We start from the raw sequence: 72,089 nt of genomic DNA, 5'->3' as shown, positions 1-72,089 counted from the left end.
AGAGTTATCGTTTTAAGAATACAACGAAAAACTCATATCCACCACTGAATGTACATCCATCTACGAATGAGATGAACAACTTTCAGTGGATATAGGCATATTAACTCTTTGCAGAGATTGATCTTGTCAAATCCACTATGAACAAGATACAAATACAATAGATTAATAAAATGTGGTTGTGTCGTTTGATGACTTAGGTTTAGTTACTTCAATGAGTTCATAGAATAGTGCAAGTGGATCCTGGTCACAGAATATTAAACTCATATTCCATACTTTAATATACAGTTTTGAATCCATTAATAGAAGATGGATATTAAATACTTGTGAAAGTGTAACTGTATTGTATTCTGGAAATAGAAATATATGAAAATTTCTGTTTGGAATCTAAAATTAAAGTCAAAGACTTAAATTTATACCAAATATAATGAGTAATTCTATCTTGGACCACCACTACTAATATAAACTATAAGTCAGATTCGCCCATACAAGTAGGAGATTTCTAAGATTGAGGATTTATATCATTTTGGGATAAAATTTCGGGAATATAATCAAAAGTGTCGTTTAATTTCTTTAAAGAAAATAGAATGACATTAAATGATTTATAGACCATTCATCCAATGATATGTTATTGAGCTAATTCGCAATGAATAAGCTAAGAGGAGTTAGGATAATTTCGTTTATAAATAACAATCCAACGATGCTTCAATTAGCGAGAGTCAAAGTAATCTTATTTATACAATCTTCTTGTTTCATATTGTAAAAATACTAGTCTAAGGTGTCATCAATTGATGAACAGCTAGATGTTGCATATACAATATTTATCTTTCGAGATCTAACACTATTATGTATGTCTAATGGTGAAAATCCATTAGGGATTTATCTCATTAGATAAACAAACCAAGTTAGACCAACATTGAAGATTCGAAATTAAACTACAATTTAATAATAGAAAATAACATGGTTCAATATAAATTCATACATAATTCAGAAATTATTAACATATAGCAAGTAGGAATGACAAGTGAAAATACTAAAACATACAATCCTAAATAATTTCCAAGGTTTTCAACAAACTGATATCAGTGTCCCGTTTAGGCGAGAGTCAAAGCTACCATCTATTGAATAGAGTTGTCAGCTCATCTAAAATGTTAAACATTCTAGCAACCTTTTATTCGATCAAGATTGGAATTCAGCGTTGTCCCGTTTAGGCGAGAGTCAAGGCAATTCTATCTTATGAGCTTCCACTATTGTTTCATAATTTGCAAGTCAGATATGCTCGCCACCATTAGGGTGATCCATACCATATAAAACACTTACAAACTACTTATCTTTCGAGATTAAATGGTGCGAAATTGCTAATATACGTTCCTCCATTAGGGAGGATTACTCACTAAAACAAACGCGATGTAAAACCAACAATGGAGATCGAATGTCTCTTGATTAAAGCTCATTATTTTAAAATGTATTTTCATAATTATTTATAATAAAATATATTCATTAAATATCGAATTTAGAATTAAAATTCTGAATTAGAATTTAATTTAATATTTATAAAATTATACTTAGATGGTGATTAAAATAAATTGAATTATTTCCATCTCAGTAGTAATTTTGATATATAAATATTAAGAAAATTATTTAAGTTGTATTAATTTAAATTAATTTGCAACTTAAAATAAATTTTCATGAGAATATATTTATTGTATTTTGAAAAAGAAAGTATAAAAACTTTATATTTTCGAAATTCTTAAATAATAATTACTTAGAAAAATACTTCAAGCAAAAATATCACCTATCTAGATTTCCTTTGACTAATTAATTCAATTTCTAATAATATACTTTAATTCATTTATTTTAAATTAATCAATAAATAAAAAAATCATTGATTTAAGTTGGTCTAAGAATTAATTAAAATAAATAATTAATTTACAACTTAATCTATTTTTCAAGATAAATTCAAAATCATCTTGCATTATGAAATGCAATTTCGAAAATTGATTAATAAAATAAAGAAAAAAAATATATTTTGAAAATTATTTAAATTTAGTTGAAAAAAAAATAAATTTCAACTAAAAATAATTTTCTATTTAATTAAGTGTCATGAAAAAGAAATATTTAAGATTCATGATGAAAATCAACTTAGATATTTAATTTTCAATTTAATTAAATGAATTAAATTCAAGAAATAAATAATTAAGTGTAGAGAAGGCTTAATTATTAATCTCTAGTTTAATACTAGGAAAAAAATATACTTAAAATAAATAGTACCAAAATTAATTATTTAAATAATGAATTTCACAATGTATAATATTTTCCTATTTAATATTAGAAATAATAAGTAGTCTAGAAATAACTATCTAGAAAATATCTTATTTGACTAAGTATCTTTTCCACAAAATTTGAAAAAATATCTAATTTAAGTTGTATTAGAAAAAATCTAGAACTTAAATATGTTTCAAATTTAAATTTAGCTAAATATCAAAAATTAAGTTGTAACCACTTAATTTTAAAATATTCCATGTTAAGTTAATATTTTAAAAAATATCAACTTAAAAAATATCTAAAGAATCTTAATAACCAATTCCTAAAATTTCTCAACTTAATTTTGAAATTTTAAATCCAAAACATATTCAGATTTAAATTGATTAGTTAGAGATAACTAAATATCAACTTAAATAGGAATATTTAATGAAAAATTTAAATTTATAAGCTTCAGAAAGAATCTAGATGGTTATAATTCTATATTTAATTAAATACAAGAAAATACGTATAGTTTAGCTTAGAATAAAATTATTTAAACTATGGTTTTCTTAAATTAATTTTAAAATAAATGAAATTAATTATGTTGCTAATCAATTTTATTAGGTTAAACTAATTTAATTAACCTAGTACAGTTATTCAAATCAGGCAAATGGGCCTTCACCATTGGGGTAGTTCATGTGAGGGGGTGCTGGGTTCAGTATGTCGTACCCACTTCTATGGCCTCCAACTCTCACATAAGGCCCAAAAGAGAGGAATTTAACCTTAAAATGAACAACTGTTATTAATTGAATAGGCCCAAAAACTAAATGGGCCTAAATAAAATCTATCAAAAACTATGATATTTTATTTAGCAACAACAACCTATATGCATCTATAACAAAATTAAACATATAGGCTCACACAGGCACACATTTGGATGGATTCTATCATGTTGCTAGGTCATACACAGATGACAGAAGATTGTAAAATTTACCTGTTACAAATTATTTACTTGACCAATGGAACTGTAAAGCCCGCTTAGTTAATTTGGAAATTAGCGGTTGTTTATGTTTAATTATGAAATTATTTATAGCTATTTAAATAATTTATTACTGTTATTTATGGAATTCAGAAATGCATGATTATGTCATCAGTAGTTTTTATATTTCGCATTTCCGGTGTCCGGTATTTTGGAACTCGGCGTTTGGCTCAGTAGAAATCACAACTTAGTATGTTAGTAATTTGGGGACGGGTTTTAGACATTGGGAATGTCGGGAATGGCCGGGAATTTAGAATGTCCCAAAAATACCCCTTTAGTATGATTTTCATGATTTTATGGTGGAGGGGCAAAATGGTCTTTTTGCCCCATTAGTATTTTGTCTTATGTGTATTAAATAGATTAAATGTTTATTTTTAAATAGTTATTTTATGTGTGTTAGTGGCTGAGATAAATGAGTTAAATGGCTTTATTCTTTTAATTCTTTCATTTTCAACACTTAGTAAAAATTTAGAAAAAAACTTTGAAAAGAAAAGCTCCCTTTTTCCTCTCCATTTCGGCTGTGCATGTGAGTGTTTGGAGCTGGGTTTTGCTCAAATTTTCAAGTGGATTCTCATCCAAATCTAAGCATTTTCCAAGCTAGGTTAGCTCTCTTGATTTCTTCCTTTAAATTTTGAAAAAAATGATGAAAAAGTTGAGTAAAATGCATGCTTTTGTGGTACATTCTTGTTGCTGTGATTGGTTGTTATTTTCTGAGGTTCAAAGCATGTTTATTTAATGTTAATTGAGTTGTTTGAAGCATGATTAGTTAGGTTGTTCAAGCTTTGAGTTTTCTATGCAAATATGTGATTTTTGAGAGAAAATGTTATATTTTTTTGTTGTGTTCTTGAGGATGTTTGCTTGAGTTTCCAGAGGTTATTTTGAGCTTGATTATGTAGAATTAAGTGGGTTTGATTGCATGTTTAGGTGTTTTTGCTCAAGTTTGAGTTTAGAACTCAAGCTTGAGCTCCAATGGCATTTTTCATGTTTGAGGTTTCTGGGTGGTTTTGATGCCTTGGATTTGTTCTAGGGATAGTTTAGAACAGGTCTGGAAAGTTTGGGACCAATTGGGGTTGAATTGGTCGAGTTATGAATTTTTGAGGTTGCTGCCTGCGAGGAACCGGAATTTCGGTTGGAATTCCGGTTGTGCATCCGGAATTCCGGATGGGGGTCCTGAATTTCCCAGAACCGGAATTCCGGTTGGGCAACCGGTCTACCGGTTGGGGGATTTTTCAGAACCCTAGTTTTCCTCGTTTTTATGTTTTTAGGGGTATTGCCATGCTTTTTATCGATAGGGAAACTTTTAGTTCCTAGTTTTAGTCCCCGGGAAGTGATTTAGCGTGTCACTTATAGCGTTGTGATTTTTATGGTTTAGGAGCCAGTAATCCGCCGCTCAGCTTCAGTTCCAGTCAGGTTGACCGGCACACCTGAAATCGGAATCCAGGTAAGATTAGTATAACAGTATGCATATGTAGATTACATGTTTAGAGTGCATGTAGGAAGCCTGCTAGATTACATTAGTTATGTATTTAGGCTTCGAACCATCCAACCCTGTCACGTCGGTACAGGCTGGAGTATGACCAGCAGCCGGAGTATGACCGGTTCGACCGATCAGGCTGACACTTGGTTGGGGGTTCAGTGCTATTGACCTATCCCGTCGGTACAGGCTGGAGTATGACCAGCAGCCGGAGTATGACCGGTTCGACCGATCAGGAGGATACTTGTCAATAGTACCGTCCCCTGAACGTTAAAAACTCAGTACCATGTTGGACATGGCAGTAGTGGCTCCGTACCATGTTGGACATGGCAGTAGCGGGACTCAGTATCGTGTTGGACACGGCAGTCAGTTTTATGTATGATATTATTATGCTTTTCTTACTGAGTCTGTCGACTCACAGTTTATGTTCATGTGTAGGTAAAAGGCAAGGCTATAGCTGATGGACCGTGAGCGAGCTTTTGAGATTGTACATGTCGGGGCGGTTAGGCCTGGAGCGTACGATCCTCGGGACAGCAAGGCTGAGATTTTTGTAACTGTCGTTAGACGACTTTTATTTTGATGTAATAGTTAAACAGTTAAACTTTTTGTAAATATTTTTATAATCGGGATCCCGAGTCTTTTGTGATATGTTTTACAAGTTTAATCAAAAAGCAAAATTTAATTAATCACGTTTTTCCATAAACCTCGTTGATTAGCAACGAGCTGCACAGTACGTTTAAAAATCACGTAATACGCCTAAATTAGTTAGGGTGTTACAATTTGGTATCAGAGCCGCGGAGTTGTCTTAGAAGATCGTCACGACATGTACAATCATCATCAGCAGTTAGCTCGGTTCACGGTTCAGTAAGCCTTTATTGCTTTAGCAGTTTATTTTATTCAGTTATGAAAAAGAAAAGCCTGTTAGGAAGCATGTTAGTAGCCTGATAGTAGAATAGGCGCATGTTTCATTTCTAATTTCCAAATTAAGCGGCATTAGTAAGCTCGCCTTGAATACGACCTGATATGCCAACTCTTGGTTTCGCAGGCGGTTCTAACTAGATGGACGCCAGGCGGACTACCAGGAGTCAGGGCAACTCCGTAGGGTCGAATCAGGGACAGGGAGCTCAGTTTCCCCCACCTGCCAGGGGCCGAGGTAGAGGTCCCCGAGGCAGGGCTCGTGGCCGGGGTGATGAGAGCCCGCCACAGGCTGCCCAGGCTCCCCCAGCCGATCAGGGAGCCCCGAACTGGGAGTTTCGGTTTGCGGAGATGCAAGCCCGGATCGAAGAACAAGACCTCGAGATTCAGAGGTTGAGACAGCAGGGTGCTCCTGCAGTTCCTGTGCCCGTAGTTCCAGTGGCACCTGCCCCTGCTGCCCAGGCCGAGATTGTGGTGGCGGCCCATAGATTGGAACCATTGTATGAGCGGTTCCGGAAGCAAGCACCTCCGGTATTCCTGGGAGGTCCAGATGTAATGAAAGCCGAGCAGTGGCTGACGGTGATTACCAGAATCCTGAATTTCATGGGTGTCACCCCCAGTAACGACGAGTGGTGTGCGCCACGTTTCAGTTCCAGGAGGACGCCCTGGTATGGTGGGACATGGTGTCTCAGATCCATGACGTCACCACCATGACTTGGGAAAGGTTCCAAGAACTCTTCAACGCAAAGTATTACAATGAGGCGGTCAGAAGCACCAAGAGGAAAGAGTTCGTTCACCTGACCCAGCGGGAGAACATGAGCGTCACTGAGTATACTACTCAGTTTGACCGGTTGGCGAGGTTAGCCTCGGGAATTGTGCCGACCGACTTCAACAAGAAGGAGAAATATCTGGACGGGTTGAATCCCAAGATCAGGCATGACCTGATGATCACCACGGACGACACCACCACCTATGCTCAGATGGTGGAGAAGGCACTGCGAGCTGAGGGCGCAGTGGGGTGCATGTCAGAATCAGCCAGTACTCCGGTTAGTGGCGGAGCTCCTACCCCTCCTGCATCAGGCTATAGCAGGGGGAGTAGTGGTTCGGCCATTGATCAGAGGAAGAGGGCACCCACTGCTTCCGGTGGCTCGAGTCAGAACAAGAGGTTCGGGAACCGGAACGAGGGAGTCGTCTGGTGGTACTGAGACCCGATTCTCCTATCCCGAGTGCCCTAGCTGCAAGAGGCACCATCGGGGTGAGTGCAAAGGTCAGGGATGCTTTCATTGTGGCATGCCCGGACACTTCAAGAGGGAATGTCCCCAGCTCCGGCCAGAGGCACCGAGAGCTCCAGCGATACCCACTCCAGCTAGGGTGTTCGCTATCACGCAGCCGATGCGGATGCCGGCCCATCGGTTGTTACGGGTCGGCTTTTTATTAACAACTCGCTTTATTCGGTCTTTGTTTGATTACGGGGCTACACATTCTTATGTGGCGGCCGAGTCTTTAGTAAGTTGGGTAGACCCTTTGATAGATATGAATCGGGGTTTGGAACCTGTTACACAGTGGAGAATTGGTTATCTCCAATAGGTGGATTAGGTCTATGCCGATCGGGATAGATGGTAGAGAGTTAAGCGGCGATCTGATAGAGATGAGCTTAGTCGAATTTGATATTATTTTAGGAATGGATTTCCTATCTAAATATTCGGCGAGCATTGACTGTAAGAGGAAGATGGTGGTCTTCCAACCGGAAAGTGAAGAACCGTTTGTATTTGTGGGTTCGGTTCAAGGATCTCGGATCCCGGTGATCTCGGCTATGTCAGCGAGAGAATTGTTGCACGGTGGGTGCTTAGGGTTTCTGGCCGTGGTGGTGGACACCACTCGGCCAGACACCATTCGGCCGGAAGGACATCGAGTGGTTCGGGAATTTTTGGACGTTTTTCCCGAAGAACTTCCGGGGTTACCACCTCGGCGGGAGATTGATTTCGTGATTGACTTGGCACCAGGGGTGGATCCGGTTTCCAAAGCCCCGTATAGGATGGCTCCGGTGAACTTAAGGAATTAAAGATTCGGCTTCAAGGGTTGCTTGACATAGGGTTCATTCGGCCCGGTGTGTCACCCTGGGGAGCCCCGGTTTTGTTCGTCAAGAAGAAGGATGGATCTATGAGGATGTGCATCGACTACAGGGAGTTGAACAAGCTGACGGTGAAGAATAAATATCCATTACCTAGGATCGATGACTTGTTCGATCAGCTTCAGGGAAAGACGGTCTTTTCTAAGATTGATCTCCGTTCGGGTTATCATCAGTTGAGAATCCGAGAGGAGGACATTCCGAAGACGGCTTTCCGCACTAGGTATGGACACTACGAGTTTCTGGTTATGTCATTCGGACTAACCAATGCTCCTGCAGCATTCATGGACCTGATGAATAGAGTATTCAAGGATTTCCTCGATATCTGTGTGATTGTGTTTATCGACGACATCCTCGTGTACTCTCAGTCAGAAGAGGAGCATGAGTTACATCTTCAGATGGTACTGCAACGACTTCGAGAACATAAGCTCTACGCCAAGTTCAAGAAATGTGAGTTCTGGTTGTCTCAGGTGTCCTTCCTAGGGCACATTGTGAGTAAAGATGGGATCAAGGTGGATCCCGGGAAGATTGAATCTGTCAGGGATTGGCCGAGACCGAAGACGATGATGAGATCGAAGCTTCTTGGGTTTAGCTGGGTACTACCGTAGGTTCGTGGAGGGGTTCTCCAAAATTTCAATGCCCCTAACCGAGCTTACAAAGAAGAATCAGCGATTTATCTGGTCAGATAAATGCGAAGCTAGTTTTCAGGAGCTGAAACAGAGGTTGATTACTGCTCCGGTACTAGCTTTGCCTTCGGACAAGGAGAAGTTCGTAGTCTACTGTGACGCATCCAAACAGGGTTTGGGGTGCGTATTGATGCAAGTCGATCGGGTTATAGCTTATGCCTCCCGTCAGTTAAAGGATTATGAACAGCGATATCCGACTCATGATTTAGAATTGGCCGCAGTGGTTTTTGCACTGAAGATTTGGCGGCATTACCTTTATGGGGAGAAGTGCGAGATCTATACCGACCATAAAAGTCTCAAGTATTTCTTTACTCAGAAAGATTTGAACATGAGACAAAGGCGTTGGTTGGAATTAGTGAAGGATTATGATTGTGAGATCCTCTATCATCCCGGAAAAGCCAATGTAGTGGTCGATGCCCTGAGCAGAAAGGGTCCCGGGCAAGTAGCTAGCATGGTTCAGATCTCACCCCAGCTAGCTGAGGATATGGTTAGATCCAGCATTGAGTTTGTGGTAGGTCAGCTTCACAACTTGACGCTGCAATCTGATCTATTAGAAAGAATAAAAGTTGCTCAGATGACAGATCTGGAGTTAGTGAAGATCCGAGATGAGGTATTGGCTGGTCAAGCCAAAGACTTTTCAGTGTCAGACAGTGGGATGCTTTTGTATAAAGCCAGGGTTTGTGTTCCGAACAGTGCGGAACTTAGAAATGAGATCTTTGAGGAGGCTCATTCTACCCCGTATTCTCTGCATCCTGGCACCACCAAGATGTAGCAAGATTTGAAACTGTACTTCTGGTGGAACGGTATGAAGAAGAATTTGGTAGAATTCGTATCGAGGTGCCTCACTTGTCAGCAGATCAAGGCTGAACATCAGAAACCAGCAGGGTTGTTGCAGCCTCTAACCCTACCAGAATGGAAATGGGAGGATATTACGATGGATTTTGTGGTCGGGTTACCTAGGACCACGGGTTTGCATGATTCCATCTGGGTAGTGGTGGACCGATTTACGAAATCTGCTCATTTTCTGCCGGTCAGAACAACATTTACAGTGGATCAGTTGGCAGAGTTATATGTCAGGGAGATAGTGAGACTTCACGGGGGACCGAAGTCTATAGTTTCGGACAGGGATCCGAAATTCACCTCCAAATTTTGGCAAAGTTTGCAACGAGCAATGGGTACAAAGCTAAAATTCAGTACAGCATTCCATCCTCAGACAGATGGTCAGTCCGAAAGGACGATTCAGATATTGGAGGATATGTTGAGAGCCTGTGTTATGGACTTTGAAGGCTCCTGGAGTAAGTATCTACCGTTGATAGAGTTCTCTTACAACAACATTTATCAGAGTACGATAGGGATGGCTCCCTATGAACTGTTGTACGGTAGGAAGTGCAGATCCCCTATCCATTGGGATGAGACAGGGGAGAGGAAGTATTTAGGTCCTGAGTCAGTACAGCGGACCAATGAGGCGATAGAGAAGATAAAAGCTAGAATGCTTGCCTCACAGAGCAGACAAAAGAGTTACGCAGATCCGAAACGCAGGGATGTTGAGTTCCAAGTAGGGGAACATGTGTTTTTACGGGTATCTCCGATGAAGGGGATTAAACGTTTCGGGAAGAGAGGCAAGTTATGCCCTAGGTTTACAGGACCTTTCGAAATTCTCGATAAGATAGGTCAAGTGGCATATCGGTTAGCATTGCCTCCAGCCTTATCAGCAGTGCACAACGTATTCCATGTCTCAATGTTGAGAAAATACGTTTCAGACCCCTCTCATTTACTCAGTTATGAGAGTCTTCAGCTTCAGCCAGACATGTCATATGAGGAACAACCAGTGCAGATCCTGGATAGAAAGGATAAAGTCCTTCGGAATAAGACCATAGCATTGGTCAAGGTTCTCTGGAGAAACAGTAAGGTGGAAGAAGCCACCTGGGAGCTAGAGTCAGATATGCGAGCTCAATATCCAGAGTTATTCAGGTTAGATTTCGGGGATGAAATCCTTTTAAGGGGGGGATAGTTGTAAAGCCCGCTTAGTTAATTTGGAAATTAGCGGTTGTTTATGTTTAATTATGAAATTATTTATAGCTATTTAAATAATTTATTACTGTTATTTATGGAATTCAGAAATGCATGATTATGTCATCAGTAGTTTTTATATTTCGCATTTCCGGTGTCCGGTATTTTGGAACTCGGCGTTTGGCTCAGTAGAAATCACAACTTAGTATGTTAGTAATTTGGGGACGGGTTTTAGACATTGGGAATGTCGGGAATGGCCGGGAATTTAGAATGTCCCAAAAATACCCCTTTAGTATGATTTTCATGATTTTATGGTGGAGGGGCAAAATGGTCTTTTTGCCCCATTAGTATTTTGTCTTATGTGTATTAAATGGATTAAATGTTTATTTTTAAATAGTTATTTTATGTGTGTTAGTGGCTGAGATAAATGAGTTAAATGGCTTTATTCTTTTAATTCTTTCATTTTCAACACTTAGTAAAAATTTAGAAAAAAACTTTGAAAAGAAAAGCTCCCTTTTTCCTCTCCATTTCGGTTGTGCATGTGAGTGTTTGGAGCTGGGTTTTGCTCAAATTTTCAAGTGGATTCTCATCCAAATCTAAGCATTTTCCAAGCTAGGTTAGCTCTCTTGATTTCTTCCTTTAAATTTTGAAAAAAATGATGAAAAAGTTGAGTAAAATGCATGCTTTTGTGGCTGTTCTTGTTGCTGTGATTGGTTGTTATTTTCTGAGGTTCAAAGCATGTTTATTTAATGTTAATTGAGTTGTTTGAAGCATGATTAGTTAGGTTGTTCAAGCTTTGAGTTTTCTATGCAAATATGTGATTTTTGAGAGAAAATGTTATATTTTTTTGTTGTGTTCTTGAGAATGTTTGCTTGAGTTTCCAGAGGTTATTTTGAGCTTGATTATGTAGAATTAAGTGGGTTTGATTGCATGTTTAGGTGTTTTTGCTCAAGTTTGAGTTTAGAACACAAGCTTGAGCTCCAATGGCATTTTTCATGTTTGAGGTTTCTGGGTGGTTTTGATGCCTTGGATTTGTTCTAGGGATAGTTTAGAACATGTCTGGAAAGTTTGGGACCAATTGGGGTTGAATTGGTCGAGTTATGAATTTTTGAGGTTGCTGCCTGCGAGGAACCGGAATTCCGGTTGTGCATCCGGAATTCCGGATGGGGTCTGAATTTCCCAGAACCGGAATTCCAGTTGGGCAACCGGTCTACCGGTTGGGGGATTTTTCAGAACCCTAGTTTTCCTCGTTTTTATGTTTTTAGGGGTATTGCCATGCTTTTTATCGATAGGGAAACTTTGAGTTCCTAGTTTTAGTCCCCGGGAAGTGATTTAGCGTGTCACTTATACCGTTGTGATTTTTATGGTTTAGGAGCCAGTAATCCGCCGCTCAGCTTCAGTTCCAGTCAGGTTGACCGGCACACCTGAAATCGGACTCCAGGTAAGATTAGTATAACAGTATGCATATGTAGATTACATGTTTAGCGTGCATGTAGGAAGCCTGCTAGATTACATTAGTTATGTATTTAGGCTTCGAACCATCCAACCCTGTCACGTCGGTACAGGCTGGAGTATGACCAGCAGCCGGAGTATGACCGGTTCGACCGATCAGGCTGACACTTGGTTGGTGGTTCAGTGCTATTGACCTATCCCGTCGGTACAGGCTGGAGTATGACCAGCAGCCGGAGTATGACCGGTTCGACCGATCAGGAGGATACTTGTCAATAGTACCGTCCCCTGAACGTTCAAAACTCAGTACCATGTTGGACATGGCAGTAGTGGCTCAGTACCATGTTGGACATGGCAGTAGCGGGACTCAGTATCGTGTTGGACACGGCAGTCAGTTTTATGTATGATATTATTATGCTTTTCTTACTGAGTCTGTCGACTCACAGTTTATGTTCATGTGTAGGTAAAAGGCAAGGCTATAGCTGATGGACCGTGAGCGAGCTTTTGAGATTGTACATGTCGGGGCGGTTAGGCCTGGAGCGTATGATCCTCGGGACAACAAGGCTGAGATTTTTGTAACTGTCGTTAGACGACTTTTATTTTGATGTAATAGTTAAACAGTTAAACTTTTTGTAAATATTTTTATAATCGGGATCCCGAGTCTTTTGTGATATGTTTTACAAGTTTAATCAAAAAGCAAAATTTAATTAATCACGTTTTTCCATAAACCTCGTTGATTAGCAACGAGCTGCACAGTACGTTTAAAAATCACGTAATACGCCTAAATTAGTTAGGGTGTTACAGGAACCATGAGTTAAACTCAGATCATTGGATCTGTCAACAAGTTAACCATGGCTATTTGCAATCAAGCAATAATAGGTTTTCAAAACTTACAAACAAGCTAAAGAACATACTCCTGCAACAAGGTTAGCTGGATAGTTGGATGTAGGATTTATTTAATTTTAAATAATTAAATTTCGAAAAATAATTAAAAAAATATTAATTTTTGAAATAATAATAATAAAATATATATTTTCGAAATTAATAAAATAATATTTAAAATTAAACCTACACTTTTGAAAAATTATGTTTCAACTAACCTAAATATCATTTCAAAATTTGCTAACTACTTTTCAAATAGTAATGTTATTTTATAAATTAAATATTCAATAAAAATAAAAAAGATAAATAAATATCTTTTTCAGATTTTATGATTTAATTTAAATAAATAAAATAACAAAATTTAAACGTTAGCAAAATATCTTACTAATATTTAAAATTACTTGATTATAGTTATCTTATTTTTAAATTTAAATAAGGTCAAATTATTTAAAAAAAATATTTAATTTAAAATTTAAAATCTGACCTTAAATTTTTAAAAAAGATAAGATATAATCAAATTTAAAAAATAAGATAGATAATTAAGCAAAAAAGATAGATATTTACTATTTTCAAATTCAAATTACACTAATATCATGAATTAGTTTTAAAAAAAATTAATTAATTTAATTATGATATTTAGAATTGAATTAGGAATAGTAAATGTCTAAATACAAAACTACACAAAAAATCAGAAGTTAAATCCATGAAATAGCATGAAAAATCGAAGAAAAACGAAAAAATTACGAGCTGTAAGGACAGTATGCATTGCATACTGCCCATGGGCACGAATGGGGGTGCTTGGGCGAGGAAACACGGCGCAGCAAGGGTGCTGCATGATTTCCGTGCGCGCGTGGTGCAGTGACACCATCCCGATATTTTTCGAAACTTCAAAAAATCATAACTAATTCAAATTAAATCGAAATTGAGTTCTGTAAAAAAGTAAATTGCTTAATACAACATGAAACCATCCAAATCATAACTATCCAATAAAAATAATTCCATAAACAAAATTTCAATTAGTTTTCACGAAAATTCACAAACATCAATCAATCAATCAATCATCATATAACACTCAATACAACATGAAACCATCCAAATAACAAACAATCGTTTTAAGTCCAAATTTCTTGCAAGCAAATCAATTATCATGGCTCTGATACCATTTGTTGGAAATTATTTTACCAGGATCTTAGATCTGCTCACAAGTATGTTGATTAACACCCTAAATATGAACTTTATAAAACGATGAAATAAACACATAAAAAGTTTAGTAAACCTTACATTGGGTGCAGCGGAATAATATGACTCCTTCCGTTCAGATTTCTAGCCCTTGATTCCTTTCTGTAGCAGAGCATTATCAATATCTGAACCTGGATCTCTTTCTCTCCTTCTTTAGTGTTGAAACTCCTTCTTGTTGTCTTTCTTCACGATGATCCTCACTGTGATTGAGGTATCACTTGCTGTGTGTGGGCACTACTCTAACACTGAGTATTTAGAAATTTTAAGGAAGAAGAAAGAGGAGAAGGTGGTGGCTAGGAATAGAGAGAGAAGGCTCAGGTTTTTCTCTGAAGGAAAAAGTAGAAAGTTAAGTGTAAATTTCCTGAAGCCTTCACTATCTATTTATAGCATTCCACTAGGGTTAGGTTTGAATTATTTGGCATTAAAATAATGAAAATATCAGAGGATAATTCCTATAAAAGTGGCCGGCCATGCCATGTGGATTTGGGCCTCACTTTTTACAATTTTGCAGTTTTATCTTTTCTGCATCTGATTTTCTCAAAAACGCCAATTTTCTAATTCAACCATTTAAATGTCAATTCTAACTATTTAATAACTATAAATAATTATTAAATAATATTGTCATTTATCATATTTATTAATTGAACCATACAAAGTATCATAATTAATAAATATGCCCCTAAAACTCTTTCTTTACAATTTCGCCCTTCCTTAGTGAAAAATTCACAAATAGACATAGTCTAATTTGAGAATTATAATTGATTAATCAAAACCAATTATATGAGTCTTACAAGAAATATTATCTCAACTAGTGGGGGGACCATGGGTCTATATAACCGAGCTTCAAATAAGCAGATCAAGAATTTATACCCTAAATTCACTGTCTTATTAATTCTTCGTTGAATCCACGCATAGAACTTAGAATTGCACTCTCAGTATATAGAATGCTCTATATGTTCCACCATATAGACACATCATTAGTTATCCATTGTTATAATCCTAATTTGATCAATGATCCTCTATATGAATGATCTACACTATAAAGGGATTAGATTATCGTTACACCCTACAATGTATTTAATCCTTAAAACACTTAACCCCGTATAAATGATATTTCAGCTTATGTGAAATGAGTACTCCACCATGTATTTTCGTTTGGTCAAGCTCGAAGGAGATGAACCTTTACTTACTATTCGCCAGATAGAAGCTATAGATTCCATGTTTATGTTAGCGCTCCCACCCAATTGCACTACTGTGTTCCCAAAATGTACGTATCACCCTGACCTAAAAGTAGGCTTGACTAACAAATCAAAGAACACGAATAGCCTCTTGAGATTGAGCCTAATCATAACAGGATTAAGATCATTTGATCTAGGATCAACTAGGCGATATTGACTTGAATAGATATTACGGTAAGTTTAATAATCTAAGTCAAAGTTCAATATCGGTCCCTTCCGATGCATACTCCATTCATCCAACCTGAGCTTTACTTTAACCAATGCTCTGGAAAGAACATAGCATTTCTCCAAATGCAAGTAAACTCTGTTGTAGATTTTCATATCAGTAAAACCCTATGTCTGATAAATCCAGAAAACTTTATTCACATAGTCATGTTTACTTTCCAATATGTTGAGAACACAATAAACAGGATCAAGTATGTGAAAAGGGTTTCAGATGAATTCATACATAATGTACATATAATCATGAAATAAATCATGTGAACCATGCAACATTAAATGTTATTTCTGATCTATATTAATGAGTAAATCTGATTATATTGAAATGAGTTTTATTTAGGGCATAAAACCCAACAGTCACGATGTCTTAGAAAAGGCCCTGAGGCCGAATAAGATATATAAAAAATAAAGAGATAAAAAGAGAAGTGTTTAAGCAGCTGGAGTCCCAGGCTCTGGGTTCAATTGTTCTAGGACAATCAGAGCAGGAGAATCTGTTGTTTGAACAGGAGGTACATCAGCTGTCTGACCGGAGGTTGAAGCAGCCGCCTCAGTTTCTCCATAGGCCACTTGGGATGCGCAGAACTCAAGGTACATGTCCTTAGCATCACCCAAGTAGTCAGAATTGGCCTGAGGATTAGCCTTCCAAAAATCTAAGAAGAGCTCAAGACTGGCTATCTCCAAGGCATTGACCTTCTCCTTCAACCTAGTCACCTCGTGAAAAAGCTCCTCCTCCTTGGCTTCCTTCTCCTCCTTCATCCGATGAAGAACTGCCCGGAGGGAAGTCCTCTCATCCTGAAGACTATTTACCTCAGCAGATAAGGTCTCTATGGTCTCCTCAAAATGGTCAGCAACCTCGAGATCCTTAGTCAGCTCAGTGATCTTCTTCTGAGCGGCAAACAGGTTCTTGTTGGCTTCACCCAACTCCAACCGAACAACTCCAAATCTGCCCTAGCTTCTTCAGCATCCTTCTTGGCCAAGTCCGCCTCCGCCCTCATGGTGTTAGACAAAGCCGTGTTCCTGTAAGCAGCAGACTTAGCCCGAGAGTAAGTGTAGGCCAACTTCAGACCGGCCTGCACAAGGAAAAAACTTTAGCATTTAAGCTAAGTATGGAAGATTAAAGGGAAGTATCAAGAAAGACTTACCCTGGTGAACTCCTTCACGACTCTGCCCACTAGCAATTCCAAAGAAGAGTCATTGTCAGCACCAGCCAGTTCTTCACTGACCTCAGGAACATGCCGGTTCATATAATGGGCCAGCATCTCCTTGCCCTTCTTGGCCTCCAGAAGCACCGGCAAAGGTGGGCAGGTGCACGCACCCGTTCAGGATCACTGCGGACTAGTTCAGATCCAACCTTTGCTGGTCCAGACTCCTTGGACTGAGCAGCTTTGGGGGTAGAGGGGTTTGCAGCAGTCAGCTCCTCGAAAAGATCAATGACCTCCCCAGTAGGCCTCTTTTCCTTAGAGGAGGACCCCACACCGTCCTTAGACTTCTTGGCTGGAGGAGAAGCACTAGAGCTTCTGCCTATTCTCTTCCTCAGAGCGTCAAGCATCTACCGAGACATGTCTGTACAGAACGAAAAACAACATGGTTAGAAAACAGACATCAGGAACATAAGGCATGAAAATCAAGAAGCTAAAAAACAAGACAAAGTAATATGCAAGGTGATTGCCTGAACAAGACTCAGAAGTCCATCATCACCTGACATCGATCTTATTTCAGACATAACGACTTTCCCTTTTTCCGAACACGGGAGGGGATGGTCGAACAGGTGAAATTGGCTCCCTTATGCGAATCGCATGTTCAACAGGCTTGGACGGGGCCGGGATTTTCTCCTTCCTTTTCAATGGAGTCACCTGCTCTTCCGCGGCCTCATCTTTAGTATTCAAGGGCTCCTGAGCATACTTCTTAGTCCTTGCGCCTAAGTTCAACTTATCCTCTCGCTTCAGTTGAATCAGCTCATCCTCCGAATGAGCTCGTTCGGTCTAGCCAGCACCTGATTTCCTCTTCTTCCCCGTCACAGACTTAGGAGTAAAGTCCTTAAGATAGATCCGTACCTCACAAAGTTATCCTCGGAGGTCAACCGGATAATATTCTTGTCTTCCCCCGGAAGCCGGGCAAGTTTTAGAGCTCTATCCCTAAGAGCAAGAGTGAGGGGAGGGGGGTGATAGGTCAGAATCTGCTGGAACCGAGTGCAAGTGATGCCCGTGCCATCTACCATGAAGTCGTCATCAACAATACACCCAATCTTGCTGATGGCTGTATCGTCCGTGTCCGTCAACCACTTGAAGCCTGGTTGAGAGAAATAGAAGTACCCCGACCTGCCTTTCCTGGGGCTGGACTTCAAACCAAAGAACCAAGCGACCTCGTGGGGAGAGGGCATACCCCATTTCAGGGAGGCATAGAGGACGAAGAGGGCAGACAGATACTTTATGCCCTTAGGAGTGAACTGGGATGGCCAGAGGCCGAAGAAGTCCGCCACATTCTTGAAGTATTGATGCAAAGGCATCAATGCCCCTTGCTAGCCATGGGCACCCGACAAGGCGCACATCCCCCTTTTAGGGTTTGTGGCACGATTCTTGTGGGCGGGAATGTAGCAATCCAAGTCGCCCAGGAATCCATCCTAGTCGAGAGACCGAAGGCGCGCCTCAGTAGCCCTAGATGGAGGGCTTACCCACCTGGCGCCCAAGGCACCCTGCCTTCTATGAGGAACCGCCGCAGCAAGTTCCTCACTGACATAGTCCACGCCCTCGACCAGGACGTCTCCGTTAGCATCGACTGGCTCCCCAACCTCGTTGTACTCCCTGTAGTTTGGGGGTTCAACCTCTCCCTCTTCCTCCTCCTCGGAGGAACTGCCAGGACGTAGATCGTCCTATCCCTCAATCTCTTGGACCTCAGCGTCCCCTTCATGATCCCCCTCCATCTAGACGGCTCGATCCTGTTCGGCGCTGGGCAAAGTGGCGTGCCGAGCCACTTGAGGGTCAGATGCGTTAGCCAGACGTGTGGTTTTCTTTGTACGAGCCATCATTCTATGGTTGGGTACAGGGTTTGAAGAATGTCCTTCACTAGAGGAAGGTGGACTAGAACAAAGACGAGGATGATCCTCGTGCAGAAGTTGAAGCAGGTCCTAGTCGATCCGATGTCTGTTTTCCCAAGACTCACCTGAGTTCATCTACAAAAGCCAATACACAAGATGAGTGTTTGGTCGGAATATCGAACGATAAACAAGCAAATATGCCGACCAGGAGTACTCAACAGATTAAAGAACGGTTATGTTTGAAGAAAAGTCAGAACTCAAGAATCCAAAAATTTTCTCGAGTTAGGGCAAAAAAGTTCATGAAGCTTATAATAGGGAAGATGAAAGATAGACGTTATGCAGTTTAGAAACAAGAATTATGACTGTAAAATCTTTCTTGAATATCTTCTAACGTTCCTTATTTGATTACATCTCAGATAGCTCCCACTCAATAGTAGATGTCTGGTTAAATAATACTTTTAACCTCTTTATTGTTTGGAGAGTTATCTAGTTGTGACTTATTGTATTAGTCAGAAACTATAAGTTTCTTCTAAGACTAAATCATCAACATAGCAGACTAGTATTTGAAGTGAAAAATACTTGCCAGAGATTAAGTAATTAAGATACCATATAATGTTATGAGGATTAGGAAATCTTGGCTCAAGTCATTCGAATAGACTGAACTAGAATTCTTTTATCTTATTCTCATAATTCTAATAAGTTATATCTATCCACATGAATGGTTAGATTTGCTTTTCAGTAGTGTTCTTAAGTTCCTATCACAAGTGTCAACCTAATGAAGATGGGTAAGGAATTTTAAAATTCTCCCACTCAATTAAGGTAGTGTGATACATTATCAAAGAACTTTTATAACAGTAAAACTAAATTGGAACATACAATCAAGATCAAGGATTTATATTGATAATAGCTAATTCACTATATTACTTCCATGTTTAAAGAAAATATGTGTTACATAGGGTATTGTGGATAAATTCCACCCCTAAGTATATAGAGATTATGATCCACCCCTAAAAGGTTATAAAGATCATGATTCTCTAAGTGTTATAGAGATTATGTGGAGTTGAATACAATCCAGAGTTCATTAGATATAAAAGATCGTTGAACTGCATTGTTTTCTTAATTTTTCTCCACCCCTATCAGATCAAAAGATCCTTTTATTAAACAAATTCTCAATAATTGTATTAGAATTAAAAATTATTAATAAACATAGAAATAATTTCTAGTGTTTATCTAATATAACTCTATGAAGAGTTGTAAATATTATAGAATTTGTATCAATAATAAAAACACTTACACATACAAACATATAAATATAAAGTGATAATTGTGGTTTAAGATAAAGTAAATGAAGCTCAATCTCATAAATTGCAATTTATTTGTAATAGAAAATAAAATATTATTAATAATAAAAAAAATGTATTGGAACAATATGAGAAAACCAGGATAAAAATCCCAAACTAAATTCGAAATCCAAATTGTCTTAAACTAAAACAATTAATTCAAAAAATAGATAAATAAATGAGCTTCATCTTCATCTCGGACGATCTTCACCCTTTTGTCCAGCTTTCCGATCCAACTCACTAAGATAGCATCTGAGTTCAACTAGCTTGGCCTATAAGAAGAAGAAACAAATAAACAAAGTTAGTCCAGAATCAATAATCCAATTGGATAATAATTCACTAAAACTCTTAAAGTTTATAGAAAGAAATACCTTGTTTCTTTGCAAGAAGTTCAGGACATTGGGGTTTCCAATGACCTTTCTCATAGCAGTAGAAACACTTTCCTTTTAGTGCATCACTAGAAGCAGCAGCCTTTTCGTTTTTCATGGCTTTGGCTCGCTTCTTGGTGTTTCTCCACTTCTTCTTAGATTTGGGTTTTGAAGTAGAGGCAACATTTGCCTCAGGTTTAACCGTCCCATTACCATTGCAAGAATTTTGAGGTTTGCCCCCTTTCTTCTTGGGGCCTCCAATCAAATTTTTATATGTCTGAAGGTCATTGACTAACTCATGAAAGTCTATGTCCTTTTTATTCATGACATAATTTGATGTATAGGGCAGAAATGATGGAGTCAGACTATTCAAGATAAGGCTTACTTGAGTAGTGTGATCCATTTCAGCACCATGATCCTGGGCTTCTTGGAAATAACTCGCTATTAGGAGAACATGATCACGCACATTTTGATGGGGTTCCATTCGTGCATTGATGTATTTCTTAGTCGCGTCAAAGCGAGACTGAAGAGATGCCCTAGCTCAGTTAACTTCGTCATAACTTCAGCAGCCTTTTCGGTTTTAGAAAACCGAGTTTTAAGGGTGTCAACCATGCTGGAAAGCATGAAGTATAGAGCTTTATTGTTAGCATTCTACCAACGCTCGTACTTCTCTTTAACAGCTTTGGTTGCATTGTCACCCGGCACTTCAGGAGACGGCTCAGTTAACACAAACAAGGCACTTTCTCCTATGAGAGCAATATTAATGTTCTCATTCCATTTTGGAAAGTTAGATCCATTTAGCTTATTTTCGGTCAAGAGTGAAAACATGGGATTCATCATGGTTATACAGGATACTCAAAATCAAATTTAGAAATTATAAGCACATAACATGTAGGAATGATAAGAGAAAATACTAAAAAATACAATCCTAAATATTTTCCAAGGTTTTCAACAAACTGATATCAGTGTCCCGTTTAGGCGAGAGTCAAAGCTACCATCTATTGAATAGAGTTGTCAGCTCATCTAAAATGTTAAACATTCTAGCAACCTTTTATTCGATCAACATTGGAATCCAGCGTTGTCCAGTTTAGGCGAGAGTCAAGGCTATTCTATCTTATGAGCTTCTACCATTATTTCATATTTTGTAAGTCAAATACAGTCGCCACCATTAGGGTGATCCATACCATATAAAACACTTACTAAGCTACTTATCTTTCGAGATTAAACGATGCTAACTTGCTAATGAACGTTCCTCCATTAGGGAGGATTACTCACTAAAACAAAAACTATGTAAAACCAACAATGGAGATCGGATTTCTTAATAATAATAATAAAGCTCATTATTTAAAATGTATTTTCCTTATTATTTATAATAAAATATATTCATTAAACATCAAATTTAGAATTAAAATTCTAAATTAGAATTTAATTTAATATTTATAAAATTATACTTAGATGGCGATTGAAATAAATTGAATTATTTCCATCTTAGTAGTAATTTATATATAAATATTAAGAAAATTATTTAATTTAAGTTGTATTAATTTAAATTAATTTGCAACTCCAATTTGAATTTTTATGAGAATATATTTATTGTATTTTGAAAAAGAAAGTATAAAACTATACTATTTTCAAAATACTTATATAATAATTACTTAGAAAAAATACTTAAAGCAAAATATCACCTATCTAGATTTTCCTTTCACTAATTAAATAATTTCTAATAATATACTTTAATTCATTTATTTTAAATTAATAAATAAATGAAAAAAATCATTGATTTAAGTTGGTCTAAGAATTAATTAAAATAATTAATTAATTTACAACTCAATTTATTTTTCAAGATAAATTCAAAATCATCTTGCATAATTAAATGCAATTTCGAAATTGATTAATAAAATAAAAAAAATATATTTTGAAAATTATTTAAATTTAAGTTGAAAAAAAAATTTCAACTAAAATAATTTTCTATTTAATTAAGTGTCATGAAAAAGAAATATCAACTTAGATATTTAATTTTTCGATTTAATTAAATGTATTAAATTAAAGAAATAAATAAATAAGTGTAGAGAAGGCTTAGTTATTAATCTCTAATTTAATACTAGGAAAAAATATACTTAAATTAAATTGTACCAAAATTAATTATTTAAATAATTAATTTCACAATGTATAATGTTTTCCTATTTAGTATTAGAAATAATAAATAGTCTAGAAATAACTATCTAGAAAATATCTTATTTCAACTAAGTATCTTTTCAAAAAAAAATTTGAAAAATATCTAATTTAAGTTGTTATAGAAAAAATCTAGAACTTGAATATTTTCAAATTTAAATTTAATTAAATATAAAAAATTAAGTTGCAAGCACTTAATTTGAAAAATATTTCATTTTAAGTTTAAAACTAACTTAAAAAAAATATCTTAAGAATCTTTAATAACTAATACCTAGAATTCCTCAACTTAATTTAAAATTTTAAAAAAATATTCAAATTTAAGTTAGATAAGAAAAATCAGTTAAAGTAACTAATTTATAACTAATACCTAGCACAGTTATTCAAATCAAGCAAATGGGCCTTCACAATTTGGGTAGTTCATGTGAGGGGGAGCTAGGTTCAGTATGTCGTACCCAATTCTATTGGCCCCCAACTCTCACACAAGGCCAAAAAGAGAGGAATTTAACCTTAAAATAAATAACTGTTATTAATTGAATAGGTCCAAAAACTAAATGGACCTAAATAAAATTTATCATGGTGTGACATTTTATTTAGCAACAACCTATATGCATCTATATAATAAAATAAACATATAGGCTCACACAGGCACACATTTTGATGGATCCTATCATGTTGCTAGGTCATACACAGATGAAAGAAGATTGTAAAATTTACCTGTTACAAATTATTTACTTGACCTATTGACAATTGAACCATTAGTTAAAATCAGATCATTGGATCTGTCAACAAGTTAACCATGGCAATTTAGATCAACCAACAATAGATTTTATAAAACTTACACATAAGCTAAAACACATACTCCTGCAACAAGGTTAACTGGATAGTTGGATGTAGGATTTATTCAATTTTAAATAATTAAAATTTCGAAAAAATAATTAAATAAAAAAAATATTTTCGAAAATAAATAAATAATATTTAAAATTAAACCTTCAATTTAGAAAAATTAGGTTTCAACTAACCTAAATATCATTTCAAAAAAAATTTGCTAACTACTTTTTTCAAAAAATATTGTTATTTTATAAATTGAATATTAAATAAAAAATAAAAAAATAAATAGATATCTTTTTAAGATTTTATAATTTAATTTAAAAAAATAAAATAACAAAATTTAAAAGTTAGCAAAATATCTTATTTCTATTCAAAATATCATGATTATAGTTATCTTATTTTAAATTTAAATAAGGTCAAATTATTTAAAAACAATATTTAATTTAAAAAATTTAATATTTGACCTTAAATTTAAAAATAAAATAAAATATAATCAAATTTAAAAATAAGATAAAAAATCAAGCAAAAAGATAGATTTTTACTTGTTTTCAAATTCAAATTAACCTAATATCTAAGATTAATTTTAAAAAATTCAAATTAATTTATTTCTGATATTAGATTTGAAAATTGAAAAATAAAAATCTAAATACAAAACTACACAAAAAATCGGAAGTTAATTCCTTGAAATAGCATGAAAAATCGAAGAAAAACGAAAAAATTGCGAGCTGTACGGACAGTATGCATTGCATACTGCCCGCGCGCGCAGGGGTGATGCTTGACCGAGAAACCTCGGCGCAGGAGGCTGCATGCAGCCTCTCCGCACGCGCAAGGCTCGATTTCTGAAAAAAAATTTGTTTGTGCGCGTGTTGTCCGAGGGATGCCCCTCATCCGCGAGCGTGGGTAGTTGCACCACCTTGATATTTTTCGAAACTTCAAAAAATCATAACTAATTCAAATTAAATCGAAATTGAGTTCTGTAAAAAAAGTAAATTGCTGAATTTTTTCCATACTATCTAATAAAAATAATTCTAGAAACAAAATTTCAATTATTTTTCACGAAAGTTCACAAACATCAATCAATCATCATATAACACACAACACAACATGAAACCATCCAAAACACAAACAATCGTTTTAATGTCCAAATTTCTTGCACACAAATCAATTACCATGGCTCTGATACGAGTTGTTGGAGTTTATTTTACCAGGATCTTAGATCTACTCACAAGTATGTTGTTTAACACCCTAAATATGAACTTTCTAAAACGATAAATAAACACATATAAAGTTAAGAAAACCTTACATTGGTTGCAGTGGAATAATGTCTCCTTCCACTCAGATCTCTAACCCTTGTATCCTTTCTGTCGCAGAGTATTATCAAGATCTGAGCCCGAATGTCCTTCTCTTTGTGTGTGATCCTTCACAGTCTTCCAAACTATGATTGAGGTACCACTTGCTGTGTGTGGGCACTACTCTATCAGTGAAGGTCGAAATTATGAAGAAGAAAAGAGAGAGGGATAGGGTCGGCTATAGAGAGAGAAGTGGAAGGCAATTTCTGATTTTCTGACAAAAAGCTTGAAAAACTTGTTAAACTTGTTATTTGACTGAGCCATCACTTTCTATTTATAGGCAACTACTATTTAGGTTAGTAATTATTTGGCATTAAAATAATGAAAATATCAATTGAAAAAAGCTGCTTAAGTGGCCGGCCATAGGTGTTAATGGGCCTCACTTGGATTTTGCAGTTTTCACAATTTTTATTTCTATTTTCTCAAAAACGTCAATTTTCCAATTCTAACCATTTAAATGCCAAAACTAATTATTTAATAACAAAAATAGATTATTAAATAATATTGTCATTTAATTTAATTATTAATTAGACATATAAAGTCTCTTAATTAATAAATAAACCTAGAATCTCTTTTCTTTACAATTTCACCCCTGCTTAGTGAAAATTTACAAATTAGTCATAGTCTAACTTTAGAATTATAATTGATTAATCACAAATCAATTATTGAGTCTTACAAGAAGTATAGTCTCCACTAGAATGGGGACCATGGATCTATATGCTGAGCTTCCAATAAGTGAACCGAATTTACTAAGTAAATCCCTACCTATTAATTCCTCGTTGAATCCACTCTTAGAACTTAGAATTGCACTCTGAGACTTATATATGGCATATTATATGTTCCACAATATAGATATGCTATATCATTTAACCATTCTTATAATCTTATTGTGATCAAAGATCCTCTATATAGATGATTTACATCGAGATGGGATAATTTTACCGTTTTCAGCCCTCAACGTATTTGGCCCCTTAAAACACTTAGCTACCTGTAAGTGATGTTTAGTGATCTAAGAATTAGTCACTTAAATAAGAGCTCATCCATTTACTTCTATTTAGCTAAGCTCGAAGGGAATCATCACTTGACTTCTATACACCAGTAGAAGCTATAGATTCCATATTTATGTTCAGCACTCCCACTCAATCATACTATCATGTTCCCAAAATATACGTCTCACCCTGACCCAAAAGTAGGCTTAACTAATAAATCAAAGAACATGAATAACACTCCTGAGTTGAGCCTAAGCATATCCGGATTTAGATTCTTTTAATCTTAAGATCAACTACTGATATTGACTTGGAAAGATACAACGGTAAGTTTATAATATCTTAACTAAGTTCAATATCAATGCAGTCCAATGTATACTCCATACATTCGAAACTAGTATACTTTACCAATGTCCTGGAAAGAACATAACACTTACTCCAAGTGTAAGTACACATCATCGCTGATTATCACATCAGTGTAAATCCAAAACACTGATGAAACAGGGACTTAGTCTTTTGATTCATATAATCACAATCACATTCCACTGTGTTGACAATACTGTAATTGTGACTAAACATATGATCTGGACTTAACAGATTTTGTGTATAAACATAATAAACATATTAAACCATAAGCATGTAAATTCATGCAAACATAAATCACTTCAAATTTCTTATATTGATAACTAATCAGATTGTAAAGGGTTTTATTTAGGGCACAAAACCCAACAGTTTCTAGAAAAAGGGCGAGCCGTTTTTGTGGGTCTGCACCAGCAAAAATAGAAACGACCTACCATTTTTTACTGCAGAAACACAAAGAGTCTCTGATTCGACTCAAAACAACTCCAAACTCCATACTAAGATCCAGAATACCTATACACAACATAATAAGCCATTTTCAAGCAACAAAACCAAAAATAAACTCAATATGCAAATTTCACCATTGATGAGCCAAGTTTGAGTTCTTGAGCTCAAACTTGCTCACCTCAAGAATCAACCAACAAAAAAACCTTAAATAGATTTCAAACATCACTACCAAGCTAAAGAAAATATCCTCAAACAAAACTCTAGCAAAATAGAACTTAATTCCCAAATTGCAAGCCTAAACATAACAAAACCTCAACAACACAAAGGATAAGGTTTTATAGGGTTACCTCCACTTGAATCACCACAAATCCTTGATGAATTTCCCAGAAAAAAAAAAGATGAAATTGGTTGGTTTTTCTCTAGTTCTTGCTTGAGGACGAAAATGTGGAGAGAGAGAGGAATGCACTAGTTTCTTTTCTTAATTTTTGGCTCAATTGTTAATAAACAATAATGATCTAGGTTAATCTATTAACTAACAAGTGGCCAACTACCACTTGATAGGGTATGCCACCTATCCACACAAAAATAGAATGCCCAAAATACCCTTACTTTAATGCCAAACTAATAAAATGGCTTAGGGGTAAAATGGTCCAACACCATAATCCCGCCTAATCCTGGTATTTCAAATATCAACTTATAGATACCCCACTAATTATGAAAGTTCTAAGCTAACCCATTTGACCGAATTGGCCATCCATCGTATTTTCCATCGTTATCGAGCAAAAATCATAAAAATTATACATTTCACATATGACATAAATAATATACACTTAGAGTTTAATAAAATCTCTGGAATTCAAAAATTATTACTCTAATGCCCATTTTCTAGAAATAGAACCCACAACATAAATAATTATGCACAATCATAAAATACAATTCATTAATGTTGATTTCCCTACTAATTATAAACTAAACATGCGGTCATTACATGAAGCTTCACAATATCATCTCCTTTGATATACTAATAATTAAAATGATCAAAATTCAAAAATAAAATCATTTTAGATTGAATCCCACATTATTAAACTATAATTACAAAAACTATTATCAATATTGTGACATTTAATTTAAACAAATTCAACAGATTCATTCAACCTTGTTCTATGCAATTTTGTAACAGTCATGTACAATGTAGAAATTTACAATAGTTCTTCGAAAGATACATATTAGGTAAAATCAAGCAGTAGTCAATTATATGAGTTTTAAATTTAATTATTTTATTATATAATCATATATAATCGAGGGCATTTTAATCAAGTTGATAAAATTTTATTGATCAAATTTGATTTCAATCTAAAAATAATATTCAATATATTCCCTAACCAAAATTATTATCAAAATTGTGATATTTAATTGAAACAAACTGAAGTTTTCTAACTATACTAACTCCTAAGCTGTGTGCCTTCTTTTTTTTCTTTGGCTTTGGGTTTGGCTTTGGAGAGCTTAGAGGACCATCAATTCGTTCCTTGGACAATCAACTGAGCATTTTCAATCTATTTGCTGTAGGACACGGAAGCACTTGATTGGATTGCTAAAAGTGCAGTTTTGACAGCTTTTATCTCGACCTATTTTTTTGTTCTTGCTACAAGACCAATATATTGAACTCCCCCAATATCGATGGAACATGAAAAGAGAGATGTGACTTCATCCTTCACATTGATATAATGGTATAGCATAATTCATGCAATTAAGAGTGAAATATTTGTGAAGCAAAATTTAGTGCTACACAGTGAGTGACACCTCAGAAAAGATTACTATAATTAAGAGTGAAATATTTTTGTAGTAAAATTTGATTAATAAAATAGTAGAATAATTAATGGGCCCATAGCTTTAGAGTAATTGATTGATGAATCTAAACTTTTGTTTTCTTTTTCTCTTAGTGGCTTCTTCAAGCTAGAAGATCACCTTGCCTTAGTTAATATGGTCACAACACTGCAAATAAAGAAAAGTAGCTGAGATAAGTAGAAAAGTATGATTAATTTTGCAAAACAAAGCATCTCCGGATGGTGTCAGATTCTATCTGAACAGTCATCTCGCATTTAATGCCGCATGGGAGGAGGTGTATTGAAACTGCCATACGTAATAAAGTCTGACGGCACAACCCCCACTTTGCACCTATTACGCTATGATCAATAAAGTCTAGTGACGGCTACTCTGTGAGGAATCACATCAGTCAAAGAGGATGAAGGACTGCACTCATAAAATCCCTACAGAACCTAGGGATTAGACCATGCATTACCTATGATATATTCATTGAGAATGTGTGACTTTACTGATAGTTACAGAAATGCATGTACCTTAATTCTAGGGATCACCCCACAAAAACACTATAAATACACTGCAAAGCTCATTAAAGAGGGGTCGAGAATTCTGGGTTTCATAAGAACTAGAAGAGTAAAAAATCCACCAAGAACATTCTCTGTAATAAATACTATCATAAATACACAGACTCGTGAACTAAGGCTCATTAACGCCCCAACCACGTAAAAATCTCTCTCTTAATCCTTTATAGCTCTCTAAAATATTATTATTATATTGGTTGCCGAAAACTTCGGTCAACATTTTGGTCCTTTCATTGAGAGCTGAAGAAAGCGTCTGTAAGTAGACACTACATTACAACAAAACAACAATGGTGGAGACTCAAAGCACACGTCAACCTTGCCCTCTTCCAGATGCTCAAGATCCAAATGAGGAGGACGTGGCCTCAAGAGCAACTGTGGGTTCCGAGGAAGAAGAAGGAATCCCTGATGACGACTACGAAGGAAACCTCGATGAGTACGCCTACGACGAAGACAGCTACTCAGAGTTGGTACTCTTAAGGCAAAATGCTGTCGATCATGAAGCTGAAATCGCAGCCCAAAAAGAGCAAAACCAAAAGATGGAAGAAGTGATGCTAGCCATGCAAAAAGCCATGGAGGCAGCAGGAATCCACATGCATCCTAAAGCCATCCCTGCTGGACTTGGAAAGGAACCAGAGGAATCCTCGCCAAGTACCCAAAAGCAGAAGTCTAGGAAACCAATCCCTATAAGGTATCCCGGTGAAGGGAACCAAAAGAAAAACCCTACTTCCACTCTTGGGAAAAAGAAAAAGGTGTAGGATCCATGAAAGGTCCCCTCAGATTTCCCGAAAGGGAAAGGTCTGCAGAGGGGCAAACTCCAAAAAGGGAGTCTTGGCCCTCAGGATCGAGAGGACCGAAAGAGTGTTTCCGTGCACCAAGAGCCCGGAGGGAGAGGAAGAAGGGGCCAGAAATGTCCTCCCATTGATCAGCGAAATCAGATTAACAGGAACCAACGTGATCTTTGGGATCACCTAGACCAAAAGAAATACGGACCTGCGGTCTCCACGGGAACGTTAAACGAAGGAATCATGGCTAAACTTGCCATACTCGGAAAACACATCGCCCCAGTCTCCTGGAGACAGAAAGGCGACGACTCCGACTCTGATTGTGAGGACCGGGAGCCGTGTGCTAAACACATCCTGGAAGCTGAGCTCCCCAAAAACTTTAAGATGCCTGAAACGGCAGCTTATACCGGGAACTCTGATCCCAGTGATCACCTGTCACGGTTCAACTGAGTCATGACAGTCATGAGGGTCAGCAATGACGCTAAGTGTTTGTGCTTCCCGCTTACTCTAAGCGGATCCGCGGAAGAATGGTTCAAGAAATTGGAACCAGGATCCGTGGGTTGCTGGAATAAGTTACAAACCAACTTCCGGAGACAGTTTGTCGCCGCAAGAAAAGTCAATCTGGAGGTCAGCGCCTTGACTAACATCAAGCAGCTGCCTACAGAGACACTAAAGAATTTGATAAAGAGGTTCCGGGAAGAAGCCTCTAAAACCAAGAAAGTAGATGACGGACAACAACTTGCTCTTCTCCAAGCAGGCATCCGTACAAGGACTCCATTCTGGAACGAGTTACAGCAAGAAGGAGCTTCCAACCTTCAAGATTTCCAGAAAAGAGTCCAGAAATACATCAACCTGGAAGAGGCTCAAATAGTGGCCTATGGAGGATACTATCCCACCGGGATAGCAGGATACGTGCCCGGAGCAAAGCTCTCGGAGCCTTGTGCCGACGACGGCTCCACCAATGAGCAGCATACAATTTTCTGCTACTCCCGGACATAGCCAAGGCCAAACCTTAGCCCCCGCATCTTCCCATTTTGGAAATCCCTCAGGGATAATTGGACAAGCCCACTCACACTCCGCTCCAACTGCAAGTTTAGCCGGCCCTTCCCAGGGCTCAAGGAGTAAAAGATCCTCCAAGGGTAGCACCCGGACGGAGGATAAGCGACAGAAAATAGGGTATACTCCCCAATATACTCAGTACACGGAGTTAACGGACTCCCAAGAACGTTTATATTTTGCTACTAGGAAAAATACGCACTGCCGGAGACCGTCTCCCCTATACAAAGATAGCTCCCGAAGGGGTCCCAATAACAGATGTGAGTACGACAATGACATTGGGCACAGCACCAACGAATGCAAAAATCTCAAGGACAAGATTGAAAGGTTGATCCGATTGGGACACCTCTACGAGTGGATCAAAAACCGGTTGCCCCATCTCAACCCAGGTCAGGCGGCTGGAGCTCTGCCGCAAGGAACACCAGGGGGTGCAGCAGGAGTATTGGCTCCAGTTGTTCCCCCCGGTGATGCCCAGCATATTCCCGGCCTGCCACCTAGACCCAACGGGAGAGTGGCTATGATCTCGGGAGGACCCCACATCGGAGGAACTACCCGCAAGGAGCTCAAACGGTACGTAGGGGCCGCGAAACACGATGAAGTTTGGGAAGTTACTCAACTCCCATCTCAAAGGCCCCGGCTAATGGATCAACCCATTACATTCACGGAAGAAGACGCTAAAACAGTGCGTTTTCCTCACCATGACCCATTGGTCATAGAGACCGCCATTGAAAATAAGATCGTGAATCTGCTATTCAAAGAGGCCTTCACTGCAATAGGCCTAACTGACCGAGACCTATCACCAAGTGGTTCCCAACTCACAGGGTTCAACGGAACAACACTTATCCCTATGGGAAAAGTGAGGCTCCCAGTCACCTTGTGCCCGGACACACCCCAGAGAACCTTCAAGTATTGCACGTTTGTGGTGGTGGACTGCCCAACAGCTTGTAACGAAATCCTCGGCCGACCAGCCTTGGTGGACTTTGGAGAAGTTACGTCAATACGGCACTTGTGCCTGAAATTCCCAACCCAGGAAGCTGGGATAGGGACAGTGAGGGGAAACCAAGGGGAGGCTAGGCAATGCTATAATGTTGCTGTCCACCTACCCGTGTTGATGGTCCGAGAAATTATTGAGCCAGAAATGGCGGAAGAAGATGAGTTAGATCCCCGTGTGGGATCCAAAAAAATTGTGGAACCAATGGAGGACGTCGAGGAAGTGTCGGTGTGCGACCTCGACTCCACCAAAGTCCTCCGGCTAGGAAAGAGCCTAGAACCGGAGGAAAAAGAAAAAATAAGAAAGACATTGAGAGGTGCCATTGACGTTTTTGCATGGTGCCAAGGAGATATGACTGGCATAAGTCCCCACGTCATCACCCATGTCCTCAATGTCAACCCGAACATACCACCGGTCTAGCAGAAACGACGTCCCCTCGACCCAATGAAGGCCGAAGCCTTAGAGAAAGAGGTGGACAAACTATTAACGAGTGGCATGATTCGAGATTTCTACTACCCGGAATGGCTAGCCAATCCGGTCCTGGTGCCAAAGCCTAATCGGACCTGGCGAGTTTGTATAGACTTCACTGATCATGACCATGGCTCTAGTGCAAGTTGTTGGAAATATTTTACCAGGATCTAGATTTACTACCAAGTATGTTTGATTAACATCCTAATATGAATTCTAAAACAATGAAATAAACACATAAGAGTTTAAGAAAACCTTACATTGGGTGCAGCGGAATATAATGACTCCTTCCATTCAGATCTCTAGCCATTGATTCCTTTCTGTAGCAGAGAATAATCAAGATCTGAATCTGGATCTCTTTCTTTCCTTCTTTGATGCTTATTTTCCATAGTCTTACATACTATGATTGAGGTACCACTGGATGTGTGTGGGCACTACTCATTCACTTAAGGGATTTCGAAATTTAGAGAAGAAAAGAGAGAGAAGGGGCGGCTTGGCTTTTCTCTGAAGGAAACAATGTGCAAAGTTATGAGTTTCCTGAAGCCAACACTTTCTATTTATAGAATGCCCTCTAGGTTTAGGTTAGAATTGTGTGGCATTAAAATAATAGAAAAATAAAATTGTAAATCTCTTGCATAGTGGGCGGCCCATATAAGGAAGTTGGGCCTCACTTTACAACTTTCCCATTTTGTTATTTTTCATTCCCATTTTCTCAAAAATACAAATTTTCCAATTTAACCATTCAAATGCCAATTCTAATTATTTAATAACTTAAAAATAATTATTAAATAATATTGCCATTTTAATATATTTATTAATTTAGACATATAAAGTATCTTAATTAATAAATAAACCTTGAATCTGTTTTCTTTACAATTTCGCCCTTGCTTAGTGAAAATTCATAAAGTAAACAAAGTCTAACTTTTAGAATTATAATTGATTAATTAAAATCAATTAACTGAGTCTTACAAGCAGTATGGTCTCAACTACTATGGGGACCATGGGTCTATATAACCGAGCTTCCAATAAGTCGAACCGAATTTACCAAGTAAATTCCCTAACTTATTAATTCCTTATTGAATCTACTCTTAGAACTTGGAATTGCACTCTCAGTCATATAGAACGCTCTATATATGTTCCACGATATAGATACGTCATTAGTTATCCATTGTTATAATCCTAATTTGATCAATGATCCTCTATATAGATTACACTGTAAAGGGATTAAATTACCGTAACACCCAACAATGTATTTTATCCTTAAAACACTTAGCCCTGTATAAATGATATTTCAGCTAAGTGAAATGAGTACTCCACCATTTATTTTCGTTTGGTTAAGCTCGAAGGAAATCATCCTTTACTTTCTATTGGCCAGATAGAAGCTATAGATTCAATATTTATGTTAGCGCTCCCACTCAATTGCACTACCGTGTTCCCAAAATGTACGTACCACCCTGACCCAAAAGTATGCTTAACTAACAAATCAAAGAACACGAATAACACTCTTGAGATTGAACCTAATCATATCAGGATTAAGATCATTTGATCTAGGATCAAAAGGTGATATTGAATTGAATAGATATTACGGTAAGTTTTAATATATCTAATCAAAGTTCAATATCGGTCCCTTCCGATGTATACTCCATACATTCGATACTAGTAAACTTTGCCAATGTCCTGGAAAGGACATAACACTTTTCCAAGGTGTAAGAATACCCATCGCTGATTATACCATGTCAGTCTAAATCCAGTGTTCTAACAAATTAGGGAATAAACTTTCGAACATATTATTAAGATTATATTCCACTGTGCTGACAACACTATAATCATTAACAAATTCATATGTTCTGGACTTAAATAGAATTCATACATTATATATATAATCATGAAATAAGTCATGTGAACCATGCAACATAAAATCTGATTATATTTAAATCGATTTTATTTCGGGCAGAAAACCCAACACCGGCCCATACCCGAACTTGAACATAGGACCCAGCTTGTGACCCGACACTAGAAATGGAACCAGACTTGGACCCGAAAGTGGGATCTGGATCTAGACCTAGGGCTTGGACAAAACCCGTAGTTGGTGTCTGGATTTGGGACCTAGCCCTGGACCCGAACCCTGACAAGGACCCGAACCCACACCCGGACGTAAACCCAGTCCCAAACTAAAAAGTGGACCCGAACCCGTACGTTGTGACCCAAAATTGGAACCAAAACTCAAAGTTGACCGGGACTAGAACTAGGACTTGGACTTGGAATCACAACTGAAATTGGACCTAGATTAAGAACAGTAACCAAACCAGGACCCAGACTCCAAATTAGACCTAGACCCGAATTGGGAGCCGGATCAGGATTCCAACTAAAACCTGGACTCGGGAACCGAACCCGAACCTAAACTCAGACCCAAACATGGAACCAGACTAGGGACACAGAACCAGGGTCGGGACCTAGAACCGCAACACAGTCTCTATCCCGAACCCAAACTCAGAAATGGGACCTGGGACCTGAACCAGAACATGACCGAGACCTGTGATAGTGATCCAGATCTTGACTCTGGATTCGGGTAACGGGGCCTGAAACAGACAAGTAGTCGGTGTCTACATATGGGACTAAGACTAGGATTAGAACCCAGACGAAGAACCAAACCCGAACCCAGACCTAGACATGGGACCCAAAATTAGAACCTGAACAAGAATCGGCGAACCAGGACCTTAGAACAAGACTATGACCGTGACCAGGACCCAGACCCAGAACTAGAACCAAACACAGACCTAGCCTTAGACACAAAATGAGACTGGAACTCGGGCACGGACACGGTCGTGTACCTAGACCGGAACTGAGATGCAGACCAAGACCTAAATCTGGGACCCGATCCCAAACACAGACTTGGACCTAGATAGGGATCCGGATACAAACCTGGACTCGGACCAAGACCCAAACTGGGATCGAAATGCTGGACCTAGATCTCTACCGAGTCCTTACCCATACCCAAACTTGGACCCGCACTCAGGACCCGAACTTGGACCTCGACCGGAACCTAGACCCAGATCGAGGTCCAGAGCTGGACATAAACCCGGACAAAGACTCGGTCCCGAACTCAAACACCCACACCTATAATCGGACCCAAAGCTAGACCTGGACCCAAACCCAAACTCGAACCCAGACCAGGATTAGAACTAAGGACTTAGACCCAGATCTGAATACAGACTCAGATCATGATTGGAACTTGGGACTCGGACCCAACCTAGACCAAGACCCAGGACACGAACCCAAACCCGGAGCCTGATCTGGACCTAGACTGAAATCGGGACCCGAACCCAAACTTAGACAAGGACTCGAACTCCGACCCGAACTCAAACCCAAACTCGAAGTCAGAATTGCAAATGGAAATAGAACCGAACTAGGACTAGGACCAGGAAAAGGACCTAAACCCAAACACGAACCCAGATCAAAACCCAGACAGAGACCTAAACCCGAAACGAGACTAGGACTCGAACCCGAACCTAGACCGGGACACAAACCCACACAATAACCGGGACCTGGACCTAGAATCAGGATAGGGACCTGGGAAACAAAACTAGGGGCGGGACCTAGTACCTGACCTAGACCCGAACTTCAACATAGAACCCAGCTCGTGACGCGGCACTAGAAATGGAACCTGATTGGGACTTGAGATTGGGATCCGGATCTGGACACAGGGCTTTTACGAAACCCGTAGTCGGTGTCTGGATTTGGGACCCAGCCTTACACCCGAACCCTGACAAGGATCTGAACCCACACCCGGACCTGAACCCAGTCCCAAACCCAAAACAGGACCCGAACCCCTACGCTGTGACCCAAAATTGGAACCAAAACTAGAAGTTGACCAGGACTGGAACTAGGACTTGAACTTAGAATCATAACTGAAATTGGACCTAAATCCAGAACCGTAACTGGACCAAGACCCGGACTCCAAATCAGACCTAGACCCGAATTAGGAGCCGGACCCGGATCCCAACCCAAAACTGGACTCACGAACCGAACACGAACCTGAACTCAGACCAAAACATGGAACCACACTAGGGACATAGAACCAGGGTCGGGACCTAGAACCGCACTCCAGTCTCGATCCCGAACCCAAACTTAGAAATGGGACATGGGACCTGAACCAGAACCAGACCGAGCCCCTTGACAGTGATCTAGATCTTGACTCGGGATTCGAGTAACGGGGCCTGGAACAAACCAGTAGTCGGTGTCTAGATCCGGGACTCAAACTAGGACCAGAACCTAGACGAAGAACCAAAACCGAACCCAGACCTAGACTTGTGACCCAAAAATTAGAACCTGAACAAGAATCGCCGAACTAGGACCCTAGAACAAGACTAGGACCGTGACCAGTACCCGGACCCAGACATAGAACCGAATATAGACCTAGCCACAGACCCAAACTGAGACTAGAACTCGGGCCTTGACACGGACGTGTACCCAGACTGGAACTGAGACCCAGACCTAGACCTAAATCTAGGACCCGATCCCAAACACAGACCTGGACCAAGATAGGGATCCGGATACGAACCGGGACTGGAATAAAGACCAAGACTGGGATCGAAATGCTGGACCTAGATCTGGACCGAGATCCTGACTCAGACCCAAACTTGGACCCGCACTCTTAACCCAAACTTTGACCTGGACCCGAACATAGACCCAGATCGGGGTCCAGACCTAGACACAAACCCAAACACAGACTCGGGCCCGAACTCAAACACCCACACCAGAATCAGACCCAAAGCAAGACTCGGACCCGGACCCGGACCCAAACTCGAACCCAGACTAGGATCAGAACCAAGGACTTACACCCAGAACCGACTCTAGACCCAGATCAGGATTGGAAATTGGGACACGAACCCAACCTAGACCAAGACCCAGGAGGCGAACCCACACCCGGAGCTTGATCTGGACCTAGACTGAAATCCGGACCTGAACCCAAACTCAAACAAGGACTCGAACTCAAGGACCCGAACTCAAACCCAAACTCGAACACAGAATCGCAAATGGAACTAGAACCGAACTAGAACTAGCACCAGGACAAGGACCTAAACCCACACCCGAACCCAGCTCAAAATTCAGACAGAGACCTAAACCCGAACTGAGACTAGGACTCGAACCTGAACATAGACCGGACCAGAACCCACACAATAATCGGGACTTAGACCCAAAATTAGGATATGGACCTGGGAAACAGAACTAGGACCCGGACCTGGTACCCGACCAAGACCCAAACTTGAACATACGTCCCAGCTCGTGACCCAGCACCAGAAATGGAACGAGACTGGGACCAAAAAGTGGGATCCGGATCTGGACCCAGGGCTTGGACAAAACCTGTAGTCGGTGTCTGGATTTGGGACCTAGCCCTTTAACCGAACCTTGACAAGGGCCCGAAACAACACCCGAACCTAAACCCAGTCCCAAACCCAAAAGTGGACCCGAACCCGTACGCTGTGACCCAAAATTGGAACCAAAACTGGAAGTTGACTGGGACTGGAACTAGGACTTTGACTTGGAATCATAACTGAAATTGGACCTATATCTAGTACCGTAACTGGAATAGGACCCGGACTCCAAATCAGACCTAGACTCGAATTGGGAGCCGGACTTGGATCCCCACCCAAACCTGGACTCGAGACCCAAACCAAAACCTGAACTCAGACCAAAAGGTGGAACCAGACTAGGGACACAATACTAGGGTCGAGACATAGAACCGCACCCCAATCACGATCCTGAACCCATACTCAGAAATGGGACTTGCGACCTGAACCAGAACCAGACCGAGACCTGTGACAGTGATCCAGATCTTGACTCAGGATTCGGGTAACGGGGCCTGGAACAAACCAGTAGTCGGTGTCTAGATCTAGGACTCAGACTAGGACCAGAACCCAGACAAAGAACCAAAACTGAACCCAGATCTAGACCTGGGACCCAAAACTAGAACCTGAACAAGAATCGTCGAACCAGGACCCTAGAACAAGACTAGGACCGTGACCAGGACCAGGACCCAGACATAGAACCGAACACAGACCTAGCCTTAGACCCAAACTGAGACTAGAACTCGGGCCTAGACACGGACGTGTACCCAGACCGGAACTGAGACCCAGACCTAGACCTAAACTGGGACCCGATCCCAAACACAGACTTGGACCTAGATAGGGATCTGGATACGAACCTGGACTCGGACAAAGACCAAGACTAGAATCGAAATGCTAGACCTAGATCTGAACTAAGATCCTGACCCAGACCCAAACTTGGACCCGCACTCTTGACCCGAACTTGGACCTGGACCCAAACCTAGACCGAGATCGGGGTCCAGAACTGGACAGAAACCCCAACACAGACTCGGACCCGAACTCAAACACCCACACCGAGAATTAGACCAAAAGCAAGACCCAGACCCGGACCTAAACTCGAACCAAGACTAGGACCAGAACCAAGGACTTAGACCCAGAACTGAATCTAGACTCAGATCAGGATTGGAACTTGGGACACGAACCCAACCTAGACCAAGACCCAGGAGGAGAACCCACACCCGGAGCCTGATCTGGACCTAGACTGAAATCCGGACCCGAACCCAAACTCAGACAAGGACTCGAACTCCGACCCAAACTCAAACCCAAACTCGAAGTTAGAATCGCAAATGGAACTAGAATTGAACTAGAACTAGCACCAGGACAAGGACCTAAACCCACACCCGAACCGAGACTAGGACTCAAACTCGAACCTAGACAAGACCCAAAAGCACACAATAATCGGGACCTAGACCCAGAATTAGGATATGGACCTAAGAAACAGAACTAGGACCGAGACCTAGTGCCCGACCCAAACTCGAACTTTAAGTGTAAATTTCCTGAAGCCTTCACTATCTATTTATAGCATTCCACTAGGGTTAGGTTTGAATTATTTGACATGAAAATAATGAAAATATCAAATGATAAACCTTATAAAAGTGGCCGACCTATACAATATGGATTTGGGCCTCACTTTTTGCAATTTTGCAGTTTTATCATTTCTGCATCTCATTTTCTCAAAAATGCCAATTTTCAAATTAAACCATTTAAATGCCAATTCTAACTATTTAATAACAATAAATAATTATTAAATAGTATTGTCATTTATCATATTTATTAATTGAGCCATACAATGTATCATAATTAACAAATATGCCCCTAAAACTCTTTCTTTACAATTTCGCCCTTACTTAGTGAAAAATTCACAAATAGACATAGTCTAAATTGAGAATTATAATTCATTAATCAAAACCAATTATATGAGTCTTACAAGCAATATTATCTCAACTAGTGGGGGGACCATGGGTCTATATAACCGAGCTTCCAATAAGCAGATCAAGAATTTATAACCTAAATTCACTGACTTATTAATTCTTCGTTGAATCCACGCATAGAACTTAGAATTGCACTCTCAGTATATAGAATGCTCTCTATGTTCCACCATATAGACACATCATTAGTTATCCATTGTTATAATCCTAATTTGATCAACGATCCTCTATATGAATGATCTACAGTGTCAAGGGATTATATTACCGTTACACCCTACAATGTATTTTATCCTTAAAACACTTAACCCCGTATAAATGATATTTCAGCTTATGTGAAATGAGTACTCCACCATTTATTTTCATTTGGTAAAGCTCGAAGGAGATCATCCTTTACTTACCATTCGCCAAATAGAAGCTATAGATTCCATGTTTATGTTAGCACTCCCACTCAATTGCACTACCGTGTTCCCAAAATGTACGTATCACCCTGACCCAAAAGTAGGCTGTTGTGAAAATTCTATTGCTTTATAATTGCGGAAGTGTACACAATCACAAACAAGTAATACAATGATAAGTAAATCAAAGTTCGTCTCCACAGGGACTTTTTACTAAATAATGTTAAATCAACTAAAAGTAATTCCAAGAATTTCAAATAAAAATAAAATAAAGTCACACATTAATTCACAAGAAAAATTGATAGCTTTGAATCTAAACTTGAGAACTAATTTTTTAAACTAAATAAACTAAAAATAAGAAACTAAAAGTGATTAAAATGGTGGTAATTTCAGATTTGGAAATTAGACTTGGGTGATTAATTTCCACTTGTATGTCCCAGTTGATACAACAATGTCCCAGCAATGATTCAGCAATCCTGGCAGAGTTAACAAATTTCAACAAAAACCAGCAAGCTTTTTCCAAAACTTGCAACTAACCATTCATAATCTCACAATGCATTCCTACATCAGTTTAGATCACAAATAGCCCAATAAAGCATCAAATCCTTAGTTATACATGGTAGCAAAATATTCCTATTTCACTACTAATTAATACCTAAAAGAAAAGGTAAAAATCATGCATCAATTAGGAGGGTTCAACTAGGTCTTACTTTTCCAAGTAAGAGCTAGCTTGCTAAATGTTAAAAATGGCCAAGAATTAACATTCATTCAACATTTCATCACAACTAATTGAACAAAGACAAGATTACTTCATCATTGCAAAGCCAAAACACTAGTCCATACAAGGGTTTATAACCACCCAAATCTCAAAAAGTTTAGTTCATAGCTGAAATTAGAAACTCAAAACCAGAAAATGTATTGTTCATGAAGTTAAAGAAAAGCTTAAAGAGAAGAAAATGATACAAAACGAAGTGGAGAGCAAGAGAGATGAGTGTTGAGCTCAAATCCTTCTTTGAATGTTGCCTTCTTCTCCTTCTTCTCAATCTTCTTCTTCTTTGTACTCTCTTCCTTCTTTGTACTTAGAAACCTTTTTTTTTTCTGCTGTAAGTTTTTAAATGCTTGGTATTCAAGTGCAGCCACCCTCTCTCTATTCATGTCCTCCCTTTTTCTTTTTGCCACCCAATTAGGGTACCAAAGTTTACCCTAATTGGAAATCCCAATCATCACCCACTTGTCCTTCATTTTCCACATGTTTGTTGAGTCAATATCCAAATTCCGCCACCTCAGCTCGTTTTTCTTTTCATTAAAGCCAGCTGGACTATCTGCCAAAATAAACTTACTGGGCTGACAAATTGCTACGCGATGAGTGCTACGGCCTGATACCGATTAGCAATAATCATTTTCCTGCTCCTTTTTCTCCTTGTCCCAAACATTTTCAAATACCTATTCTTGTATTTTTTTCTGCTTAAAACACATAAAAACAATAACATAAGTCTATTTAACACTTACTAACACACACACTTTCATTTATTACAAAGACACAACAAACTAGACACAATTACACAATATGAACATTAGTTGATCCACCATTCACATTAAATTCAAGCTTAAAGATATGAAATTAACTCTAAATCTTAGAGTTATCAACACCCCAAACTTAGAATCTTGCTCGTCCTCGAGCAATGACAACACAAAATAAACAAAGTAAAACACACAACAAATTTTACACAAAGACTCACACACAAGACACATGAGAGATTCTATAGAAATTCAAGATGGCCTAGTGAACATTGACGCTCTCAGAAAAAATGGAATTAAATGGAATATGAAATTGCTTGCCGTAACTTTACACGCTGCCCCTTTAACGTTCTTGTCATTGGATAACATTAATATCTCCCAAAAGTCACCTAATCAACAATTTATACAAGTATATCCCATCTAAACTTTGAACTTTCTGCAATTACCTTAAACTTTTTTCTTTTTTTTTCATTCATTTAAGCTCCATAAGTTGGATTAGTGCACTCATCTCCACTAATGTAGTCTAAACTTATCCCCTTGATCAATAGGACTTTATTAGGCTTGTAATGTTAAGCTTGGGTTAGGGTATGGTAAAGGATGTATTTTAGCTAGCTCAACACCTAACCACTTCACTTGTCAAAAACCGAGCCTCTTCCTAATGATATTTATTTATTTATTTTTTTTTAACTCACTCCCCTAATTCAACACTCACAAGTACTTGATATTAAAATTAACTTCCCTTGCTATGTTTATTCTCTCTTTTTTTTTTTATTTTTTTTCTTTGCTGAATATTTTTTTTTTTAAACTAAAAAGGAATTTAGTACTACATTATACTTATATATAGCAAGAGAAAGTTATTAAAAATGCATACTAATATACCTTGTGAGCTAATTCCCCCACCCCAAACTTACAACCCAACATTGTCCCCAATGTGGCTAAAAGTATAATCTTGAATTAGCTCGCCACAAGTTACACTCACCACACTCACCCCAAACTTAATGTGAAACTTGGCTCTTGACAAGTGAGCAATTAAGTTAGGATATATGTGGAAATGCAATTTAGAATGGATGTGATATGGATGATCGGGTTGCACAACAAGAATAGGCTAAACGGCTCAAACTTGGGTGACTAGGGAAAAATGCATTTTATAGGGAAGGTTAGAAAAGCTCAAACGTCCAAGGATGGCCTAAATCATTTCAAGGGACAAGTCGAACTAGGATTTCGCTTCAAGGAGATACACTAACCAATTCTAGATGCTAAAATTACATGTGAAATAATCGTATAAGAAATGCAAAGCATGGTGGAAAAATACAAGTATAAACTAGTGAGGAGAGACTAAGGGAAACATCCATAATATCCAATAATGCAGCATGATAAGGCAACAAGTAAAATTAGGCAGCAACAATAATGGAATGGGCGGAAAGTATCATCATCGAGCAGAGCACTAGGCCACTGAAAAACTCATAAATCTCTCAATGTCAAACTAACAATCACATAAACAACATAAAATAAAAGTTTCAAACACAAAAGACAACACACAATGAGCACAAGACAATCTAAACACAAACAACACAAAACAGAAAAATATAAAATAGCTTAGGTATGAGAAAAACTCCCTCTACTCGGAGTCCTCGTGGGGCTCCTCGGTGTTCGAAGCTGATGGGCCTCCCCACGGGTCTAGAACATGCTGAGGGAAGTCCGGGAACTTGGGATCAAAACGGGGCGTAGTCCTCTTGAATGCACGTTCCATGACGACGTCACGCTTCTGCTCATAATCCCACATCGCGTGCAATCGATCACACATTTGTTGTTGCACTTGCTCAAAGCGAGCAAAGCGATCTACGGGAGGCTCCGTTGCTGAAGACGCCGCTAGGGTAGGCGTTGTTTTCGGGGCTCGAGGTGGACCAAAATTTATAGGCCCCCGAGGATTCAGAGCGCCTTCTTCCTTCCACATGGGTACACCCGCCTTGCGGCAAAGAGCAGTGATGGTAGCAGGGAGAAATAACTTCCCCTTCCCCCTGTGTGCACAATCAGCAATCTCTTGGGCAAGGACAGCCCCGACGTCAACATCCCAGCCCATTCTAATGCAATAGAGCATCCAGGCGCGGTCTCTGCTGACGGTCGAATCATGTGAAGTAGGGCAGAGAGCAGTTTGCACGAATGTATACCAACATTTCAACTCGTGCTCCAAATCAGTGCGCCGAAATCGAAGATTGCCATAACTATCAAAACTCCATTCAGATCCTGGCTTAGCGAGCGTCGGCATCATGTCACCCACAGTCTCGTCGCTCACCTGCCCTTTTTGCGCGGAGTATTGGCACTCGACAGAGCTTAACCCAAACAGGTCGTTGATTGCTGCAGCTGAAAATGAGACTGGGACTTCACGCACCACCACTACAGTTGGCCATTCTTGGGATAGGAAGTTGGCGTAAAATTCCTTGACAACTTCCATGACCGCCTGCTCTCTTTGTTGGACAAAAAGTCCCCAATCTCGCTGATGAATCGTTGCACTGACCCATTCGGGCAACTCATCAATGTCCTCAATATCGGCTACTAAACCACGCTCCATATAAAATTCCCGATTGTCCACCTTCTCGTGATACTTTGTCTCAGCTGCCGGGCAATGAAACTTAGGAATTTCATGCAGTGATTTCTTTTTATTCTTGTTGGTGGTCTTCTTAACTTTGGGCATTTTCTTGTATTTCCACTTGCACACTATCCCAACACAATGAATTTCTTCTTTGTTGCCTTACTCACTGCTGCCCCTAAACACAACAAGAACTCGTACAATGTACGTCACTGTCTCCAACCCACTCTTGTTCAATAACTACTACTTTTGCCAACCCACACCACACCAAGTAACTTTTGACACCTTACACACAATCCACGTAGTACTTGGCCATGATACTTCCCCTGTGGAACTCTTCCAATGTCTAATTTATCCAACAACACAAATCAGTTCAAACTTGCACTATTTCTAACATTACCACTGCCAATTCACACCATTTCACTAATTATCACCATCATAAAACCCACGGCAGAAACAATTAGACATTCAAAGTCACACCGAAAAGTTCCAAATTACAACCCGAATGTCAACTATCAATGGAACCGAATTAACCTCTTGTGCACTCAATGAACTCTCTTCCCTGCAACAATCTGTCCACAATCAGTTTTTTTTTTTTTTTTTTTTATTCACCAATTTTTTTTTCAGCTCAATAATCTTCAACAGTTCCACCACATTTCCATTCAAAACATCCAAGCTAAAATTAGCACACTGCTACCACACTTAAATCACAATGACAATCCTTAGCACCCTTTAACAGAATATTAACAGTCCATGACAGCCACCAATTATGCAATTCAACCCAAAATAACTTTCAAATTAAATCACCAAATCAGAACTTAGCTTGGATTGGCTGAAAAATTTGGCTTGACAGAGAACTCTCGGTTGCTGTGTTTTGAATGAAGTTCGAATGAGACAACTCGGGCGTATGGGTGCAAGCTGAAGGGAACGGAGATGGAGCTGTGATTTGAGTCGGCTGGATTGTTGAACTTGGTGGTTCGCGTTAGAGGTTGCTGCGCCTGGTTGTGAGTGGTGTAGTTCGAAGGTAGAGCTTGAAGTCGACCTGGTGCGAGATGTGGGTGGAAAGTGCGACTGGAACTAGGTGCGGGCAGTGTGATGGTGTGCGATGTACGGGGATGGCTGATGGTGAAATCGAAGGCTGGGTTGGCTTCGTGGTTCTGATATGAGTGAATGGAGGTTGAGTCGCGGTTTCTGGGTGCGATTTGGTGGTTCGAAGGTTGGTTGGGTTCACGGGAGTGGATGGGTTGTGAACAATGGTGGTTTCTGGTGAAGTCGTGGGTGGCTACTGGGTGATTATCGAGTGAGGGTGGAAGTTCGGTTGAATGGAGATGAAGTGCTGGGTTCGAACTTGGCTTGAACGGAGCCTATGATGTTCACGGGTGAATGCTGGTGGTGGAGATGCGATTTGGGTGAAGGAGGCTTCGGCTGGTTCAGCTGTTCAAGAGTAATGAAGGAGATGAATTGAATGTGGTAGGGTTGAGGATGGGTTGACCATTCATTGGGCTGGTCAACTCGCTGGGGCCCAGTTGACCAAAGAATTTGGCCCAAAACTAATTTAAATATTGTGAAGTGGGGTCTTTGTATCTCCAAAAAAATGACTTGGGCTCACTCAATTCAACACTAAAGTACAACTTCAAATAATTAGTCTGAACAATAATAGACCTATCCAATGATTGAATCATGAACAACATGACAAAACTATGTTTTTTCTGACAGACCAGTCACTTTATTTTTTTCAAACCCCAGTTCATTTGATCTGCCTACAACCCAAAACACTTCTTGCTAAGCTGTTGCTATAGCAACTGAACAGCAACCTGACACCCCAAACTTAGTGCTTTTGCCCAAATCAAAATTTCTTCATTCCATAGCCTATTTCACTTGATTCTCTGCACAAAGGAAAGAAAATTATCAATTTCACCATGAAGATTATTTATAGCTGTTGCTCCTAAATTCGCCCAATATACGTGGACCAGTCAAGAGGGAACACGTGGATCAGATAACTTGGAAAGATTTGCTAAGTCTTTTTATGCCACCAGGAAGCGCTATTAACATGGGTCCCGGAGGAGACACCCGGAGTATAAGCTACTCCCGGAAGCTAGTATAGCGTGAAGGCTCTCTGGGATGTGTCAGGTCTCTCCCGAGAAATCAAGTCGCATTTAATGCTGCATGGGAGGAAGCGTGTTGGGACTGTAACACGCAATAAAGTCTGACGGCACAACCCCCAAACAGCAGCGCTACAGTAATGATCATTTAAGTCTAGCGACGGCTACTCTGCGAAGAGTCACGTCAATCATAAGACAAAAAGGACATTCTCCATGAAAGCCCTACAGCACCTAGGGATTTGACCATGCATCACCCATGGTATATTCATCAGAAATGCCCAACTTTATGGATACTTACAGATACATGTGTAAGAACAATTCTAGGGATTACCCCACCAAAACACTATAAATACCCCCTCAAAGCTCATTTAATGGGGTCGGAGAATCTTGGTTGCAAAAGAGCAAGAAGAGAAAAACTCACCAAGAACATTCTCCGTGTTTAAGGAAAAAACATTCTCTCAAGTGTAAAATCTGTATTAAATACATCCATTAATAGCAGTGGCTCGTGGACTAAGGCTCATTAACGCCCCAACCACGTAAAAAGTCTTCATCTCGCTTTCTTACAGCTTATTATCAAAAATATATTTTAATAGTTGCCGAAAACCTCGGTCAACAATAGCTAATTATAATATATATAGATATAATTTATTTTTTTTTTTATATTTTTTTCTTCTTTTATATATATATATATATTTTTTTTTTTTCAAGGGGTGCCTTTCTTGAATTTTTTTTTTTCTTTTCATTCTTTTTCAATTTTTTTTTTTTCAATTCAATCTCTTTTTTTTTTCTTTAGGCACCCCAAATTACAATGATCAAGCATCTTTCAAAGAAATTGGGGTCTTCTCTCGGTTGACCTCGCCTCTCCAATAGTGTTTCAACCGCTGCCCGTTCACTTTAAATTCCCTCCCGGATTGTTGATCTTTCACTGTAATCGCACCAAAAGGAGTCACTTCTTGCACAGTAAACGGGCCAGACCAATGGGACTTTAATTTCCCAGGAAAGAGTTTGAGCCTTGAATTAAAGAGTAACACTTCTTGTCCTTTTGCAAAAACTCTTTCCTTGATTCTCTCATCATGCCATCTCTTTGTCTTCTCCTTGTACAATTTAGCATTCTCATAGGAAAACAAACGCAATTCATCCAACTCGTTCAGCTGTAACTTTCTTGCTTCTCCAGCTGCTGAAATATCCATATTGAGATGTTTTAGTGCCCAAAACGCCTTGTGTTCTAACTCCACGGGAAGAAGGCATGCTTTCCCATAAACTAGGCGATATGGAGACATGCCTAGAGGAGTTTTATATGCTGTCCTATACGCCCAAAGTGCATCATCGAGGCGTTGGGACCAATCTTTTCTGTTGGGATTTACAACCTTCTCCAATATGCCTTTAATTTCCCGATTAGATATTTCAGCTTGCCCGTTAGTCTGTGGGTGATAGGCAGTAGCAATTTTGTGTTTTACACTATATTTTGCCAAGAGGGCAGCCAACACTTTGTTCACAAAGTGTGTTCCCTCATCACTTATCAAAGCTCTAGGAGTCCCAAACCTTGTAAAAACATGTTTATGAAGGAACTTCATGGCCACTCGAGCATCATTCTTGGGACTAGCAATTGCCTCCACCCACTTTGACACATAATCCACCGCCACTAGAATGTAGAGATTTCCAAAGGATTGTGGGAAAGGTCCCATAAAGTCGATACCCCACACGTCAAACAACTCCACCTTCAAGATACAATTAAGAGGCATTTCATTCCTGGCGGAGATATTTCCAACTCGCTGGCAACGATCACATTGTTGAACAAAAGCATGAGCATCTTTAAAAATAGAAGGCCAATAATACCCCGATTGAAAAACCTTGGCCGCCGTGCGTTGTCCACCAAAATGGCCACCATAAGGAGCTGAATGACAATGCTCCAAGATGCTTCTAACTTCACCCATTGGCACACATCTCCGCACAATACGATCTGGGCACTGCTTGTACAAGTATGGCTCATCCCAAAAATAAAACTTGCTATCATGAAGGAACTTTTTGAGCTGCTGCTTGGTAAAATCAGGTGGATAGGCACCTCCAACTAAGTAATTGACAATGTCTGCATACCATGGTACCCGTGTTTGCTCTACCACTAGCAGTTGCTCATCTGGGAATGAGTCTTGAATTTGTAATTCTCCCTCTAGGTAGCTGCTGTGATTGTTAGTTTCCAACCTAGAGAGATGATCCGCCACTTTGTTTTCTGTCCCTTTTCTGTCTCGAATTTCCAAGTCAAACTCTTGTAGCAACAAAACCCAACGAATAAGCCTCGGTTTAGAATCTTTCTTGGTTATCAAATACTTGATTGCCGAGTGGTCAGTATACACAACCACCTTGGTTCCCACAAGATACGATCTGAATTTCTCAAAGGCAAAAACCACCGCTAGCAGCTCTTTCTCAGTAGTGGTGTAGTTTATTTGGGCATCAACAAGAGTTTTGCTTGCATAATAAATGGAATGAAAGATCCTATTCTTCCGCTGCCCAAGAACAGCCCCAACGGCAAAATCACTTGCATCACACATGAGTTCAAAGGGCAATGACCAATTGGGTGTTACAATCACGGGGGCCGTAACAAGAGCTGTCTTCAACTTCAAAAATGCTTCATTACATTCAGCGGTAAACTCAAATGGTCTATTTTGTTCTAGCAAGTTACACAAGGGTTTGGACACCTTAGAAAAGTCTTTAATGAAGCGCCTATAGAAACCCGCGTGTCCAAGGAAGCTTCTTATGCCTTTCACCGTGGTAGGGGCTGGTAGCTTCTCAATCACTTCTAGCTTTGCCTTGTCAACTTCTATCCCCTTGCTAGACACTTTGTGACCCAACACAATACCCTCTTGAACCATGAAGTGGCATTTTTCCCAATTAAGCACCAAGTTGGTTTCCTCACATCTTGCTAACACTCTTTCCAAATTTTCCAAACACACCCCAAATGAATCCCCGTAGATAGAGAAGTCATCCATGAATATCTCCAAAATACTTTCAGCCATATCCGAGAAAATAGCCATCATACACCTTTGGAAAGTTGCGGGAGCATTGCACAATCCAAATGGCATCCTCCTAAAGGCAAAGGTACCATATGGACAAGTGAAGGTGGTTTTCTCTTGATCTTCCGGTGCTATAGAAATCTGATTGTAACCCGAATATCCGTCAAGAAAGCAATAAAACTCTTTTCCCGCCAAACGATCCAACATTTGGTCAATAAATGGCAGCGGGAAATGATCCTTCCGAGTAGCATTGTTTAGCTTCCGGTAGTCCATACACACCCTCCAACCGGTCACGGTTCGAGTAGGAATCAACTCATTGTTTGCATTGGCCACCACCGTGACTCCTCCTTTCTTGGGCACACATTGAACAGGACTAACCCATGAGCTATCTGAAATTGGGTACACAATACCATAATCTAGCCACTTGATCACTTCTTTTCGCACCACTTCTTTCATGACGGGATTCAATCTTCGCTGATGCTCAACAGAATTGCTACAACCAGCTTCTAAAAGTATCTTGTGTGTGCAAATCGTTGGACTAATACCCCTTATGTCCGCCATAGTCCACCCGATTGCTTTCTTATGCTTTTTCAACACCTCTAGCAAAGCACCTTCATTTTCAACTACCAAGTTTGATGCTATAATAACTGGCAGCGTGTCATTCTCCCCCAAATAGGCATACTTCAGATGGCTTGGCAAGGGTTTCAACTCCAACTTCGGTGGTTCTTGGATGGAGGGTTTTGGAGGCTTAAAATTACTTTCCTTCAACTCCAAAGATTCAAAGGGCTTCTTGAAGTTAGGAATAGGTTGCAATGGCTCCACCCAAGCAACTTGGTTGTCTTCATCTTCACTCAAGTCTTCAAGCTCATCAAAAGAACTTATAAATTTCTCATCCCTCCAAGCTTCCTTGTGAAATTTTTCAGCCACTATCGAGTCAATTACACTTATGCGGGAGCACTCTTCTATCTCATCCGAAAATCTCATAGCATTGAACACATTAAAGGTGACTTTTTGGTCATTCACCCTCATTGTGAGCTCCCCATTTTGCACATCAATCAGAGTTCTCCCGGTAGCAAGGAACGGTCGACCCAAGATAATAGGCACATCTCTATCAGCTTCATAGTCTAGGATGATGAAATCAGCTGGAAAAATGAACTTGTCAACCTGTACTAGAACATCTTCTATTTTTCCTTCCGGATGGGCCATGGACTGTCGGCAAGTTGCAATGTAACCGAGCTTGTAGGACGTGCTTCACCAATACCCAACTTCTTAAAAATCGACATAGGCATGAGGTTGATGCTTGCACCCAAATCACATAAAGCTCTTCCAACATCCCTCCCCCCAATAGAACAAGGGATTGTAAAACTACCCGGATCCTTCAACTTCGGTGGAATCTTACATTTCAACATGGCGCTGCATCCTTCGGTAAGAGCTACAGTTTCAAACTCTCCCAACCTCCTTTTCTTCGTCAAAATGTCTTTTAAGAACTTGACATAATTTGGCATTTGCTCCAATGCTTCCACCAAGGGAATATTGATATGGAGCTGCTTCAACACATCTAAAAACTTCTTGAATTGCCCATCTTGCTGCTTGTTTCAGAAATCTTTGAGGAAATGGAAGGGGTGGTTTAGTACATGCGGGTGCGGATTCTTGTTGTCAGTTGCGGCCCGATGCCTTATCAACCGGTGCAGTATCAGCAATTTCCTGGGCAGTTTTTTTACTCAATTTTTCGTCGTTTTGGATTGAAGTGGGCTCCCCACTACCCTTCATTTCCTCCTCGGAATTTTTCAGATGCTTGCCACTCCTCAAGTGAATGGATTTGCATTGCTCCTTCCCATCCCTCCTTGGATTCTCCGTGTCACTAGGCAAAGAACCTTGCGGCCTAGCTTTTAATTCATTGGCCAAATGTCCAAGTTGCAACTCTAAGTTTCGAAGAGAGGCAGCTTGACTTTGTATCACCGCATCATTTTTGGCCATATAATCCCGCATTAGACTTTCCAAAGAACTTGGTTGGGCATTTTGAGCATGTTGTGAATGTCGGGGTTGTTGTGAAAAACCCGGTGGATATGCTTGTCTTCCTTGGGCTGGTGCGGTACTTGAGCTTGCTCCTTGACCTCCCCAAGACAAATTAGGATGATTCTTCCAAGATTGATTGTAAGAGTTTGAGAATGCCCCATTGTTTCTGTTAAAATTCTGATTTCCCATGTAACAAACGGACTCCGGATTAGATGGACACTTCTCAAACACATGCCCTTCTCCACAAAACACACATGAGACATCATCACTTTGAATGGCAGCAGCTGGTTGAATATTTTTAGCGTTCCCAATACTCAAATTCTTCAAAACATTCGTCATGGAAGCCATTTGAGCTGTCAAAGCCGTTATTGCATCTACCTCAAGGACTCCCGCCACTTTTCTACTTGTTGGAGCTCTAGTGTTGGACCATTGGTAGTTGTTACTTGCAATGGTCTCCAAAATCTCAAATGCTTCATTGTAAGACTTCGACAAAATAGCACCATTGGCCGATGCATCTAACACCATTCGAGAAGCTGCATTCAAACCATTATAAAAAGTCTCCATCTGAATATAATGTGGAATGCCATGATGTGGACACTTTCGCAAAAGTTCCTTAAACCTCTCCCACGCATCACTTGTGGACTCATCTTCAAGTTGCTGAAAAGACATGATCTCACTTCTGAATTTTGCATTTCTAGTAGGAGGAAAGTATTTCCTCAGAAACTTCTCAGCAAGGTCATTCCAATTGGTCACAGAATCAGGCGGCAAAGTGTTGAGCCATGATCTAGCTCGGTCTCGTAGTGAGAATGGGAATAGCTTCAACCTTAACACCTCTTCACTTACTCCTTGGATCTTGAAAGAATCACTCACCTCCAAGAATGAACGGAGATGGAGGTGAGGATCTTCAGTTGGCAACCCGCTGAATTGCCCCACGGTTTGGAGCATTTGAAACATCACTGGCTTGAGCTCAAAGTGCGGTGCTTGTATTTCAGGCCTCACAATGCCTGGATTGAGCTCATTAAACATGGGGGCTGCATACTCCCGTATAGCCCTTGCTCGATCATCTGCCAATATGATGGGGTTTACAATTTGTGGAGCAACCCCATCATCATCAAAATTCTCAGCCATGATGTCTCGGCCCTTAGCCTTTTGAACCCTTCTTCTTCTTCGGAATGTACGTTCAATCTCGGGGTCAATAGGAGCAAGTTCAAAGTCCTCTTGTTGGTTCATACACTATAGATACCTGAGATTTCAAAGACAAACCAGCAAGATTAAAAGCACAAAAATTCTTAGAATGTCAATTAGTTGATAAAACAAAATTTAGAACTTAAAGTCCCCGGCAACGGCGCCAAAAACTTGTTGTGAAAATTCTATTGCTTTATAATTGCGCAAGTGTACACAATCACAAACAAGTAATACAATGATAAGTAAATCAAAGTTCGTCTCCACAGGGACTTTTTACTAAATAATGTTAAATCAACTAAAAGTAATTCCAAGAATTTCAAATAAAAATAAAATAAAGTCACACATTAATTCACAAGAAAAATTGATAGCTTTGAATCTAAACTTGAGAACTAATTGTTTAAACTAAATAAACTAAAAATAAGAAACTAAAAGTGATTAAAATGGTGGTAATTTCAGATTTGGAAATTAGACTTGGGTGATTAATTTCCACTTGTATGTCCCAGTTGATACAGCAATGTCCCAGCAATGATTCAGCAATCCTGGCAGAGTTAACAAATTTCAACAAAAACCAGCAAGCTTTTTCCAAAACTTGCAACTAACCATTCATAATCTCACAATGCATTCCTACATCAGTTTAGATCACAAATAGCCCAATAAAGCATCAAATCCTTAGTTATACATGGTAGCAAAATATTCCTATTTCACTACTAATTAATACCTAAAAGAAAAGGTAAAAATCATGCATCAATTAGGAGGGTTCAACTAGGTCTTACTTTTCCAAGTAAGAGCTAGCTTGCTAAATGTTAAAAATGGCCAAGAATTAACATTCATTCAACATTTCATCACAACTAATTGAACAAAGACAAGATTACTTCATCATTGCAAAGCCAAAACACTAGTCCATACAAGGGTTTATAACCACCCAAATCTCAAAAAGTTTAGTTCATAGCTGAAATTAGAAACTCAAAACCAGAAAATGTATTGTTCATGAAGTTAAAGAAAAGCTTAAAGAGAAGAAAATGATACAAAACGAAGTGGAGAGCAAGAGAGATGAGTGTTGAGCTCAAATCCTTCTTTGAATGTTGCCTTCTTCTCCTTCTTCTCAATCTTCTTCTTCTTTGTACTCTCTTCCTTCTTTGTACTTAGAAACCTTTTTTTTTTCTGCTGTAAGTTTTTCGTACTGGTATTCAAGTGCAGCCACCCTCTCTCTATTCATGTCCTCCCTTTTTCTTTTTGCCACCCAATTAGGGTACCAAAGTTTACCCTAATTGGAAATCCCAATCATCACCCACTTGTCCTTCATTTTCCACATGTTTGTTGAGTCAATAGCCAAATTCCGCCACCTCAGCTCGTTTTTCTTTTCATTAAAGCCAGATGGACTATCTGCCAAAATAAACTTACTGGGCTGACAAATTGCTACGCGATGAGTGCTACAGCAATGCCAGTTAGCAATAATCATTTTCCTGCTCCTTTTTCTCCTTGTCCCAAACATTTTCAAATACCTATTCTTGTATTTTTTTTCTGCTTAAAACACATAAAAACAATAACATAAGTCTATTTAACACTTACTTACACACACACTTTCATTTATTACAAAGACACAACAAACTAGACACAATTCCACAATATGAACATTAGTTGATCCACCATTCACATTAAATTCAAGCTTAAAGATATGAAATTAACTCTAAATCTTAGAGTTATCATAGGCTTAACTAACAAATCAAGGAAGACGAATAGCCTCTTGAGATTGAGCCTAATCATAACAGGATTAAGATCATTTGATCTAGGATCAGCTAGGCAAAATTGACTTGAATAGATATTATAGTAAGTTTAATAAATCTAAGTCAAAGTACAATATCGGTCCCTTCCGATGTATACTCCATGCATCCAACCTGAGCTTTACTTTCACCAATGCTCTAGAAAGAACATAGCATTTCTCCAAATGCAAGTAAACTCTGTTGTACATTGTCATATCAGTAAAACCCTGTGTCTGATAAATCTAGGAAACTTTATTCACATAGTCATGTTTACTTTCTAAAGTGTTGACAACAGAATAAACAGGATCAAGTATGTGAAAAGGGTTTCAGATGAATTTATAAATCAAATAGACAAGCAATTGATAAGATGAACCAAAACATACTCAAATGAATGAAAAATACTTCTATTTCTTTATTGATGTTGAATAAAATGGATTACATTGAAATGGAGTTTTATTTAGGGCATAAATCCCAAAAAACACCCACTTGCACTAATATAAAACAAAAAGTGCATTTCAAATAATCTCAACACCTTGATATACAAATCAAGTGTAGTAGTAGTAAACTCCTCATAATAGGATCTGAAAGGTTGATTTAAACACAACCTTTTCTCCACCATTACTCTTCCTTAATCGCAAAATCATTGATAATGTGAAATTCCTCTCTATATTTTTGGGATACTGGATTCTATACCTTTGGCAACTACTTTTGGTTAATCAGTAAATAACACTAGTAGTTAAGGCAATTTGGAATGGTGCCAAAAATGTATAGAATTTTCCTTAGACTGAATAAGTACCTTTCCTGCAACTTTTACATTCAGTCCCTTTCTGGTAGACCTAGAGACTTCAGATAGGTTTTTACACTTCTCCAAAATAACTATTCCACCCCCAGAGTAATCACCATCTTATCAGAAAGATTTTCTAGCACAAAGGCAAGTCTTGAAATCTGATGTGGTGTAGTCTAAGAGTTTTAAACACACTCTTATTGACTAACATATAGTTCCTCTTCTTAATCTTAAGATTTACTTGATTGTCTTCCAATGTTCCTCTCCTGGATTAATATGATACTTACTCATTATTCCCACTCAACAGCAAGTATCTGGTCTAAGGCATACTAAAGTATATCTGAGACCTCTCACTGTTGATTTAGGAAATTCTTTCATGGCTTTATCTTTTCTGGAATAGCTGAGACTTTTCCTTAGATAAAATCTATGCCTAGAAGTCGAGAAGCTTCTATAGATTGCCATTAGAAAGAAAATGCTTCAGCATCTTACTAAAGTAAGTTGCTTGCATTGGAGTAAGTAATTACCAGGTATACCATAAGCCATAGATTTAGATAAACTCAAACCTATAATACTAGGGACAGGAAGTTTTGTTAAGTCTATTGAATAGACTTATACACGAAATTTCCTTTTATGTCCTTGTAATAGAAAGTTTAGGTTACTCCATGTGAATGGATTAAACCATAGTTCTATTGGCTTTTCTTCTTAGTTTCTTATCTTGACAATCCATTACTTGTTTAAACTCACAATGGATTTTAATCACTAGTGTCTTCAAAGTCATAAGAAGGCGAGTTCCTAGAATTTCTCCCACTACGACAAGGTACCGTGAATTATGTCTAAGAAAACTAAATGGTATTGACCTCTTCGGTTGTGACAAGACAATAGAGGCAGTGGGATCATCATATGTCAAATAAGATGATAGAACACTTTTGGAATCAAGAAAAAAAAATATCTCCTTTATTTGCTACTTTTTAGACTTAGTCACTTTCTTAGAAAAGTAGTATTTGTTTAAACAAACACTTTCTTATTTATTGACTATGGGATGGTCCACCCTTAATCACTTAGAATAGCTAACAAACCATGGTTAATAGTTCTAGCTTTTCTTAAGATTTTGATTAGGTCATCAATGATTCTAGTAATGATTTACATTAAGTATACAACAATTACATCATTCTGAAATTGTATTACCATAGAAGGATTTAGGCAACGACTAGTAACTAATCATCAATATGCAAATCGAAATTTCTGGGGAGGTAAGTTCGGATATAATTCAAAAATCAAATTAATGATCTTTGAACTGCATATCTACTAACTATTTCTCCACCCCTATCAGTTCGCAAGATCTTTAACCACTTACCTTAATGGTTTTCAAGCATTGCTAGAAATTAATGAAATTTTTCAAACATTTCAAATTTATTTGCATAAGGTATAATCTAGAGTTATTGTTTTAAGAATACAACGAAAAACTCATATCCACCCCTGAATGTACATCCAGCTACGAATGAGATGAACAACTTTCAGTGGATATAGGCATATTAACTCTTTGCAGAGATTGATCTTGTCAAAATCACTATGAACAAGATACAAATGCCATAGATTAAAAAAAATGTGGTTGTCTCTTTTTGATGACTTAGGTTTAGTTACATCAAAGAGTTCTTAGAATAGTGCACGTGGATCCTGGTCAAAGAATACTAAACTCATATTCCTCCATACTTTAATATACAATTTTTGAATCCATTATTAGAAGATGGATATAAAACACTTGTGAAAGTGTAACTGTATTGTATTCTGGAAATAGAAATATAAGAAAATTTCTGTTTGGAATCTAAAATTAAAGTCAAAGACTTAAATTTATACCAAATATAATGAGTAATTCTTTGTTGAACCACCACTACTAATTTAAACTCTAAGTCAGATTTGCTTATACAAGTAGGAGATTTCTAAGATTGAGGATCTATATCATTTTGGAATAGAATTTCGGGATTATAATCATATGCGTCATTTAATTTCTGAAGAGAAAAAAGAATGACATTAAATGAGTTATAGACCATTCATCCAATTATATGTTATGGAGCTAATTCGAAATAAATAAGCTAAGAGGAATTAGCATAATTTTGTTGTTTAAATAAGAATCCAACGATGCTCCGATTCGCGAGAGTCAAAGTAATTTTATTTGTACAATCTTCTTGTTTCATATTGTAAGAATACTAGTCTAAGGTGTCATCAATTGATGAACAGCTAGATGTTGCATATACAATATTTATCTTTCGAGATCTAACACTCTTATGTATGTCTAATGGTGAAAATCCATTAGGGATTTATCTCATTAGATAAACAAACCAAGTTAGACAAACTATGAAGATTCGAAATTAAACTACAATTTAATAACAGAAAATAACATGGTTCAATATAAATTCATACACAATTCAGAAATTATTAAACATATAGCAAGTAGGAATGATAAGTGAAAATACTAAAACATACAATCCTAAATAATTTCCAAGGTTTTCAACAAACTGATATAGTGTCCCGTTTAGGCGAGAGTCAAAGCTACCATCCATTGAATAGAGTTGTCAGCTCATCTAAAATGTTAAACATTCTAGCAACCTTTTATTCGATCAAGATTGGAATCCAGCGTTGTCCCGTTTAGGCGAGAGTCAAGGCTATTCTATCTTATGAGCTTCTACCATTGTTTCATATTTTGCAAGTCAAATACAGTCGCCACCATTAGGGTGATCCATACCATATAAAACACTTACAAAGCTACTTATCTTTTTCGAGATTAAACGGTGCGAACTTGCTAATGAACGTTCCTCCATTAGGGAGGATTAATCACTAAAACAAACGCTATGTAAAACCAACAATGGAGATCGAATATCTTAATAATAAAGCTCATTCTTTAAAATGTATTTTCATTATTATTTATAATAAAATATATTCATTAAATATCGAATTTAGAATTAAAATTCGAAATTAGAATTTAATATAATATTTATAAAATTATACTTAGATGGTGATTGAAATAAATTGAATTATTTCCATCTCGGTAGTAATTTTGATATATAAATATTAAGAAAATTATTTAAGTTGTATTAATTTAAATTAATTTGCAACTCAAAATAAATTTTAATGAGAATATATTTATTGTATTTTGAAAAAGAAAGTATAAAAACTTTATATTTTCGAAATACTTAAATAATAATTACTTAGAAAAATACTTCAAGCAAAAATAGCACCTATCTAGATTTTCCTTTGACTAATTAATTCAATTTCTAATAATATACTTTAATTCATTTATTTTAAATTAATCAATAAATGAAAAAATCATTGATTTAAGTTTGTCCAATAATTAATAAAAAAAAATAATTAATTTACAACTTAATCTATTTTTCAAGATAAATTCAAAATCATCTTGCATTATAAAATGCAATTTCGAAAATTGATTAATAAAATAAAGAAAAAATATATAGGTTGAAAATTATTTAAATTTAAGTTGAAAAAATAAATTTCAACTAAAAATGATTTTCTATTTAATTAATTGTCATGAAAAAGAAATATTTAAGTATCATGATGAAAATCAACTTAGATATTTAATTTTCAATTTAATTATATGTATTAAATTCAAGAAATAAATAATTAAGTATAGAGAAGGCTTAATTATTAATCTCTAGTTTAATACTAGGAAAAATATACTTAAAATAAATTGTACCAAAATTAATTATTTAAATAATGAATTTCACAATGTATAATATTTTCCTATTTAATATTAGAAATAATAAGTAGTCTAGAAATAACTATCTAGAAAATATCTTATTTGACTAAGTATCTTTTCCACAAAATTTGAAAAAATATCTAATTTAAGTTGTATTAGAAAAAATCTAGAACTTAAATATTTTCAAATTTAAATTTAAGTAAATATCAAAAATTAAGTTGTAACCACTTAATTTGAAAATATTCCATTTTAAGTTAATATTTGAAAAAAAAAATATCAACTTAAAAAAATATCTAAAGAATCTTAATAACCAATTCCTAAAATTACTCAACTTAATTTTGAAATTTGAAATTCAAAAGATATTCAGATTTAAGCTGATTAGTTATAGATAACTAAATATCAACTTAAATAGGAATATTTAATGAAAAATTTAAGTTAAGCTTCAGAAAGAATCTAGATGGTTATAATTCTATATTTAATTAAATACAAGAAAATACATATAGTTTCGCTTAGAATAAAATTCTTTAAACTATGGTTTTTTCTTAAATTAATTTCAAAATAAATGAAATTAATTATGTTGCTAATCAATTATATTAGGTTAAACTAATTTAATTAACCTAGTACAGTTATTCAAATCAGGCAAATGCGCCTTCACAATTGGGGTAGTTCATGTGAGGGGGTGTTGGGTTCAGTATGTCGTACCCACTTCTATGGCTCCCAACTCTCACACAAGGCCCAAAAGAGAGGAATTTAACCTTAAAATGAACAACTGTTATTAATTGAATAGGCCCAAAACTAAATGGGCCTAAATAAAATCTATCAAAAACTATGATATTTTATTTAGCAACAACAACCTATATGCATCTTTAACAAAATTAAACATATAGGCTCACACAGGCATACATTTGGATGGATACTGTCATGTTGCTAGGTCATACACAGATGAAAGAAGATTGTAAAATTTACCCGTTACAAATTATTTACTTAACCAATGGAACCATGAGTTAAAATCAGATCATTGGATCTGTCAACAAGTTAACCATGGCTATTTGCAATCAAGCAATAATAGGTTTTATAAAACTTACAAACAAGCTAAAACACATACTCCTGCAACAAGGTTAGCGGGATAGTTGGATGTTGGATTTATTTAATTTTAAATAATTAAATTTCAAAAAATAATTAAATAAAAAAAATATTTGTTTTTCGAAAAAAAATAATATAATAAAATATATATTTTCGAAATTAATAAAATAATATTTAAAATTAAACCTACAATTTTGAAAAATTAGGTTTCAACTAAACTAAATATCATTTCAAAAATTTGCTAACTACTTTTAAAAATTTAATGTTATTTTATAAATAAAATATTCAATAAAAATAAAAAGATAAATAAATATCTTTTTCAGATTTTATGATTTAATTTAAATAAATAAAATAACAAAATTTAAAAGTTAGCAAAATATCTTACTTCTATTTAACATTACATGATTATAGTTATCTTATTTTAAATTTAAAAAAGGTCAAATTATTTAAAAAATATTTAATTTAAAATTTAAAATCTGACCTTAAATTTAAAAATAAGATAAGATATAATCAAATTTAATAATAAGATAGATAATTAAGCAAAAAAGATAGATATTTACTATTTTCAAATTCAAATTACACTAATATCATGAATTAATTAAAAAAAAATTAATTAATTTAATTATGATATTTAGAATTGAATTAGGAATAGTAAATGTCTAAATACAAAACTACATAAAAAATCGGAAGTTAAATCCATGAAATAGCATGAAAAACGAAAAAATTGCGAGCTGTACGGACACTATGCAATGGGCTTGTCTGACCGTGTAACCTCGGCGCAGGAGGCTGCTAGCAGTCTCTCCGCGCGCGCAGGGAGGTTTTTCAGCACGCGCGTGTTGTCTGAGGGAATCCCCTCTTCCGCGCGCGCGTGGTGCAGTGACACCATCCCGATATTTTTCGAAACTTCAAAAAATTATAACCAATTAAAATTAAATCGAAATGGAGTTCTGTAAAAAAAAGTAAATTGCTTAATTTTTTCCATACTATCCAATAAAAATAATTCCAGAAACAGATATTCAATTATTTTTCACAAAAATTCACAAACATAAATCAATCATCAAATAACACTCAAAACAACATGATACCATCCAAAACATCAACAAATCGTTTTAAGTCCAAATTTCTTGCAAGCAAATCAATTACCATGGCTCTGATACCAGTTGTTGGAAATTATTTTACCAGGATCTTAGATGTACTCACAAGTATGTCGATTAACACCCTAAATATGAACTTCTAAAAAGATTATGAAATAAACACATAAAGTATTAGAGACCTTACATTGGGAGCAGCAGAATTAAATGTCTCCTTCCATTCAGATGTCTAACCCTTGTATCCTTTCTGTCGCAGAGTATTATCAAGATCTGAACCTGGATCTCTTTCTCTCCTTTTTTAGTGCTGAAACTCCTTCTTGTTGAATGTCTTTCTTCACAATCTTCCTCACTATGAATGAGCTATCACTTGTTGTGTGTGGGCACTACTCTAACACTAAGTGATTTCGAAATTATGAAGGAAGAAGAAGAGTAAGAAGTGGCGGCTAGGGTTTAGAAAGAGAAGGCTCAGGTTTTTCTCTGAAGGAAAAGTGTGAAAGTTAAGTGTAAATTTCCTGAAGCCTTCACTATCTATTTATAACATTCCACTAGGGTTAGGTTTGAATTATTTGACATTAAAATAATGAAAATATCATATGATAAACCCTATAAAAGTGGCCGGCCTATACAATATGGATTTGGGCCTCACTTTTTGCAATTTTGCAGTTTTATCATTTCTGCATCTCATTTTCTCAAAAATGCCAATTTTCAAATTCAACCATTTAAATGTCAATTCTAACTATTCAATAACTATAAATGATTATTAAATAATATTGTCATTTATCATATTTATTAATTGAACCATACAAAGTATCATAATTAACAAATATGCCCCTAAAACTCTTTCTTTACAATTTCGCCCTTACTTAGTGAAAAATTCACAATTAGACATAGTCTAAATTGAGAATTATAATTGATTAATCAAAACCAATTATATGAGTCTTACAAGCAATATTATCTCAACTAGTGGGGAGACCATGGGTCTATATAACCGAGCTTCCAATAAGCAGATCAAGAATTTATAACCTAAATTCACTAACTTATTAATTCTTCGTTGAATCCACGCATAGAACTTACAATTGTACTCTCAGTATATAGAATGCTCTATATGTTCCACCATATGGACACATCATTAGTTATCCATTGTTATAATCCTAATTTGATCAATGATCCTCTATATGAACTATTTGCACCGTAAAGGGATTAGATGACCGTTACACCCTACAATTTATTTTATCCTTAAAACACTTAACCCCGTATAAATGATATTTCAGCTTATGTGAAATGAGTACTCCACCATTTATTTTCGTTTGGTCAAGCTCGAAGGAGATCATCCTTTACTTACTATTCGCCAGATAGAAGCTATAGATTCCATGTTTATGTTAGCGCTCCCACTCAATTGCACTACCGTGTTCCCAAAATGTACGTATCACCCTGACCCAAAAGTAGGCTTAACTAACAAATCAAAGAACACGAATAGCCTCTTGAGATTGAGCCTAATCATAACAGGATTAAGATCATTTGATCTAGGATCAACTAGGCGATATTGACTTGAATAGATATTACAGTAAGTTTAATAAATCTATGTCAAAGTACAATATCGGTCCCTTCCGATGCATTTTCCATGCATCCAACCTGAGCTATACTTTAACCAATGCCCTGGAAAGAACATAGCATTTCTCCAAATGCAAGTAAACTCTGTTGTAGATTATCATATCAGTAAAACCCTGTGTCTGATAAATCTAGGAAACTTTATTCACATAGTCATGTTTACTTTCCAAAGTGTTGACAACACAATAAACAGGATCAAGTATGTGAAAAGGGTTTCAGATGAATTTATAAATCAAATAGACAAGCAATTGATAAGATGAACCAAAACATACTCAAATGAGGGAAAAACACTTTTGTTTCTTTATTGATGTTGAATAAAATGGATTACATTGAAATGGAGTTTTATTTAGGGCAAAAAACCCAACATGGAACTAGGACTTGGACTTGGAATCATAACTGAAATTGGACTTAGATATAGAACCGTAACCGGACTAGGACTCGGACTCCAAATAAAACCAACACCCGAATTGGGAGCTGGACCCGGATACCCACCCAAACCTGCACTCGGGACCCGAACCCGAACCTGAACTCAGAGCAAAACATGGAACCAGAATAAGGACACGATACCAGGGTCAGGACATAGAAACGCACCCCAATCGCGATCCCGAACCCAAATCAGAAATGGGACTTGGGACCTGAACCAGAACCAGACCGAGACCCGTGACAGTGATCCAGATCTTGACTAAGTATTCAGGTAATGGGACCTGGACTCAGACTACGACCAAAACCCAGACGAAGAACAAAAACCGAACCCAGACCTAGATTTGAGACCCAAAACTAGAACCTGAACAAGAATCGTTGAACCAGGATCCTAAAACAAGATTAGGACCGTGACCAAGCCCCGGACCCAGACTTAGAACCGAACATAGACCTAGCCTTAGACCCAAACTGAGACTAGAACTCGGGCCCAAACACGGACGTGTACCCAGACCGGAACTAAGACCCGAACCTGGACCTAAATCAAGGACCTGATCCCAAACACAGACTTGGACCTAGACAGGGATCCGGATACAAACCTGGACTCGGACAAAGACCAGGACTGGGATCGAAATGCTGGACCTAGATCTGGACTGAGATCCCGACCCAGACCCAAACTTGGACCCGCACTCGTGACCCGAACTTGGACCTGGACCCAAACCTAGACCCAGATCAGGGTCCAGACCTGGACACAAACCCAAACACAGACTCAGACCCAAACTCAAACACCCACACCTAGAATCAGACCCAAAGCTAGACTTGGACCCGGACCCAAACTCGAACCTAGACCAAGATAAGAGCCAAGGACTTAGACCCAGAACTGAATCTAGACCAAGACCAGGGAGGCGAACCCACACCCGGAGCCTGATCTGGACCTAAACTGGAATCCGGACCCGAACCCAAACTCAGACCAGGACTCCAACTGCGACCCGAACTCAAACCCATACTCGAACTCAAAATCGCAAATGGAACTAGAACCGAACTAGAACTAGCACCAGGACAAGGACCTACCCAAATCCGAACCCAGATCAAAACCCAGACAGAGACCTAAACTCGAATTGAGACTAGGACTCGAACCCGAACCTAGACCGGGACCCAAACCCACACAATAACCGGGACGTGGACCTAGAATAAGGATAGGGACCTGGGAAACAGAACTAGGACCGGGACCTAGTACCCGACCCAGACCCGAACTTGAACATAGGACAAAGCTCATGACCCGGCACCAAAAATGGAACCAGACTGGGACCCAAAAGTGGGATTCGGATCTGGACCCAGGACTAGGACAAAACCCCTAGTCGATGTCTGGATTAGGGACCCAGCCCTGGACCCGAACCCTGATAAAGACCCGAACCCACACCCGGACCTAAACTCGAACCCAGACTAAGATCAGAACGAAGGACTTAGACCCAGAACTGAATCCAGACTCAGATAAGGATTGGAACCCTTGACTCGGACCGAACCTGGACCAAGACCCAGGACGCGAACCCACACCCGTAGCCTGATCTGGACGTAGACTGAAATCCGGACCCAAACCCAAAGTCAGACCAGGACTCGAACTTCGACCTGAACTCAAACCCAAACTAGAACTCAGAATCCCAAATGGAACTAGAACCGAACTAGGACTAGGACCAGGACCAGGACCTAAACTCGAACCCGAACCCAGATCAAAACACAGACAGAGACATAATCCCGAACCGAGACTAGGACTCCAACCCCAACCTAGATCAGGATCCAAACCAACACAATAACCGGGACCTGGACCAAGAATCAGGATAGGGACTCGGAAAACAGAACTAGGATCGGGACCTAGTAACCGACCCAGACCCGAACTTGAAACTAGGACCCAGCTCGTGACCAAGCACCAAAAATGATACCAGACTGGGACCCGACTTTGCGATCAGGATTTGGACCTAGGGCTTGGACAAAACTGGTAGTCGGTGTCTGGATTTGGGACCCAGCCCTGGACCCGAACCCACACCTGGACCTGAACCCAGTCCCAAACCCAAAAGTGGACTCGAACCCGTACCCTGTGACCCAAAATTGGAACCAAAACTGAAAGTTGACTGGGACTAGACTAGGACTTCGACTTGGAATCATAACTATAATTGGACCTAGATCCAGAACCATAACCGGACCAGGACACGGAATCCAAATCAGACCTAGACCCGAATTGAGACCCGGACCTGGATTCCAACCCAAACCTGGACTCGAGACCCGAACCCGAACCTAAACTCAGACCTAAACATGGAACCTGACTAGGGACACAGAACCAGGGTCGAGACCTAGAATCGCACCCTAGTCTCGATCCGAACCAAAACTCATAAATAGGACTGGGGAACTGAACCAGAACAAGACCGAGACCCGTGACAGTGATCCAGATCGTGACTCGGGATTTGGGTAACGGGGCCTGGAACAGACCAGTAGTCGGTGTCTAGATCTGGGACTCAGACTAGGACCAGAACCCAGACGAAGAACCAAACCCGAACCCAAACCTAGACCTCGGACCCAAAACTAGAACCTGAACAAGAATCGCCGAACCAGGACCCAAAAAGAAGACTAGGACCGTGACCTCGACCCAGACCCAGACCTAGAACCACAAACAAACCTAGCCTCAGACACAAACTGAGACTGGACCTCGGGCCTAGACACGCTCGTGTACCCAGACCGAAACTGAGACCTGGACCTGGACCTAAATCTGGGACCCGATCCCAAACACAGACTTGGACCTAGATAGGGATCTGGATACAACCCTGGACTCGGACCAAGACACACACTGGGATCGAAATGCTGGACCTAGATATGGACAGAGATCCTAACCCAGACCCAAACTTGGACACGCACTCGGGACCCGAACTTGGACCCGGACCCGAACCTACACAAAAATCGGGGTCTAGACCTGGACACAAACCCGGACCCAAACTCAAAAACCCACACCTAGAATCAGACCCAATGCTAGACCCAGACCCGGACACAAACTGGAACCAAGACTAAGATCAGAACCAATGACTTAGACAAAGAACTGAATCCAGACTCAGATTGGGATTGGAACTTGGGACTCGGACCCAACCTATACCAAGACGCAGGACGCGGACCCACACCCGGAGTCTAATCTGGACCTAGACTGAAATCCGGACCCAAAACCAAACTCAGAGCAGGACTCGAACTCCAACCCGAACTCAAACCCAAACTGGAACTAATAATCGCAAATGGAACTAGAACCGAACTAGGACTAGGACCGGGACAAGGACCTTAACCCAAACCCAAACCCAGATCAAAACCCAGACAAAGACCTAAATCCAAACCGAGACTAGGACTTGAACCCGAACCTAGACCGGGACCCAAACCAACACAATAACCGGGACCTGGACCCAAAATCAGGATAGGCACCTGGGAAACAGAACTAGGACGGGGACTTAGTACCCGACCCAAACCCGAACTTGAACCTAGGACCCAGCTCGTGACCCGACACCAGAAATGGAACAAGACTGGGACTCGAGATTGGGATCTGGATCTGGACCCAAGGCTTGGATAAAATCCGTAGTCGGTGTCTGGATTTGGGACCCAGCCCTGGACCCAAACCCTGACAGGGACCCGAACCTTGACAAGGACCCGAACCCTCACCCGGAGTTGAACCCAATCCCAAAACCAAAAGTGGACCCGCCGTACCCTGTGACCCAAAATTAGAACCGAAACCAGAAGTTGGCCGGGATTGGAACTAGGATTAACTGAAATTGGACATAGATCTAGAACTGTAACCGGACCAGGACCCAGACTCCAAATCAGACGTAGACCCGAATTGGTAGCCGGACTCAGAACCCAACCCCAACCTGTACTCAGGACCCGAACCCAAACCTGAACTCAGACCAAGACATGGAACCAGACTAGGGACACAAAACAAGGGTCGAGACCTAGAATCGCACCGCAGTCTCGATCACGAACCAAAACTCAAAAAGGGGACCTGGGACCTGAATGAGAACGAGCTCGAGACCTGCGACAGTGATCCACATCTTAAATCGGGCTTCGGGTGACGGGGCCTGGAACAGACAAGTAGTCGGTGTCAAGATCTGGGACTCAGACGAGGACCAGAACCCAGACTAAGAACCAAACCCCAACCCAAACCTAGACCTGGGACCAAAATTAGAACCTGAAAAAGAATCGCCGAACCAGGACCCTAAAACAAGACTAGGACCGTACCAACACCCGGACCCAGACCTAGAACCGCACACAAACCTAGCCTCAGACACAAGCTGAGACTGAAATTCGGGCCAAGACACGGGTGTACCCAGACCGGAACTGAGACCCGAACCTAAATCTGGGACCCGATCCCAAACACAGACTTGCACCTAGATAGGGATCCAAATACGAACCTAAACTCAAACCAAGACAAGGACTTGGACTGAAATGCTGGACCTAGATCTGGACCGATATCCTGACCCAGACACAAACTTGGACCCGCACTCGAGACCAGAACTTGGACCTGGACCTGAACCTAGACCTAGATCGGGGTCTAGACCTGGACACAAACCTGGACACAGACTCGGAATCGAACTCAAGCACCCCCACCTAGAATCATACCCAAAGCTAAACCCGGACCCGGACCCAAACTCTAACCCACACCAGGAGCAAGATCAAGGACTTAGACCTAGAACTGAATCCAGACTCAGATTGGGATTGGAACTTGGGACTCGGACCCAACCTAGACCAAGACCCAAGACACGAACGTACACCCAGAGCATGATCTAGACCTAGACAGAAATTCGGAGAACAACGACCCGAGCTCAAACCCTATCTTGAACTCAGAATCGCAACTGGAACTAGAACCGAACTAGGACTAGGACATGGACAAGGACCTAAACCCAAACCCGAACCCAAATCAAAACCAAGATAGAGACCTAAACCCCAACCGAGACTAGGACTCGAACCCGAACCTAGAACCGGACAAAAACCCCCCACAATAACCGGGACCTGGACCCAGAATACGGATAGGGACCTAGGAAACAGAACTAGGACAGGGACCTAGTACCCGACCCAGACCCGAACTTGAACCTAGGACCCAGCTCGTGACCCGACACCTGAAATGGAACCAGACTGGGACCCGAGATTGGGATCCAGATCTGGACCAAGTGCTTGGACAAAACCCGTAGTCGGTGTCTGGATTTGGGACCTAGCCCTGGATGCAAAGCCTTACAAGGACCCGAACCCACACCTAGATCTGAACCCACTCCCAAACACAAAAGTGGACCCGAACCCGTACCCTGTGACCTTAAATTGTAACAAAAACCGAAAGTTGACCGGGACTGGAACTAGGAGTTAGACTTGGAATCATAACCGAATCGGGAGACGGACTCGGATCCCAATACAAACTTGGACTCAGGACCCAAACCCGAACCTAAACTCTGACCCAAACATGGAACCAGGCTAGGGAGATAAAACCAGGGTCGTGACCTAGAACCACACCCCAGTCTCGATCCCGAACACAAACTCTGAAATGGGATATGGGACCTGAACCAGAACCAGACTGAGACCCGTGATAGTGATCCAGATCTTGAATCAGGATTCGCGTAACGGGGCCTGGAACAGACAAGTAGTCGGTGTCTAGATCTGGGACTCAGACTAGGACCAGAACCCAGACGAAGAAAAAAACCCGAACAAGGACCTAGACCTAGGACCCAAAATTAGAACCTGAACACGAATCGACGAACTAGGACCCTAGAACAAGAGTAGGACCGTGACAAGGACCCGAAACCAGACCTAGAACCGAACACAGACCTAGCCTCAGACCCAAATTGAGACTAGAACTCGGGCCCGGACACGGTCATATACCCAGACCGAAACTGAGACCTGGACCTGGACCTAAATCTAGAAGTCGATCCCAAACATGAACTTGGACCTAGATAGGGATCCGAATACAAACCTGGACTCAGACCAAGACCCTGACTGGTATCGAAATGCTGGACCTAGATCTGGACCGAGATCATGACCTAGAACCAAACTTGGACCCGCAGTCGGGACCAGAACTTGGACCTAGACCCGAACCTAGACCCAGATCGGGGTCCAGACCTGGACACAAACCCGGAAACAAACTCGGACCCGAACTCAAACACCCACACCTAGAATCAAACCCAAAGCTAGACCAGGACCCGGACCCAAACTCGAACCCAGACCAGGATATAAACGAAGGACTTAGACCCAAAACTGAATCGAGACTCCTATCGCGATTGGAAGTTGGGACTCAGACCCAACCTAGACCAAGACCCAGGACGCGAACCAACACCCGGAGCCTGATCTGGACTTAGACTGAAATCCGGACACGAACCCAAACTAAGACTAGGACTCGAACTCCGACCTGAACTAAAACCCAAACTCGAACCCAGAATAACAAATGGAACTAGAACCGAACTGGGACTAGGACTAGGACAAGGACCTACACCCAAACCCGAACCCAGATCAAAACCCAGACAAAGACGTAAACCCGAACCGAGACTAGAACTCGAACCCAAACCTAGACCGGGACCCAAATCGACACAATTACCGGGACCTGGACCCAGAATTAGGATAGGGACCTGGGAAACTGAACTAGGACGGGGACCTGGTACCCGACCTAGACCTAAACTTGAACCTAGGACCCAGCTCGTGACCTGGCACCAAAAATGAAACCAGACTGGCACCCGAGATTGGGATCAGGATCTGGACCCGGGGCTTGGACAAAACCTGTAGTCAGTGTCTGGATTTGGGACCCAGCCCTAGAGCCGAACCCTGACAAGGACCGAGACCTGAACCCAGTCCCAAACCCAAAAGTCGACCCGAACCCGTACCCTGTGACAAAAAATCGGAACCAAAACTGGATGGTTACGGGGACTGGAACTAGGACTTGGACTTGGAATCATTACTGAAAATGGACCTAGATCTATAACCGTAACCGGACGAGGACGCGGACTCATAATCAGACCTAGACCCGAATTCGGAGCCGGACCCGGATCCCAACTCAAACTTGGACTCGGGACCCGAACCAGAACCTTTACTCAGACCCAAACATGGAACCAGACTAGGGACATAGAACCTGGGTCGGTACCTAGAACCGCACCCCACTCTCGATCCCAAACCCAGACACAGAAATGGGACCTGGGACCTGAACCAGAACCAGACCGAGACCCGTGATAGTGATCTAGATCTTGACTCAGGATTCGGGTAACGGGGCCTGGAACAGACCAGTAGTCGGTGTCTAGATTTCGGACTCAGACTAGGACCAGAACCTAGACGAAGAACAAAACCCGAACCCAAACCTAGACTTAGGACCCAAAATTAGAACCTGAAGTAGAATCGCCGAACTAGGGGCTTAGAACCTGAAGTAGAATCCCAAACACAGACTTGGACCTAGATAGGGATCCGGATACGAACCTGGACTCGGACCAAGACCCTGACTGGGATCGAAATGCTCGACCTAGATCAGGATCGAGATCCTGACCCAGACCCAAACTTGGACCCGCACTCGAGACTTGAACTTGGACCTAGACCCGAACCTAGACCCACATCGGGGTCCAGACCTGGACACAAACCTGGACACAGACTCGGACCCGAACTCAAACACCCGAACCTAGAATCAGACCATAAGCTAGACCCGGACCAGGACCCAAACTCAAACCACAACCAGGATCAGAACCAAGGACTTAGACCCAGAACTGAATCCAGATTTAGATCGGGATTGGAGCTTGGGACACGGACCCAACCTAGACCGAGACCCAGGACACGAACCCACACTCGGAGCCTGATCTGGACCTAGACTCAAATCCCGACCCGAACCAAAACTCAGACCAGGGCTCGAACTCTGACTCGAAAATGGAAATGAAACCGAACTAGGACCAATACCAGGACCAGGACCTAAACCAAAATCCGAACCCAGATCAAAACCCAGATAGAGATTTGAACCCAAAACGAGACTAGGACTCGAACCCGAACCTAGACCGGGACCCAAAACCACACAATAACCGGGACCTGGACAAAGAATCAGGATAGTGACCTAGGAAACAGAACTAGTACCAGGACCTACTACCCGACCTAGACCCGAACTTGAACTTAAGACCCAGCTCGTGACCCGACACCAGAAATTGAACCAGACATTGACCCGAGATTGGGATCCGAATTTGGAGCCAGGGCTTGGACGAAACCAATAGTCGGTGTCTGGATTTGGGACACAACCCTGGACCAGAACCCTGACAAGGACCCGAACCCACACCCGGACCTGAACCCAGTGCCAAAGCCAAAATGAACCTGAACTCGTACAATGTGACCCAAAATTGGAACCAAAACTGGAAGTTGACTGGGACTGGAACTAGGACTTGGACTTTGAATCATAACTAAATTGGACCTAGATCAAGAACCATAACCGGACCAGGACCCGGACTCAAAATCAAACCTAGACCCGAATTAGGAGCCGCACCAAGATCCCCACCCAAACCTGGACTCGGGACCCTAACCCGAACCTGAACTCAAACCCAAACATGGAACCAGACTAGGGACACAGAACCAGGGTTGGGACATAGAACCGCACCCCAGTCTCGATCCTGAACCCAAACTCAGAAATGGGACTTGGGACCTGAACCAGAACCAGACCGAGACCCGTGACAGTGATCCTAATCTTTACTCAAGATTCTGGTAACGGAGCCTGGAACAGACCAGTAGTGGGTGTCTAGATCTTGGACTCAGACTAGGGCCAGAACCCAGACGAAGAACAAAACACGAACCCAGACCTAGACCTGGGACCCAAAATTAGAACCTGAACAAGAATCACCGAACCAGGACCCTAGAACAAGACTAGGACCGTGAACAGAACCCGAACCTAGACCTAGACCCGAACACAGACCTAGCCTCAAACCCAAACTGAGACTGGATCTCGGGCCCGGACACGGTCTTGTACCCAGACCTGAACTGAGACTTGGACCTGGACCTAAATCTGGGACCCGATCCCAAACACAGACTTTGAACTAGATATGGATCCGAATACGAACCTGTACTCAAACCAAGACCCAGACTGGGATCGAAATGCTGGACCTAGATCAAGACAGAAATCCTGTCCAAGATCCAAACTTCGGCACGCACTCGGGACCTCAACTTGGACCTGGACCCAAACCTAGACCCAGATCGGGGTCCAGACCTGGACATAAACCCGGACACAGACTCGGACCCGAACTCAAACACCCATACCTAGAATCAGACCCAAAGCTAGACCCGGACATGGACACAAACTCGAACACAGACCAGGATCACAACAAAGGACTTAGACCCAGAACTAAATCGAGACTCAGATCGGGATTGGAACTTGGGACTCGAACCCAACCTGGACCAAGA

At 39.5% G+C, this 72,089-nt stretch overlaps 1 non-coding gene across 1 annotated transcript; it reads left to right on the top strand.

Moving 5' to 3' along the window:
* The first annotated feature begins 51,624 nt into the window (after window positions 1-51,624).
* LOC133035210 (small nucleolar RNA R71) lies at window positions 51,625-51,731 on the top strand. The gene has a single exon (XR_009686490.1). It is a non-coding gene; the product is annotated as a small nucleolar RNA R71 (small nucleolar RNA).
* Window positions 51,732-72,089: the final 20,358 nt, after the last annotated feature.

This window comes from Cannabis sativa, chromosome 2 (assembly GCF_029168945.1).
Source record: "Cannabis sativa cultivar Pink pepper isolate KNU-18-1 chromosome 2, ASM2916894v1, whole genome shotgun sequence".
Classification (NCBI taxonomy): Eukaryota; Viridiplantae; Streptophyta; class Magnoliopsida; order Rosales; family Cannabaceae; genus Cannabis; species Cannabis sativa.
This window is presented reverse-complemented; position numbering and strand designations above follow the sequence as displayed.